Source organism: Dermacentor silvarum, chromosome 3 (genome assembly GCF_013339745.2).
Source record: "Dermacentor silvarum isolate Dsil-2018 chromosome 3, BIME_Dsil_1.4, whole genome shotgun sequence".
NCBI classification, from domain to species: domain Eukaryota; kingdom Metazoa; phylum Arthropoda; class Arachnida; order Ixodida; family Ixodidae; genus Dermacentor; species Dermacentor silvarum.
The window spans coordinates 144,963,906-145,035,994 of record NC_051156.1 but is presented as its reverse complement, the minus strand read 5'-3'; the positions used below and the strand labels follow the sequence as shown (position 1 = coordinate 145,035,994).

Genomic DNA, 72,089 nt, shown 5'->3' with positions numbered 1-72,089 from the left:
ATATATATATATATATATATGCACACTCGCCATGCGGGCACTTCCGATTGCATACATTCCTCATACATATGCTTTTCGGTGGTTGCACTATGGTGTGTCGATACATTGTTTCTATGCTAATCGTTGTCACGACGACATTCATCGTGGGATGGGTACGGTAGTATTTTTAGGAGTTGAACTAAAGAAATAAAATTTTAATTGCCGAATTACATGTGTCTCCTTCATCTAATGAATAAGACTGCGTGCAATGCAATTATCTCATGCTTTAAAGCGCTCACGGGCCACCCATAAAAGCATTCGGAATGCGGACGTGACTGGAAAACGAATGGCTAGTAACAGAACTGAAATTACACGAAGCACAGCGAAAGGAGGTTATGCAATGCTACAGCTTCACTGGCCGTGTGCATAAATGAAGCCTCGTTAACAACCTCAGTGGAGCTAAATATATAAAAGTCTCATACGCACACTTCTTTCGTAGAAGAGCACCGTAGTGGATTGGAGTGCCAAGACCGTAGCCGTAATTCAGTCCATAATCAAGGAGGCCATGGCCGTAACTGTAGTCGCCAACACCATAGCCGAGGGCACCAACGCCGTAGCCATAGTAGACTGGGGCAGCGGTATAGGCACCGAGAACTGGGACTGGAAGCAAGGCGGTAACGGCTGGGGCAGCTGCGTAGGATGCGATGGCTGGGCCAGTGACAGCGGTCGCGAGTGGGGCAACAGCGACAACGCGACCAGCAACAGCGTTGTGCACATCTGTAACTGCGGAGTACGCGGTGAGTGGCAAAGTGTGCGTGCTGGTAGCAACAGCCGCATCAGCAGCGTAGCTGGTAGCAAATTTCGTTACGGCTGTAGCAGCTTCAACTGGAGCAGGGGCGTAGCTGGCAAATGCGGCTTGCGCGTCATTGTCAACAGCTGGAGCGGCGGCGTTGCTGGAAACTGTGGTTTCGGCGGCAGCAGCAAAAGCTGGAGCAGTATCGTAGCTGGAAGCGAAATTCACCAGGGCTGAAGCAGCGGAAACGAAAGGATCAGCGTCATAGCTAGTAAATGGGGCTTGGCCAATAACGCCAACAGCTGGAGCAGCGGCGTCGGTGGTGGAAACGTTGCTGACAGCTGGAGCAGTGGAATAAGTGGTGGCAACCTTCGTGACAGATGGAGCGGTGGAATTGGTTGTGGCAACCTTGGTGACAGTTGGCGCTGCGGCATCGGAAGAGGAAACTTTCGAGACAGCCGGATCAGCAGCGCCAACTGGAGCACTGGCGTAGGTCTTTGAATTCTTGGTGGCTGCTGGACCAGCGGCGTAGGAGGCAACCGGAGTGGCAATGGCATTGGCTACTGAAGCTGCGTGCGAAACAGTAGCGACTGATGGGGCTGCAGCCAAATCGACGCCGCAGTCACAAAAGCCAGCAAATGCTCTACTGGCAAGGGCCAGAACGATGCAAGTATGGATCTAGAAAAAAAAAGGCGAAATTACTCAACTTGTGTATGCCTTCAAGAGTATCTTGCATTTGAAACCATCTGGCTGAGCATAAAATTGCTACGGCAATCGGTTACCTATAGCTCTAAAGTAACACTCGCATGTCATCTAGGACATCTGCAGAACATTGGGGATATTGCTCGAGCGTCACAAGAAAATAGCCGAGGAAAAGACCTGAAGACATCTATGTGCTTTTGAAACATGCTCTCTCCCCTTTACCCTGGATCACGGAGTAAGATAAGACAGGAGCGCCGACTCCGCCGCCGCGCAACGCATTCGCTCGGGACAAAACGTGCAACGCAAATTATACATCTCGTAGCGCCATCTGTCAAGGCGCGTTTAAAACACTCAACAGCTTGCTTCCATGTGCGCATGCGCTGAGTGGCGGAGACCGGCGGAGACCGGCGGCGACGGCGGCGACGGCGGCGCAGAACGGCAGCGCGGCACCCGCTGAGCGTGTCGTCTGCTACAAACGTGGACCGTCGGCCGTCTCAATTTGACAGCAATCATACACAAAAATATATGCGCACAAATAATAAAGCGCAAGTACTACAGTCGCCAGGGCGTGCGCAGAGCAGACGACAAAACGGATAGGCAAGCAGGCGCCGCGAGAGAGTCCCCGCGCCTTTGCTCCTCTCCGCTGCAGAGTTTTTCTTAATTCGTAGCGCCGTCTGGCGAACATGCTGTGAAGCAGGAGCCGGCGTTGCAGAATGTGTCCCTTCCAGACGAGCGGAGTCGGCGCTCCTGTCTTATCTTACTCCGTGCCCTGGATATAAGCGTTGAATGTGCCCGTCACAGTACGCGCAAGACAGCAAGAAAATAATTCGGTCTCATTTTAGCGGTAAATGCGAGAAACTTGCGTTCGAATTATGTCGCACCTCTTTGGGGTACCGGAGCCTTGAGAGAAAGCGCGTTCACACCATTGCAACGTGTTTTTCAGAGCTTACTTGATATACGTCATGTCTCTTCGAGGAGCAAAGTGCAAATGATGATGGTCTGAGGTAGACCACTGTCAGTTGCTCTGTCTCTCTCTCTCTCTCCCATGAAGCCAACAAACCATGACACAAAGGACAGCATAGGAGACATATAGTTCTTAATTGAAGTACAAAAGATGAATAACATATAAATGTATATATATATATATATATAATATATTATATTAGATATTATATTATATTATGTATTATATATATTATATAGCTTCTTTTGGTCTAAGAAAATCGGGCCCTTCGGTTTCCTTTCTTCTCGTTTATTACACAGCGAGGGTCTTGAATCGGGCAGCTTTGACGCCTTGAAATAGCATGGGCTGGTAAATTGATGAGTTGCCTTCACCCAAAAAATTCACGTACTACACGACATGTACGGTAGATAGGATGTTCTACATCCAATCTCATGACCGTGAGTGGTGGCGCTATCTAACACTCCCAGGGTTAGTTTTAGCAGACAAGCATATATACAAAAGAAAATGCATCGGAAAACGATGACGCGGTAGCTATTTTGGGCAGAGCATCGCACGCACAATCAGAAGAAGTGGGCTCGAAGCCCAGCTCAGGCCAGTTGTTTTTTGTCCCCTTTCATTAACATTTACTTACCATTTCTGATTATTTATCATTACTTCAATGACAAACTACCGCTCATTTCCCCTATGTTGCCCTTCATATCATTGGTTGTTGGCATCTTATAACTGGTATCTATATATATATATATATATATATATATATATATATATCATAAGAAACCAACAAACAAATGACACGAAGGACATAATAGGGGAAATTACTTGTACTTACTTCTTGAAATAAAGAAATGATAAATAATTGAAATGAAAATGGATGAAAAAGACAACTGTCCGCAGTTGGGGAAGGATCCCACGTCCTCGCATTACGCGTACGATTTCCATTAATTTATCGTTTCTTTAATTCACTGAGTAAGTACAAGTAATTTCCCCTACGTTGTCCTTGGTTGGTGTCATTTGTTTGTGGGCTTCTTACGATGTGATTATGAAACATCGGACCCCTCGGTTCCCTTTCTTCTAGTTCATATATATATATATATATATATATATATATATATAGCTGCTGTCACCGAACACAGCAGACACTGGATAGAGAACCGTCGATAACATTTGAGAAACTTCCGATACATACAGGCGCGTCTTGCACGCAGCGATAACAGTTGTTAGGCGCTGAAACGCGGTCACCCGAGAAAGACAATTAAGAACACGTGTCAATATGTACCTATACCACTTGGCCGGTTTCCCACACTTCATACACATACATTTTTTTCCACTTTGACACATCGAATACTAACGCATTAAAATGAATTTGGCGTGTGAAAGAAACGCACCGGCTATTCAAGCTATGCCGACATGACGAAACCAGGAGGCGATCATGTTTAATGGCAGCGCGCCACCTCGTTACATGCAGCTACAAATAAATTTGGCACTTTTACCTCAAGGACAAAGTACACAAAGTACAGCAAGCTTTAGTTAGAACACCTGGGACGGTGTTTTATCTATATGCGGTAGTAAGATGTTGACGTCACTCAAAGCGTGACGCAACTGCTGTTGCGCACCAGAAGCAGCGCCACAGCAGCCACCAGTCGTTTCAGAACAATGGCTCGATGAAGAGCGCGTTTAGTGGCGCCGCAGACAGGCATTTTCGTGCGAAAAATACAAGGAAAGACAGAGTGCTATTGTATTCTTTCTTGTATTTTTCTCACGTACTTGCGCTATTTAAAATCATTTACCATGGTATAACAAAAGGGTCATATAATGCTGCCGCTTACATAGGCCGATCTCGAAGATAGTGCAGTCTAAATGTAAGTGCCAATGGGGACATGGGTACCAGCCACTCCGGCTACTGGCATGTTACACGGGATGCGTGCCCCGGGGATTACTTGGTATGTGCCACTGTCTATGATGCCCGGAGGCCACTGATTATGCGCCGCAGGGGTTGTGACGACTATGATGATGATGATGATCATTACAACGATGCGGCTCCTACTGTTGCTGATGGCAATGATTATGAAAATAATGATGAATATATGATGATCATGAATACTCACGAGAAAAATGTGGAAGGCGATTCAACCTCCAGTCGACGTCACTGAAACGTTAGCGGTCCAGCATGTCTGTGATGATGAATTATAGAAGTTTATGTTATGTTTGGTATGCGACATGAGGGATGGGGAAAAAAGTGCTGTAGAGCAGCTTGACCGGACCCCTACACCCTTTATTATGAGCAGGAGTGTGTCAGCGAATTTTGCACAATGAGAATAAGGGCATTATACGAAGTACCAGTATGAAGAACGCTTTGTTTTCGATACATAAGATCAGCGTAACCAATAGTTATGTGCAGGCGAAAAATAATAAGAAATAAACAAATAAAAACAAAATAAGTGGTTGAAAACACATAACAACGAAGTCAAAACTTTAAAAACGTGTAATTAAACAGTACATAGGACATTTGAACAATATAACAGAAATAATTCAAAGGAATCTATCTTTGATGCGTAAATAAAATATGAAACGCGATTGTAGAGCGTATAAAATACTGGGGGATTACGATGCGTAACATTTGATCACCATAAATTCTTCAATTTGGTAGAACATTTCATTGTTCGCAATGTCTTGTGGCATAAGCGGCTATGTAATGAAGTTATTTAACAAGTGTTAGTAATTTATAGGTTCCATACTTCAATTATTATTTTAAAGCCTTTGAGACCTGAAAAAATTGGCGACATTTCTGCTTGGTTCGCTGCAAATGACGTCGAAAGACGATAGTCTTCTGCCTCCCCTGATATGTAACACCCATTCTCCTCCCTCCCACCCCTCACGCTCTTCCCCTCCCCTCTCACTCCTTCCATGATGCATGCAATGGAGGTTTTGCTGAATTCAATTCAATTTTCCCGCGTTCGCCCTGCTCTCGCGCCATCTGTTGGGACCTTTTATTGCTGTTGGCTTAAAGCCGTCTACAGAGCCGCGGCTTGAGTCGGCTTGTTTTTAACGCACAACGTCTCTTCGACACCATTCCATAAATACTTTACGAAAAAAAAAGAAAGCTGTCTAAAAACAATAAATTGGCTGGCGAAGGGCTATTGCACTGCAGACACATGTAAAAGAGTCAGGTTGCAAAAAAAGCAAGGAAAACATCGCTGGTCGTAGCTCAAAGGTTAAAACAGTTAAATGACTAGACTGGAAAAAATGCTAATGACAGACTACAAGCGAAAATCAGAGGCTGACCTGTAGGCTCCCACCGCGAAACCCTAAACAAAGTTTGCATCACCCATTTCGTTTGTGCATTACTTCGAAAACAATTGTCATCGTTTCACTTCTGATAACTTGTGATGCCAATAAGATTGCAGGAACACTGGTTCAGTTCCTGTGCGACACAAAATTGGAAGAATTTATTTGAATTTTATATGTCAATGTGATTTCATGAAACTCCTCTAAAAAATTGCGGTGCATTGTTTAGAAGACGCGAACAATGCCCTGATTTAAACAGTCCGTTTTGCAAAAGATTTGGTTAGTTTAGAGCTTTCAAAAATACCAAATTATTGTCTGTCAAATGTGAATAGTGAGTGCGTAATATTCGATTTGCATTTGAAACTTCGAATATTCACCACTCCTAAAATAAAGAATTTGAGATTAATATCCTTATTTTATTGGAAGTACGTATCAATTGCGGTAAACTAAGCCTATCGCGCGCGCTCACTTCCCAGCCACATTTCTCACGTGCATATTCGCTAGCAAATTTTCGGACAATCTAACAACGAGTGTGTTAAAATGACTTACAATTTCTATCGGTTAATTAAAAAGAGATAGGCTGCTGATGTTGCTGCTCGTTGCGTGCACACTCTTCGTGCGGAAGGTGATTGCTTTATATTTACGTTGTTCATTTGTAATCCATTTGTAAAAGCCCAGCAATCTAGTGGGTAATAGTTTATTAGCATGCGAAACAAATTGTCTCAGTTGTCATCGCTAATAAGCAGCCTCGTATCATTTGCGGTCATAACAAATTTTGTTATGGTCTCTACTGGAACAATCTCGTTTATACCATAATCATCAACAGTCTATATTTATGTCCACTGCAGGACGAAGGCCTCTCCCAGCAGGCTTAAAGCCGGACACAGAGCCGCGGCTTCAGTCGGCTTGTTTCCGCTTCAACACCATTCGAACGCGTTGATTTTTTCATTTGCAGCGTTTCTACCGAAGCCTGGTAACAGCCGTATTCCTTAAAGTGGTTATAGATTTCGTCTCTCTCTTTATCTCTGTCTCTCTTTCTTTCTTTCTCTCTCTCTCTCTCTTTCCTTAAATGTATCTCTCTCGCTCTCATTTTCTTTTTATCTCGCCCATAGCAAGTTCTGTTACAATCGTTGGTACAACGCAATCATATGGTTCTCATAAATGCACGTTCTTCAAGCGTGGGTGTATAGCCTAGTGGTTATGACGCTCGCCTTCGGCCGGTGGGTACCTGGGTTCGAATCGCGCCTCGCCAAGAAAGTTTATTTATTTATTTATTACGCTCGCTATCTGTCTGTCTCTCTTTCTTTCTTTCTTTGCACCTCCTCTCCTCATGCTTGGTTTTGGCCGGCCGGTTGAATCGAGTGGCAGACAACCAAGTTTTTCGCGTTTAGGTGGCCCAAGAAAGACTATCGTCTTCAAAAAATCGGGCCCTTAGATCCCACCCCGTGGGGCACCAAATGTAATTGATTTCATAGTGGAAGAAAAAATTGATAATTGACACGATTGCTGCCGGCTACTTAAGCAGCTTTCGAACAAGTCAAGAGCAATTCCTCCGATGTCCTACGTTTCCAATTTCTGTAATAGCGAAGGGCGATTCAGAGAGTCAAATGCCTTGGAAAAATCTATGTATATGTTGTCTACGACCATTTTTTCTATATTTTGAAGTATGCATTATTTTTGTGCAAGCAAGGCAACCACCGCAGAGTGGTTTTTACTAAATCCATATTGTGACTCCGTTATGGGGTTCTGTTTGCCCGAAAGGTTGTCTAGTCGAAAGTGAATCGCCTTTTCAAAAACTTTTGAAAGGAGTGGGAATATTAAAATTACTCTGTAGTTACCGAAAATTTTCTTCCGACCTTTCTTATCAAGAACAATTACCTTGGCCACTTGAAATTGACAGGAAATATTCCTTCATTCAAACAAATTTTAAACGCGTGAGCTAGTGATGTGACAGTGAGATCGGCAACAAACGTTAAAGCATGAGTTTGACTGTCAATGACGTCGCAATAGTTACTGTTCTTCAGCTTCATGAATGTTATTTGGACCCCATGTACGGATACAGGGCAAAAGTAAATTGTCTCATTGCAAACGACATGACTGAAAAGAACAGTGTGTAGTATATGGGTAGAAAAATACAAATTTACGAGAATGTGATTCTGTAGGTTTGAAAGCGCAGTACCACTTAACCAATCACCATCGATTACAAGGTCGGTAATTGCAGTAGCCTGATTGATTCTACCCAAGACGGTGTTGAGCTTTTTCAAGGTAGCAGAACCATTGTTAGCTAATTCCGTGAACATAATAACTGAATAATTATTTCGAACACATTCAATTTTCAAATTTAAGTGATCGTCAAAATTGCAACATTTCTATAACTTGGTGTCCCACTTAGAAACCAATGTCTGGTACAATAAATGCTTTTTGTTTATTTGAAGCCGCAAGCCTCCATTGATCTAGCGCTTGCATATTTCTTGTAGTTCAGAAATATACGTGTACAAAAAAGCGCTTTTCATAAAAACACACGAAGTTATCAAAAAATGCATCAAACACCACAGTTTCGTTGTTTATTCTGATTGACATAATCTGAGACACAATATTTGGAACAATAATGGACTTATTATGTTTTTTTAAGATGCTGACGAAAAGAGGAGAATATGAAAAGGAGATCACTCAGATCGCAAGCCGTAACAACCACCCTCAAAGTTTTTATTTGTGAACTAAGAAGAAGTCTTGTAGCATAGATGAAGTCACAACGACCCATGTTGGTACAGTTATGAAATTGTCAGACTACAACTCAGGCGTGCTAGTGCATCTCTTATATGGCTGTTGCACAAATTTTTGGTGTAAAAATCACACCCACGAATTATGTTGGGTTTGTTTGTCAAGCAAAATTGGAAGAAAGTTTCCCAGTAGTCCAAGTAGTCTGTTTCGATTCTGTTTGGAGACGATATGGTATAAAATGACATTCCCATTCTGAAATATAGCAAGCATTTCACATCTTCAAGTAGAAACTGCAAACTCTGTTGAAAGGTCACCGCGGCAAATATCATTGCCAAGCAATAACACCCCCTCCTCAAACCCAATTCGCGCAGGAAGAAATATGTCGTTGATCGACTTGCACAAGACGTTGAGTCGCCTCGCAATGGTTTTGTTACGCCCAGATTTGTACCTGTGCCGGCATACGTTTTAATAAATTTCTCTAAATTAGCTTTACGAAAATGCGCCCAGGAAACTCGTATACACCTGAATTATACATGTCGCGTTTTGATTTGAACATATCAAATGTTTTTCTCGCTATCATAGGTGGCACAAAACACATTATGTAATATGGCGGCATGCGCTAGGGCACATTGCCACAAGCATGTCTCTCAGTGCTTAAAGTGGAGGGGGTGGCTGAGGGGGGCCCGGCACCCCTTCCATTTTACAGCGTAAGCTGTTATGGACTCATTTCAATAGATGTTTTGGTTCGTGACGGTGTCCACCGCCGCCGCCGCGTCCACCGCCGCCGCTGGTGACCGTAACCGCTATCGCCGGAAATGCGAGAAAAATACCCGATTCCCGCCGGGATTGAACCGGCACCCGCTGCGTGGTAGCTAGATACTATACCACTGAGCCACACAAGCGCTTGCTATCGGGCAACGGAAAAATGCCCTAAAACGCTCCCAAGCGCGCAGGGGCAGACTACCCGAGCCTCCGCCAGTATGGTGGCCCCATCTAGGTAGGGCGCCTGCAAACGCAGCGTGCGCAGGCGCAGACGACGAGATGCGATTCAGACCAGGCGCACAATCAACGCAATCCCGAGCTGCCCGAGCTGCCGAGTCTCCGCCAGTATGGTGGCGCCATCTAGTTAAGGAGCCTGCAAACGCAGCGTGCCCGACATGTAAATTGCAGTTGTACGGCTTGATCGGGCTCATCAGACTGCTGTGCAAAGAGCATTACAAGTCGCAGCTCGCCGGAGATGCTGGGCGCACAGTTCAGATCGTTCTCGTCATAACAAGGTGAACAGACTACCGCGAAGACCCTGTTGTGCGTGGTGCCCAAATTGGAGCTACTCTTGAGCTGCTCCACCAGCTTACACTGTGACTGTGCTGCGTGTGCCGCGCAGGCCTGTGACTTTTTTTCAGGAGGGGCTCGGCCCCGCCTTGTCAGGTCAACTGTAGCTCTGCGGCATCCATTCGACAAGCGCTGGAGGTGATTTCATTACCAGAAGTGCTTTGTGTGGGACAATTGTAACTCTCCAATTCTGTAATTAATGATTTATTCGCGATTAATCGGTTGATGTGGCATGAACAAAAACAGGAAAACATGTATTGTTGTACTGCTGCATGCATTACACCGAGACACTGCGCACGACGGTCACCACCCTTGTTCGACTAAGATTCTTGGCGCAGCATGCTGTTTCGTCAACCACGTGAGCGTGAAGCTACCTGCTCGTAAATTAATGAAAGTTCACTTTGTTTTCTTTAGGTAACCAGTTATTTTCGTTTGTTCAGTTGTGCATTATGAGTGCTGTGTAACACAACTTCTGTGGCCTTTTAGAGTTGGCACGGAAACGACTGTCATGTAAAATCCCCTATAGACATGTAGGAATTAGGCGCTAGGGTGCCACACACGAAATATAACTAATAACGCCTCGGCAGGTGGTCCTCCCTTCATTAGAGTAATCACTCTGAAGAAGGCAGGACCCCGCACCTCCACCAAAATGCTACGGGGGAAGAGAGCTTTAAAATATAGTTACAGGATATTAACAATGCGTCCACTGGCACAAAAGATGGAATCCAGTCCGTGCGGCATCTGGAAGCGTCGTGCTTGGTAACTATATATATATATATATATATATATATATATATATATATATATGTGTGTGTGTGTGTGTGTGTGTGTGTGTCGAACACGATCAAGTGGAAGTGCCCGGAGACGACCATGTCAACGGTAGTCGTATGGAGACTCACAAACGAAGTAACTATTTCAACACTTCAACCCTCTCCGAGAAGGTACTCCGGCATTCATCACGCAATGCGGCGCAGTTATAAGCGACGTACGTGGACTTATGGACTTTATGCCGCCATCAACAACGAATTTCATCCTTCACGTAGGAGCGAATGATTTAGTTCGCTACAGCGGACGTGTAATGTTTCAAAAGTACAAGAACCTTCTGGATCTCATCCTGACGGAACGTCCCAAGATACAAAAGGTATATGCAAGCCTTCTTCCCCGCTGTGCGAACCGCCGTCACGGCAATCGTAATGAAGCGTTTATCCACCGCTTTAACAGTGAGGCGTGCGATTTCAACAGCCATCTACGCTGCTTCTGCCGTCGCTCCCGACAAGTGTTCTTTCATGACCATGCCTTGGAATGGCTTCCGTCAGTGCGCGTTCTCGCTGCAGGCGGACTTCACCCTAGTTTCGAGGGCGTTGCGCTGATGGCCAGCCACATTAAACAGCTGTGCTTCCGGAAATCAGCTGACGTGGCGTCTACCTCCAGGCTCGACCATATGGCCAGCTGTCATGCAGGACAAGCGTCCTCCGTACTCCCGCCTTCTGCACCGGAACTACTTACGCGTGACTCCCCTCCCATCCTACAACAGCATCCGCAAGATTACTCTACCAGCATCATCCCTACTTCCAAGCCCAAGAGACGGCAACAGTCCACACGAAAAAGGTCTGGTAGTGTCCCTTCATCTCACCGGTATTCCCTAATAAACGGCAGCCAAGCCAAAACCGCCACTTCTCAGAACTGACCAGCCACATCAACCGAGAGTACTACCAAAAGCAATCCTTTCCTCAAAATTAGAAAAAAAAAGTTATTCATAAGCGTGTCAGATACGAACTTCACGCGTGCACGTTGAATGTATATATGGCTGCCCTGATTGTACCTGAAGGACTTCTCGTTTCCCTTAAGCCAGCTACCCCTCAAATGTCAAGCCGTAATCTTGCAAAATGGAATGGCACATTGAAACGGGCTTCATTTCATCTCATGCGCATTGTTATCGTTCATTATCAATCATCTGTCAAAACGGTATTGAACAGTGAATGACAGTTGCGAAAAGCTTGGGCATTAAGCCCTTTTGAATGTATATTGAATGTGATAGCGTTAGCCTTCAACAGCTCTCGCCGCGTGATGTTTGTTGATTCTGAACACTCTTGCAGCAAAAGTACCTGTCTGTGTAACAATTCAAACGTAGTTAACGTTTCGAACGTGGTCTTATTTGACTCGGAAATGGCTTTGCTTTCTCGAGGTTTGAATTTTTGCCCGGCTACAGGTGGTTTTAACAAATTTCAGCTAGCTAGAGATTTAGATGACTTCGCGAGAAATATGAGGCTGAGGGAGTTTTTTGATGAGCGACCCGCGTCCAACAACATATCTTCCCGTCAACACTGGACCCCGCCGACTCAACGTGATAAATTTCTCGATTTTTATTTTTGTGTGGTGCAACGTGACTTTCTGCAGGCCTATGATAGAAGCATTTAATTCAACCAAACCTTCCCCTCCCCGAACGAAAAGCAATTTAAGGATTGCAGAAATGTTCAGACATTGTTATAAAGCCTGCCGATAAAGGAGGAGCTATAGTAATAATGAACATGACTGACTACGTCAACGAGGCTCCGAGGCAATTAACTGATGACACATTCTACAAGCGTCTTGATGATGATCCAATTGACAATTGTAAAAGTATTGTGTCTAACACCATCAGGGATGTGACAAGAGATGGTAAACTCGCCGACAAAGCAATGTACTCGTTAGTGCCTCTCAGTTCGGTACCAGGAAGGTTTTATTTACTACCCAAGATACACAAGACTAATAACTCCGGTCGCCCTATTGTGTCAGGCGTTGGAACTGTCACCGAGCCACTTTCAAGCTATGTCAACAGCCTAATTAATGGTATTCCTTCTACTTTTCCTTCATATCTAAAGGACACGTCCCACTTCTTAGCCGATATCATTAACCTTGACATCCCTATGGCTCGTTGCTGGTTACACTGGACGTTGCTTCTCTTTCCCACGACGACGGCATCCGATAAGTCACGGACTCTTACGATGACTCACCTCTTGAAAAGTTTGTTGAGAGCTCTACTTTAGCCACCTTGCTAAAACTTATCTTGCATCTTAAGAATTTTGAATTTGACGGCGTACACTTTGTACAAGTCAGTGGCACTTCAATGGGGACGAAAATAGGTCCCAATTGTGCTAATATATTTATGGGACAACTAAAAAATGAATTTCTTTCAACACGTGAACTAAAGCTGTTTTACTATACACGCTATATTGATGACATCTTTCTCATCTGGCACCACGGGGAGGCGGAACTTCTGGCTTTCATTGCGGATTTTAATAAGGTTCATCCATCCATTTCGTTTTTGCAATCATACTCACACTTATCTATCTGTGTTCTGGACGTCACAGTATCCCTGTGCGGCAACAGACTAACCACCACACTATATAAAATTAAGAAACCTACTGACGTTCACCGGTACCTTCATTTTCAAAGTAGCCATGCTAGCTAAAACACTGCAAAACCAGAATACCCCATAGTCAAGCACTTCCCTTCAAGAAGCTTTGTTCCGAATACTTTGATTTCATAAGTATCCGCTCCTAATTGTGAATGACGTGATTAAGCGAGCCGATACAGTGGACCGCAGTGAGCTTCTTACGGGATAAGCGGGTTGAGCAACGAAGGCATACAAATTTAGTTTTGACACATTCTGCATCGATTCCAAACGTTGATATTATCCTTAAAAATCATCATAACATACTCATGCAGAGTAATCGCCTCAGAGACGTTTTCCGGAGCCGCCACGCGCAGTTTACTGACGATCAAACAATTTACGCGACATGCTAACGTCTTCTAAGAAAACAAAACAAATTCACATAGGCTGTCTTCCTTGCAACAAGTCATGGTGCAAGGTTCGCGCTCACATGACGACTTCGCAAAGTGTTATGAGAACCACGTCAAATTTTAGCCTCAAGTAAAAGGTAACCTCGACTGTGACACAACCAATGTTATCTATTTACTTGAATGCTCAACGTGCATGCTACAATACATAGGACAAACGCAAACAGCCTTTAGATTGCATTTTAACAACCATAGATCGCATGCCGTGAGCCTACCTAATATTCCGCTATCCAAGCATGTCTCTATCGCGGGCCACACTTTTAACAAGCAAATGGCCACCATACCTGAATCTGGTTTCAAATCGCACCATAAGGGGGAGGTTCACGAATCATTCTAATCTATAAATTTCGTGCCGTGGCCTCTGGGATTAACGAAAACCTGGGCACATTAACCTTTTTGTCCACGAAACAAAGATTCATATTCTCATTGTCCTCCGAAGAAACAGCTCGTCTACCGTCGCATAATTTATACCACGTCGTCAGAATAGCTGTTCGCACACGCGAAACACTCGCGCAAGCTTCTCCCGAAACAATTTTCTAAATGCTGATGTGCCATTCTATTATATTGTAACGCCTTGGTAAGCTTGGGCTCTTTGCAGCAGCGTTTGCTCAGCCTGATTCCTCTTCGCGACTGAGTCACCAAAACACTCCGCTATTTCAGACACGAACCGATCCCAGGTCGAGAGGGTGTCTTGATGGTTGTCAAATCACGCAAGTGCTGTGTCTGTTAAGAAGAACACGACGTTGGACAGCTGAGTTGCCACATCCAAACGGTAATAGTTGCTCACCCGTTTGTAGGGTGTGAGCAACTCACCCACGTCCTCGCCAGATTTGCCTCCGAATGTGCGAGGCTTTATCAGGTGCTGACGCTGCCAGGGACCAGCCGCGGCTGGCAGGTACCGAAGGGGCCGCTGTAACCAGGGCAGGGGCTGCAGCAGCAGAAACTGGTAACATCCGGGTTCCGTCTTCACCGCGAGACATGTCGACCACCAGCAGCAACGGCGGCAGTCCAGCAAGGCGGCGGCTTCGGCGTAGATCAGATGGTTGAAGAACAGTGTTGCGTGGTTGAGTACCCAGCACCATCGACCACAAAACTGTTACGGATGAGGCGTGTTTATTTACAGATGATGAATGAAAGTCGAGGCAAAACAGTCCAGCACCGGTTTCTTCTGCGCTCCGCACCAAAAGATTCGTCGTCCTCCTCCTGTTCCTTTCGTCACAACCAAGGCGTGACAATATTTCACCTAGGACACGGAGCAAGAAACCTTTAGGAATGGCAACTCCGCAAGTTGCGGCAACCAGTAAATGTCCCAAGCGCGCGGAGCCACTATCATGCTGGCGGCACCTGGCGGCCGAGAAAGAAATTGTCGCCGTCTTGGTTGCCAAGGCAACCGGTGACGTGTGTTGCTCCCGTTCACCGCGTGCCTCACAAGTTCTACTCAGGCCACTCACGTGTCCCACCTACGTCCCATCTTAGGCTAGCAAAGTGCGAACAAGGGTACACTGCACGTATCAGCGCTGTTAGTATTACGGCCCTCGAACAGACACTGACAAGAACAGTTGATATTTCACTTAAAGGCCCACACAAACAACGTTACGGCGTGGACGCTGAAGCGAACGCTCGTGCCGTCTGCTTGGCGTCTGCTTTGAGCGGGAGACACGGGCGCCGCCGAAAAGAACGCGCCCGAGCAGTGCGCGGGGCTTCTGCTTTTTTTTTTTCTGCTGCTGCTTGCATGACGCGCCGCAAGGCGCCACCGCTGCATGCGCCCCCGTCGGCGCATACTAATGTGACGTTATCTGGTCGCCCGCCCTCGCCCGGCTAACGGGAGTTTCTACTACTACATGATCTTCCTCCAAGACCTAGGACGAGTGATATTAACGTTTTATTGCTGTCGCATTTTATTGCGATAGCAATTATATGGACACTTCAACCGGATTTCTGCTGTCGCCGTCGCCGTCACCGTCACCGTGAGGTTCCGTATAAAAAAAGTCCAAGGGCGATAAAATCGTCGCCGCGCGCCCTATTCCCTCGCGCACTATCACGGAGAGCGAACGCACGGCTGAAAGCAAACGTGCCCGTCACGCGAAAGGCCATGGGGGTATGGGAGGGAGGGAGGCGGGGCGATGCTGTGCTCCGGCAGGAAATGCATATCTTCCAACCGGGCGCAAGGGGAACGGGCCACTCGATCTCCCACGCGAAAGCAAGAAAGCGGGAAGGCAGCGCGGGAGGGAGGGGTGGGGCAGCTTCTACTCTGCCAACAACTGTGTTTGTACTTTGCCTGGCTTTGGCGGTCGCCCGCACCGTCTCTTATCTCCACACGGCTCTGACCTCAGTTTCACCTCACCTCTGACCTCAGTGCATTCGCCGCTCAGTTTCCGTTGAAGCGATAGACCGCACGAACCTTCGCCCGCTGCGGCGGCTGCGCTTGCTGCCAGCGTTTTGACAGTCGTTGTCTGAGGTCATTTAGTGTGATCTATTCATGTTTGCTTGTGCACGCTGACACCACGCTTGTTAATTTAGTCACTAAGCGAATGTGTCCAAGTTTATGCAGCCGATAAAACTACTATTCCTACTCCGAATAGCTCTCTACTAATTTGCTATCGCAATTGATGCTTCGTCTTTCGGGCGAAACTGCGACATTTTGTTAGAACTTGTGTACGCGCCTTTCTTGCTAAGCTCTTTTGTAAACCTTGCCTTCGTTGCATTTGTTCTTCTACGAACCTGTCGTTGCAATCATCCCGTGGTGCATTCTTAGCATGTTTGAGTGATGATTCGTGACGGTGCAAGGTACAGCAAAAAAGCTGTCTCCTGTCATGGCTGTTTGTCTTTCCCGCGTGTTTTTCTTTTTTTTACATTATGTGCATTCTTGTTGTAAACCCTGAGCTTCTTGTGATACAGATTCCTCCTGATACTCCTGATACAGCTTTCTGTTGCTCAATATGTGCTACATAAAAGTAAATTTGCTTGTATTCGCGGGTTTCTTTCACGCTCGGAAAAACACTTTTATGTAGCACGTATTGAGCAACAGAAAGCTGTAGCAGGAGTTTTTCATGTTGCTCTGCAATTTTCTCATTCACACTTTCATAATGATATATAGGACAGTACTTCTCGAGTGAGATAATTAATTAACGTTACCTAGTTAAACCTCAGTAACGAAAAAATTACTGGTGGCTACTCAACTGTACTGGAAACAATATGCACTAGGTTTTCTTCGGGTAACGCAAGTGCTCTTTTTTAAATCTTTGTGCGGGATGGTTGGAAAAACCTTGTATATATGAGCGTCTATGAGTACGTGCACGCTATATTGTTCGCCGCCCCATGAGGACCCCCCCCCCTCTTCCCTCCACTGGGAGGAGACTTTAAGCCCTGATTAAGCTCTGTCGTTGCACTACGCTTCCATATAAAATACAGGGCGTTTTTCGGAGCGTGCGTAACAAACACTCGGAGTTCTAGCGGGATAAACTATAAGGTAAACGTGCCGTGTGCTGGGCTCACATACGCTATATATCTTTGACGGTCGTGCGTAACAAACACTCGGAGTTCTAGCGGGCTAAACTATAAGGTAAATGTGCCGTGTGCTGGGCTCACATACGCTATATGTCTTTGACGGTCGAGGTCAACTGTTTGAAAACAATGGGTAGGCGGTGCGACGCGAAGGGGAAATCGATTAAGACAATGTCCTCGTGGGCCAGTTGGGGGCAGAATGTAATGTTTGATCCGTATAATTTACCGGGGGAGCCGCGCTGGAGCAACGTATGATTTTACTGATTTCCACTGGAGATTTATTCGCCTTCGAAACTTTGTCATGAAATATCATCGTCGTAATAAAAAATCACCAGCAAGACGAAACACGTGCAAGACGAAACGCGAACATCTTGAGATGGTCCTTGTTTGTCACTGCTCTCACAACTTTTCTCGTTGCACCTAGTCGCACTAAATCTCAGGTATACCTTATAACCTAGGTAACTTGCCTCATTCCGTTTTATCTAGAAAGCAGACTGACTTTCACAAAACAGGGCTTTAGTGGGTTGTGTTTCTTAGTAAATCCTAATTTTTCTTAGAGGCGCAGCGGATTAAGTTCTTGTATTAGAGCCCATACTTCCCTAAGGGACAGTAATTGGCATCTATATGAGCCTTGAATGATAGAGAGAGAGAGAGAGAGAGAAACGAAGACGGAAGGGTAGGGAGGTTAACCAAGGACGTGCCCGGTTGGCTATCCTACACTTGGAGAGGGGGAAAGGGGAAGAATAGATAGGGAGAAAAAAAATAGAGTCAGTCATTCGCAGAGACAGTCACAGAAGAATCTCCGCTGTCACAAGCGTTCGTACAATCCAGTACACTTCACGAACTGCAGAAGGGTTTCTGTGGCCTTTTGCATGCAAGAATGCATAGGCCATGGCCCAAGAATCTTTTCTTCCGAGAGCGTTCGGTTATCTAACAGGTTGAGTTTAGCTTGGAGAATACGTCGTTGAGTGTCAAATGATGGACAGTGACACAGAACGTGCTCGAGAGCCTCGTCGCACCCACACAAATTGCACGCCGCCCTGTTGGTCATCCATATTAGGAACGAATTGGCGTTGGTAAATGCTACACCCAACCACATGCGACACAGTAAAGTAGTTTTAGTAAAGTAAAGTTTCAGTAAAGTTAGGGTCAAGAGAGTGCAAACGTGAGTTGGTGAAACCCCGTGAATTCCATCGCAGAAGTGTGATGTGGCGAGCAATCGATTGAAGTTGCCGCGCAGCATCCGTTCTTGAAAGTGGTGTAGGAACCAGCTGATGTTTGTGATGAGCCGAGCGTGCTGCTTCATCTGCGCTGTCGTTGCCGACAATTCCACAATGGCTCGGCAACCATTGAAATACAATGTCGTGTCCTTCGAGCGCGTCATGATGAGCGTGCCTAATTTCGTGCACTAGATTAAATGATAGATTTTGTGCAGTGCATAGGGGCCTAAAAAACGCCCTTTTTATCGTCTAGACATTCGGTCTCTAGTCATCACAGACCACGTGGCCCAAGTTGCATATACGTAGTAGTTTCGGTGGCACTTATACTTATAGACCTCACTATCTTCGGGATCGACACACGAAGTAGGTTAGAAACATATATACCTGATACAGAAAAGGGATAATGACTCACCAAGGAAGACATTGTCTTCAAAGATTCATTATTTTCACGTCATCAACGGTGGCATGAAAGTGGCCCTTAAAGCATGTATTTCGCCATTTTTTATCCAACATCATTAAACTTATCGGAAAGGTCCAGCTTCCAAACTAGCTGGTGGTGGCAGGTACCCTTAAGATGTTGTCACCGCTATACTAAAGGAATCGCTTGCATTTAGGCTTCCTAGCACGGCTGCAGCATCACCTAAAAATATTCCATACTTGCAATGCTGTTGTACAAACCCATGCATTTTTAAACGTGTGAGATATACAACATGAAAGGACAACGACAGCGGAGGCAGATATATAGCTGATGGTGATTTTCAAATGCCGCCACCAACTTCTGCAAACAGAAATACCTTTCAAATGAGTGATCACTGAATACTGTGGAAAAGTAGCGATTTCCATCAATGTATATTTGGAAAAGGTTGCGACAATCTTCTCGAATTTGTTTATGCAGCGAAGAGTATTCCTGTGTGCCTTTCTGGCGACCATTGGTAGCAAGAAAAGCCAAACTCACGCTCCGCAAGGATAGATCTCTAATCACACAAGAAAGAAAAAGTATCATTCTTCGGGTACAACCGAAACCATTGTTGGTAAATTTTTCAAGCAATTTCTTTTCTTTTATATGTTACTGTACTCACATTGTGTGCAATAGAGATATAACTGTTTGCGCCATTTGGAGTATGTCGCTTACAATATAGCCGGATATCGGACAGATTCAAATAGCAAGGTGGCTGAATGCTTCAGTGCGATCGCCACTGTGATTTCCATTTCTGACGGATATTTATAGTGGAAAAACAGCTTACCATGATTACTTTCCAGCTCTCGTTGGTTCACTTGCTTCTGTATTGAGCGCCGCCAGCTCTTTATATACAGGCTATATATAGTCTCTGGCGGAAGTCACGTGCCACAAGGCAAAAAAAAAAGCAGAAGGGTACTACGTACTCTATGTCAAAGAAGAAAAAAAAAGTAGAGCGGAGAGCGTTATCAAATAATGCGACGAGCTTAGGAGGCAAATGAGGATACTCATACTCCAGGCGGTGAAGCAAGCGGTTTCTCTTGTCTCATCTGAAGACAAACACGATTTATTCAGTCCTTTTATTGCACAAAAGTGTATTTTCGTCATTTTAGGGTGGAGCCGCACAATTAGAATGCAGAGGTGTGAGACTGCGTATTCTGCCTTACGAAAGACGGGATTTCCTGGGAGTCGAAGCAGTGTGTGCAGTCTGAAAACGTGATTTGCATTTCAATATCAGGCAAGCAGCATACTAGACGAAGATGATGTGAAAGAAACATTAGTGGTTGAGATGAAAACTTTAACAAATGCTTTATAATTTCGTAATTGTACGTTAAATATTCTTGTTATACAGCAATATGCTAGGACATTTTATGGCGTAGCTGTTGTGCGACTAATGGGATCAAAAATGTGATATCAATATTTTAACAGTATAAAAAAAACTATATATGAAGTTTTTTACACCGTATTTACTCGCATAATGAACGCACTTTATTTCCCGAAAAGATGCGATAAGTTGGCGGGTGCGTTTATTATTTGCGGGGCAAAAGTTTGAGCGATTTTTTTTCACGCAGCCACTTCTAAAATAGCCGCAGTTTCGACCGAAAGGCGTACCATCGATTGCGATAGCAAATGCGTTGACAGCTATACGAAGTAATCTGTCTACGCTAAGGACACTATAGTTTTATCCGATGTATAAACTTGCAAAGTAAATTAACCAGCATGGAGTCAGCGCGCACAGGCAAACATGAACCAATCACACTCGATGACCGCGGACACTCACTGTCAAGAAACTTGTGTGAGAAAGCGCGGCAGCAACACCGAGTGAAGTTACCTTCGTACCGTGTATCACTACAACGCAAACTGAGCGGCGATAACGGAGCACGCACAAAGGTAGAAGCCGCAGTCGCACCAAGACTTAGCCCCCGACGCAGATTGCTTTCAAGGTGGTGGTGATGTGAACGTTTGTTTTAAGACAATACAAAAGAGTTGACCCCCGAAGGGGGGACACCTAAGTGGACTCCCTAGTCCGGGATTCCATTAGAGATGGCCGCCGCTCGGGCACGCGCCACCAGGGCGCGCTGGGCACACAAGGTAGCTGAGCAGGGTCTCCTCCCAGGCCTCTCGTATGGGAACGGGAAAAGTGGGGTAGAGAGGAAAAGGGAAAGAGGGGCGAGCTGCAACCATGTGGTAGGTGTCGGCCAGGATGCCCCAATGGCGAAAGTGTCCGTTTGTATTAGACAGAAAATGCCGAGCCACCGCAGGACACCACAGGGTGTTGGTCTGTAAGCAGTGCAGGGTTCGCTCATCGGCCTTAGACCCCGGACCGGGGCCCGAAATAGCTGACAACCATTGCGGTAATATTCCAACATTTCTCTAAAGGATGTGACGGACTGGGTTGCAGAATTAGGCGAGGGGTAACGAGGGGAAGAAGCGTGCGGGCGGCCGCATCGGCGGCCTCGTTACCAGGATGACCGTCGTGATCCAGGCCCCAGACAAGTCGAACAGGGTGAAGTACGAAACCCCAGGAGGCTGCCCGGAGTAGGCGAACCACGAGGGGTGAGACGGCACCGGCAAGGTATCGGGAGAAGGCAGAGCGCGAGTGCGAGATGATGACCCGTTTGTTGGGGTGTGAGGCAGCCAAAGCAATGGGCTCCTCCTCCGTCTGAGTTGAAGTAGAGGCCCGAAAGGAGAGGCCATCAATCGTGTTTCCCTCGTGGATCACGGCAGCCGAAAAGTAGCCAGAGGGGGAAGGGCCCGCGACATCCACATAAAAGACACCGGGGCGAGATCCGTGTTGGGATGTAAGGACGCGGGCACGAGCGGCCCGACGACCAGGGTGGGAGGGAGTATCAATACTGCGAGGGAGAGGGGCAACCCAGAGTTTCGGGCGCCAAGAGTCGGGAATCCGATCAGGGGGCGCCCGAGGAAGAATAGGTTGAAGGACATGGCGCGCAAGCAGACGGCGCCCAGGAGACGGCTGAGACAGGCGACCAAGTGGGTAACGAGGTGAGCCTCCCGAAGCTTCGAGTAAGAGTTGTGCACCCCCAAAGCCGCAAAATGACGGTTGGATGTGGACACCGGGGGATCCAGCACACGCTTATGCACAGACCGGATGAGGGCATCCAGCAGGGCCTCGTGGTGGCGCCCGACATGGAGGTAGGGGGCCGCGTACATGACCCGACTGATGACGAACGCTTGGGCTAAACGAAGGACATCCCGCCCACGCAGACCTAAAGTTATTCTATGAATACGCATGCTTTAGGTAATATATTTCCATACTAGGTACACATTGCGCTGGCTACATTGATGTCTTGTATATTACGCCCTAATTTTTCAAGATAGGGCGCGCGCGGGCACGCAATGTGCTGTTGCTGCGCCGCCTCCCTCCCTCCCCTCCCACCGGCGCCATGCGCGCGACGAAATACGGCGCGTTTCTTCCTCGCTTTCCTCCCTCGAACGCGGAAGATAGAGCCGCGAGAGTTGGTGCCGACGGCAAAAATGCGCCTGGAGTGTCCATATGATTGCTATCGCAATAAAAGTTGGAGACACACGGTACAATTCGGCGTCCGATACGGCGTTCGGTACAATCGTACCCGCCGGACGAAATATCGGACGCCCAATCATCCTTTGTCTCTCCTACTTCACGGCAGCAATTTCACGGTGCTTTTATTACGCGGGAGGAAAAAAAAATCAAAATTTTCACGACTAAAGTTGAGGGTGCGTTCATTATGCGAGTGCGTGCATTACGCGAGTGAATACGATATTTGGTTAAAATAAGGAATAGGTTATGGGCGATGCGTAGGCCATCTACAAAGCGTGAGGATTAATTACAGCCCGTTAGGCAAAACGCTTAGTAAAGCATTTCGGTTTATTATAGGCGCGCTTTACGAATGGTCTAGAATTTAGCCCGTTGTCCTGGAAAGATAAGATTGTCATCAAGGTGACATTCCAAGAATAAAAGGAAACATTTTTTATGCGTAGGTGTAGTTTAATGCGCGTAAATAAATAACTGCCTTTGGAAAAAGTTATTTAGCAAGATTTGAAAGCATGATATCGCCGTTTCCCACTTTGTGTCCGAATGTCTCAAGAGAACTCTATGTTATACCGAGTGCATATATGCAACAAATTGTTTGCGTTTTATTTGTAGCTTATAGCGAAATTTAACTTTCCTAAATTATTAGTAGCCTTGCTAATAATTACTCAACCCTCGCGTTATTAATATTTTCATGTATTATACGAGACGCCCTCGGCGTTCTCGATGAATCAAAGGAGTTTCCTTGTTTTTATTTCGTGGAAATCAGGGCAGATTATTCAGCCATTTGTTAGGTGCTTTTTATCATGATAGCCATTTGACCTAAACAATGAAAAGAGTGCATCGAGTGACAAGAGGAACAGATTGAAGTATATTCAGCATTTTTTTATTGAGTGGTTACCGAGAAAATTGTGGTACAGTAGGGTAGCACTGTTGTATGCCTGAGCATAAGGCAATGCTTGTCGTAAAACTATTTGTAGCACTTATTATTACATAAATATTTAGTATCACACCCTCACGGTGCAACGGGTGTTACGGAGCGAATGGGCCGTTAGAAATAGACTGACGCTCTCCCATTGGACTAAAAATTTCATATATTCAGAGAGCCGATAGTATGTTCACACAGTCCGGGGCACTATTCGCTAAGTGGAAGTTACGATTTATTAGGAACATAGAGTTTATTAGGAACATAGGGTGCCATAACGTACGGTTATTACATAATGAGTTTATTGGGAACACATTGCGCTATAACGTAATTTTATTGCATATTAGGCTTCGTAATGAGCTCCTTATTCTGTTTATAATGCATGCATCGACTTAACCGTCAATGGAAGCATGGCCGGTGACCCGCAAGGTTGTTTGAACAGCCCAAAATTTGGAGGACGCTTAAGCTTAGCCTTTAGAGTAGAACGCGATATCATTCAAAGATCCATGGCTGCTTATCAGGCTTTTTGTAGCGTGAGCTACACTGGCCGAGGTTGAGCAGTTTCGCGTGGCTCCTGGAGAGCCGTGCTGCGCATGCGCGTCACACGACGCACAGCTGTGTGACGTCACACGACATCAGTGACGTCACACGACGCACAGCTGGCGCGCCGGGCGTTTGCGCTGGGCGTTTGCGCTGGGCGTTTGCCCGTGTGGTATAACCATGGAGAAGGATAGCGAAATTGCTGCTGAGCGGCGCAGAAGAGCTTAACTCATCGGATCCCGAAGTAGTTGCCTGGCAATTAGCGGTTGAGCGTAGCAAGAACGAACAGAAGAAGGCTAAACGTGCTGCGGAGACACCGGAGCAAAGGGAGGAACGTCTAGCAAAGCGGCGTCGCCAGGAGGCTGAGTGACGTGCCCGACCATCTTAGCAGCAGCAACAACAAGACGCCGTCGATGACGTCAAGGCTCGCCGATTGACTGACAATACGGTGAGACTTTGCGAAAGCGCCAGTGCGACTCGGACCTTCGAGACGGACTTCGTAAACAATCTGTTTTGATATGTGTGCGACGTGTGTGAAAGAGTGTGGCACATGAAAGACTTGACGCCGGTAAGTATTGTCATGCGTGAAACGTTGAGTATAGCGGCGGCGCCTGAGTGGGGTGAAACCGTGGCGCGGGTTTGTACAACGTGCAAGAACTTTCTCGTTAAGCAGAAGATTCCACTCTTTAGCTTTACCAATCGGTATCGTTACCCGCCCATGCCACCAGGTATACCGGTTCTGAACGATGTGGCCGACCTAGCTCACGCTACTTATATCCTGGCATAGCCGAGCTAAGCCACTGCTATTTTTTTCTCATATATTCAAATTACAATCCGACGCCATCACGACTGTAGGTTGGGGTTAGGTCATACTTCACAATTTTTCTGACGAATTTTACTTTGAGGAATTCAATTTTTGTTCACAAATGCCTTGCGCCACGGTAAAGGCCTGCCCGGTCGGGGTCGTTTGGGATGATGTTGTTTGGCATGATTATTTCCGCCAACGACGCTGGCGCTTGCGCCCACGTCGGATTTTTTCTGACACGGGGCCCTAAAGCTGTCCTGTTAATATATGGTCTACTACTCTGTAGGAGGAGACATTTGTCTTATTTCAAAGAGAATATCATTGTCTACCACGCCAGAATTTCCTAATCTTACTGGCTGACGAGCGGCGAGGAGGGCCAAGAAGAGGAGAGGGTTTCGCTGGGGCCGCGCTAGCGCAGGGACAGTGGAAAACTGGGTGATGAGGGTGGTGCCGGAATCTGTGATTGGTCCACTTCCCCTTGCTTAACTTGAGGTAGTTCCTTGATTGTTGCGGCGGCGTACAACGGCGCTTTAGAAATGCCGCCAAAAATTATGCTTAGTGAAGGCGACTTGGCAGAGCGATGCTGCATATCCGTCTAAAGCGCTTGGAAACGCAATACTGCCACGTAAACGGTTGATTATCCGCAAAGAAATCAATTCTCGTGGGCAGCACTGAGTAAACAGCACCGGTGCGATCAATGGACAGCCAACTTCTATTTCTTGCAGATTGGGGCAGTCGCAAGCTATTTCGAAAACGTTCAGCTTATTCGCCATATTAATAAATGACCAGTTTCCACAGTTTTGGGATGTCGCGTGGAATACAGGCGAACTAGGCGTGGCCTGAAAACATTTTGTCAGTCGCGGATGGCTAATGTTGACAAAGGTGTAGAATAAAGAAATAAGGGCCCGAATTCACAAAAAAATCTTCTTACGCTAGAATGCTTCGTAAGAAAGGATTTTAGCCAATCCGGATGTCAGGCATATCATTAGCGAAGGCGGCCAGCCAATGGCAAAGCGAACTTACGAAAGAAAAGCTTTGTGAATCTGGCCCAAGGTTTTCTGTGTTGTTCGGCCTAATTCTGACCCAAGCACTATGTAAACGTCATCTTGAGAAGGAGAGTTCTCGCGGTTTTCGTGATGTACAGACAGGTGAGGTGGGCTTGTCCTAAAAAATGATTAACCAATCGCTGAGGGCTAAAGAAGGACATTCAATAGAAAGAGAATAGTATAGCTTTAGCGCCCATAGTCGTTTTGTTGAGAACCATCTGGCCCGCCTCCTTGTAATAGAGTGCTGGGGGTGATTATCTTTACCATCAAACCGCATGTCTAGAGACGCTCCTTTACCGACTGTTGACACCTGCCCCTTTCTACCTTGCGTAGGTGCGCATTCAATATCTGCTTCGTCTACGTATGTCCATTGATTGCGGATTCGACATTTTAAGATTTTTTGGTGACGTGTACGGGCGCGTCGGTTACCCACGTTTCCGATGAACAATAACCAGCTACCCACCCGAATGATCCTTTAACTTGACTTCGCTTCTTCAGAAGGACCTTTCTTAGACATGATTGGCGTTTACCAGTTGTACTGGCATATTAAAATTCACAAACGTCTACTTCTTCTTCATTTGGGAGTAGAAACTGTGGTAGAACTCCTTCATCACTTGAACTATCACCATCATCTTCACTACCAAGCGGATTGCAAGGCCCGTCAAATTGAAGGTTCACAGCCTTTTCTAAGATAAAACCAGGATTTCGAAGTAAAACTGAACGGTTATTTTCAGCTGAAGCGGAACGAAACCGAACCATAATTTTTTCGTCATCCTGGAACCCAACCCGAACTCTCATGCGGCAGTACGAAATTTCGCTAATGGCCGAATCTCTCCGGAAGCAATACGAATCCTGATGGCAGGTAATAAGAGTCAAGAAAGGAATGTTTATTTAATATGAACACTCGTCCACACCTCCACCTCGCCAGAATACAGAAATAATAATAAGACGGTGCATGACGTGGCTCGAGGGCTTACGGACCGAGTCACGGCCGATAATAGGGCCGCCACCTTAGCGTCTCCCGAGAACGAGGATGGAGAGGAGTGGGAATGGGAGGATCGTATGACCAGATATAAGAACATTACACAACACTACAAATTGCAAAGGTGCGTTTTCCCACTACCTCACCAAGAGCTCAGCAAAAAGCAGTCTGTCGAATGGCGGCAGTTACAGACCAGAACTTATCCGAACCCGGCGATCTCGCACCTCATTTACCCAGACATGTGCAAGACAGATAAATGCAAAAACTGTTGTTCTAGAGCAATATGGAACATATGCTATGGGAATGTCGAGGGATACAAACAATAATGGGGATGCAGCCTCTCGCAATCGCATCCGCGCGCGCTTGGAGACTGTGTTACTCAGCTCTGCCCTTGAAGATCAACTTTGGGATGTCCAGTGGGCCGAGGAAGCTGCCAGGACTCAAGAACTCCTGGCCGTCACGTAGGTGGGACCTTTTGCCCATCCCACAAACTCGCCGGACATTTCAATCAACTTCTTTGACTGACAGAACCATTCCGAATCGATTCTACAAATGGCTCAGAGGGGGATCGCTGTAAAAATGATCGAAGCCTTCCGTAGGCGGCCACAACGACATCTACGATGACAGCAGCATAGTTCAGACAGCGTCAGGCGAAGGCGACAATGTCAATGCTGGAGCATGACTGAGGCGAATCTTCAAAACACCACAAAAGGAATTGAGGTGAGACGTGTAGTAAGCCTTAAAATAAAGATTGTGGCACAAAATGCTTCACATTGTAGCTACTTCAGTGTCCATGACCGTGAGTTAAGGACGACATATACTTAGCTAGGATAAACATCTTCTCAACCTTACATTTAGATTACCTTGCATGGGCAGCTCATTTGTTGTACTCTGACGCAGGCACATTCCAGGCCACCTAGGCGGATGCCGAGGGTTCTAAAATACCGGGTACTTTCCTAGCGCAAAGTACACCATTAGGAACAAGTACGCTTTGCATTAATACTACGACCATAAATTAGAGGTGTTCTGAAGGACCTCTTTAACTTCGTGTTTCTTATGTTATCATAAGCCAGAATAATATACACATGTCTGTTCGGCTGGTTGACGCCAAAGTTCTACCGTTGACCGAAGACCCGAAGCCATAGAGTTTGTCACTATAACACCTAGGGGGTAAACTGGCGCTACCGTCCATGCGAGTTTCTTAAAGGGCGCCGTGCCCTCATGGTAATGACGAGATATGTGTCTGCGAGGCTTGTGTTGGCTGGTGTTGTACGAGTCTTCGTCTAAAACGTGGCTTTGGCTACACAAATAACGCGTTCTTAAAATAAATTTACATAAAAGGCTTTCATTCATCCATATTACATCTCTCAATAAAGTTTACTCACCTACAATGCCGAATCAAGCGAAGAAAAGCAAGAACAGACGACAAGTTGTTCCAAAGAGAGTGATAATCTTGTCGTCTGCCCTCCAACTTTAGTGGCCAGCTGATACTTTTTACGTTTCATAGAATTGTGCATCCAATAGTATGTCCTCAAAATTAAACAAAACATGCTTTGTGTCATAATAAAGCTAAAGCAGTTTTTTACGTGCTGTTTTAGCAGGAAATGAATCACTGTGACAGACGGAACGGTGCTAGCCAGGCGCGTCTTCAAGGCGTTCTGGCTCTCCAAGAACGATGCCAATCCGAATCCACAATATACCGGCATTCCCATGCGCAGCGCAGCAGCGCGACATTTCCCTCCAAGCTTTATAGTGTGAAACTCTATGCCCGAAGCCTCCTGAAGATGTCGACTCAAAGCTGCATATAGCAAACATTTGCAGCGCCGAACATCAGTTATGCTGCAGGCTGCTCTCTCGCACTTCTTTCTAAATACGCTGCGCTGTCAATTGGCACTGCCGAGAAGCCTGCGCATGGCCTCCGAGACAAGAAGCATGGCACGCCGGTGCCTGCAAATGCTGAGAATTGTTCCCTCGCTTCTCGCACTCCCAGTGGCACATACTAATTGGCATACTAGTTGGCGAGAGGTTCAGTGAAGGGCGGCACATACCTAGCGCAATCATGACGCTACTCGCTAAAGCAATGACATGAAAGTCGTTCATTCAAAAGCGGCACACACCCAGTGCACTGGTGGCAAAAGCTGCTAATGCGTTGGCGTCAACGACCTTCATTGATGAGCGGCGCACACCTATATATACAAATATATATACTGGCCCATACCCACTGACCCAAATTGGTATCAAAGTGGTTCCTTGGCGACAAGTACACATCGAGTGGCACATATTCATTACTCCAATTCGTCGTCAAAATGCCTATTCCAACAGTGGCACCTACCCAGTGCCGCGTCTGCAGTGACAGACGTCGGCGTGCTACAGATCCGTTGAAGAGCTGCATGCATTTACACATTGCTACATACACAGTGACCCAAGTTGATCCGACGGTTGGTTTCGAACCCGGTTACCCTGTTAATAAGGTGCAGCAGGTCGAACGGAAGGAGTCGAAGGGGGCAGCAAAGCATGCAGATGCTTATGATAATAAAAACAATCTAGTAATTCGAAACAGACATAAATGCCATTTAGTGGATCACTTCTTCGCACTATCGATTCTTTTCACAATAACAACAGCCAAAATTATATGGTAGCTTGCAGAAATACCGCTAAAGGTGCGAAAGCGACCTGCTCGTGTCGTCATCTATTGTACGCAATGCTGTGTCGTCCGACGTACGTATGTTATCAGCTTCATCACAGGCACCTCAGTCATATATGGCAGTGTTTTTTATGAAACTGCGTTCAACCAACCTCATTTCGTTTGGTACGTGTCACGTTAAGGTACGCTGGGAGCATGAACGTGGAAATAAACGAGTATTGGGTCAGTACGTGCTTCCTCAAAGTCCGCGTACCTGCTGTGTGTGTTGCTTACACAAGAAAGAAAATATATTCCATTCGATGCCTCTCGGAGTATTATATGTGTGCTTTTCGCAAATTGACTGATGATGCAATTAGGCTTATCTACCAATCCGCTTCAGTCATTGGCGGGAAAAGCACGCGTTGCAGCTGTTTTACATAAATTTCGCAACATGAACATGTCGAAGTCAAAGGAAATGGTATGTACCAGTTGAAAGAGACGCTAATTAACCATAAGCTGTAAAGCGCAACTCTTCATAGAACAGTTAGCACCGCTGACGACTGCATGCTCACGTCGCCCTCAGTTTTCGCTAGAAAACAGGCGCGAGTTAGCTTTGTCATATCATTTGTATTGTCACCGACGTGCGATTTTTTCCTGACACTTCTTCGCGAGACTGTAAACTCATCTCCCCAAGGAGATCACTAAAAGAAACCAGCAGCCGAGATTAGCAAAGCTGGGTGTTAGCAAAGCTTGTCGTGTGTTTCTTCGGTGTTCCTCGGAACGAATTGCACAGACGAGTACCACGTTCTGCTCGAACCTCAACCGAACACACGCACTGTAGCTGCCTCCGAAGTTCAAGTTGAGAGACTCGCGTTGAAACCTGACTGTCGCACTGGGAAAGTTGGCGCTAGAGTTGCAGAGGCGTGTACCACCGTTGTCGGGTTCCTGGAGGGCAAGACGACGCTAACGTTTGGCCTCAACATCAGTGCTCTCCCAACTCGGGCTCTGTGGCTCTTCGCTGACGTTTCGGATGGAATTCGGAAGCCCTCACGCTAGAATCGGCACGTCGACGATGAGCCCTCTCTCGAGCGAGTTCGTGCACCGTTGCTCAAACGCAGCCTGCTCCTCGGCGGAAAGCACCACACGAGCCTTTCCATCCGGACGTCGAAACTGATCTATGGCGACGGAAGGGTGGCGGAGCACGCGCCAACCTCCTGTCTTTCCCTTTCCCTGTGCGCGACACACAAAACGACCCTGATTGGTCGCGCGCATCGCGTGATCCGGCGCCGGCGCAGCTTTCTCCGCACCTGCCCTTCCTTCCCTCCTTCTTTCCTTCCTTCCCTCCTTCTTTCCTTCCTTCCTTCCTTCTTTTCTTTCTTTTTTTTCTTTCTTTCCTTCGTTCCTTCCTTCTTTCTTTCTTTCTTTCTTGTCCCTGGCTCATACGCGCATATCCCTGGCTCATGCCCGCATATGCAATGCAGGTATGCGCCATACGTGAGTGTTTGCGTGACTACAACATGACCGAAGCTTGTGAGCCACTACACGCTTCGCTTGAAAAGTCACAGGCCTGCGCGACACAAGCTGCAGCTACAGCGTAAGCTTGAGGAGCGCCTCCATAGGAGCTCCATTTTCGGCCGCACGCACTAGAGGGTTCGTACCTTGCGAGGATGGGCCATAATGTGTACCGAACAGTAAACGCACGTATCGAAACTACGCGGCATGTCGCATCTTTTGACGTGTGGTGCGATACGATGCTGCTGCTGATGATGATAATTTATTTGCATCCCATTTGAAACAAGGCGGTGACAAAATGGTCACCAAGCCTGCTTCAGTTGACCAGGCCCAGCTACAGGCAACATGGATCTGCTACATGCAACATGGAACAGCTACATGCATCTGCTACATTTTCAGACACTTGGTAGAATACAACGCAACTGCAATGCACAATTTGCACGTATCAACTCTACTCGGCACGCAGGTCGATTTGTGACAGGTTTCATGATACAATTGTAATGATGATGATGATGATTTATTGGCAGCCCATTTGAAACGGGGCGGTGGCAAACAGTCACCTAGCCGGCTTGATTTATTCAGGTCTTCTATAGATGTTTTCATTCCAGCATTTTTTATTCATCTCCTTATAATCTTCCTTTTCTTCCTCGAACCTTCTCTATCTCCCTTGTACCGCTACGTATGAACAGCTACATGGCGTCCCACCTGCTGTAATATTATGCAACTGCAGTGCAAAGTGCGCACGCATCGACACTACGTGGCACGCATCTCACATCGCGTGAGAAATGGCACGAAGCTATGCAAATACTGGTGATGATTATAATGGTGACTATGATTTATTGGTATCCTCTTTGAAACGGGGCAGTGACAAACAGTTACTTAGCCTGCTTGATTTAATCAGGTATGTCATACATGTTCTTCATTCTAGGATTTTTTATGCATCTCCTTAATCTTCTTTGTCTTCCTCAAGACTTCTCTATCTACCTTGAACCGCTACCTGTGCTACTGCTACATGGCGTGCTACCTGGGGTAATATTATGGAATTGCAGCGCTAAGTGTGCACGTATCGACGCTACGCGGCGCGCATCTCACATCGCGTGTCTCCTGGCCCGCAAGGACGCTTTTATAGAAGATTCATCTACTACAAGCTAGGAAGCGCTGGCGTACTCAGGACCGCAGTTTTCTCGGCCCTATAAACTTGTAAATATTCGTCTACTAACAAAATTAACAAGCATGCTGTCACGCGTGCACAAGCAAACATGAACATAACTCAGTCGATGACCGCGGTAACTCGCTGTCAAAACGCTGGAGTGAGGAAGCCGGCAGCAGCAGGGAGCGAATTGACTTTCGAACTGCCTCCCGCTTCAACGCGATCTAAGCAGCGAAAACAGCGCACACGAAGCTATCAGCATTCGCTTCACGCTGTCCTGATGGCAGATCGCTTCCAAGATAGGGTTCGTGGGTCCATGCCCGGCAGCGTCATACGCAGCCACCACCGAAATAGATCCCCCCCACCCCCTGGTGCCTTGCCGCCTTGCGTGCAATGAAGGACGGTGCGCTTCCTTTCCGCCTTCCCCCTTGCGCACGCGAGATGGAGCCACCGTCGTCGGCTCTCATTCGCGCGCTTTCACTCGCACGTGGCCGAAATGCTCCTGGAATGTCCATATAATTGATATCCCAATAAAACAACTTAGGCATCATGTGTACAACTCACAGTGGAGATAAGAATTGTATGACGATTCGGTAAACAAAACATATTATTACATGCACCATGGACAAACATAAAACAATATACACCACACTGATATGTGAAACTAATTACTGAGTGAGACTTTAGCAAGGCCCTCGTAAAAATTGTAACATTTCCACGTAACCTTTACATGCATCTATCAAATTTGTACGCTTTAGATGCTCTAACAGATCCTGTTTATAGAAAAGTAATAGGGTACATATTTTTGGGAAATGAAGAGTGGTGGTTTGCATTCATCGTGCATGCATTTTCCTAAATGTGGGAATTTTCGGCAATATTTGTAAAAATTATGAGGTTATAAATTGCAAATCTACAATCTCTTCAAATGCAGCGGTTACCACTAACAACGGTCCACCGGTTATCTCAGGAGGGCATGTTGCCTTTTAAATGGTTAAATCAGATAAGGCTCCGAGCGAAAGCTGTGTCTTAGTGTGCAGTACTAAAACGCTTTGTCCTGCATTTTTCAGTAGGCAGCTATCTATCAGTTTATATGGCTTGACATCGTTTTCGTGATTAGACCTGTTTACTTTGTGTAGAAACTTCGGGACGGGCTTCCGTAGAAGCCACACTCTACTCGCGGTCATGGACGCTGAAGCGTCTGCGCAGAGGAGCGTTGTGTTCTTCAGTGCTACACTTTGCGGGTAGCCGCTTGTCTCGTCTCAGTTCCCCGCGTACCGCTTTCGATATAGGCCGAGATTGACCATCATTACCAAGGCACAATTGGCACGTGCAGACCGGTCACCCCATTTCCCCTATTTCCCCAAAATCACGTACTTCTCAGTAGAAATAAACTATGATTAAAAGGGTCCATAGCCCGTGATTTATTGAAGATTATGGAAGATTATCGGAGTTTACAGAAGATGATTATTAGAATTCCGGAATCAAAGATGCGAGAATTGTTCGTAATGTTATGTGAAGCGAAAATATCAAGGCAGCTTCGCATATTATAATGCATACCGTAAGTTTGTGCAATAATAGACTACGTGTATTTCTTACAACGCGAGGCGAATAAGAAGAGTGGGAGAGACTTGGAAGTTGACTAAGCAGAGCTTTCTGAAGCTCAAACCAAGTAATGGGCTTCAAGCGTTTCTGTGCGCAGCGTTGATTCGCCAAAGAAAACTTCCACGGCCTTTTGACGGAAAGACTCCGCTTATAACAAAGTCGTTAAAGCCATTTCGGAAATCAGAACAAATGCATTAAACCTCGCATGTTTATTTCATTTGATGTGGCAACCCCCGGTCGTTAGCGCACCAACGAAAGAAAGTCGTAGTAATTAGGTCCGTGATTTCGTATGTCCTCCTTTCAAATAATAAAATAGTTTCTCAAAAAAAAGAAGGAGCGAGTTAGCAAATACAAAGATTGCGATTGCACCTACCATACACTTTCTAGCACAAAGTATAAAAAAAATGCGCAAACTTACCTTTTTCGCAGCTCAGCAATTAAAACTGAAAAATTGGAGCGAATAACTTCCTTCACGATCTACATACTTGCAGCGAATGCAAAAGACGGAGACAAAAGGTCAAGTTGGAGGGCTCAGAAAGAATATGAGAGTAATAATGCGAAATTTTCAGTCTGTCATCGAGATTTATTAAGGTTACATGGTTCGGGCGTCATTATGTTTTAAAAAGGAAGGCTTAAGCATTTAATGCTGACATGAAAGCTGCCACAATAATAATTGCGTATTCACTAGTTTTATCCACAGCCATTAGATTCGTTACCCTCTCGACAAGTTTCAAGCCGACAGGAAGTCCCTCTCGTGTCTCTACAACTCCAGAGTCGAAGTAACCCTATAATAACGCTCAGATACTCACACTCCTTGCGGAGGAGAGCGGCGTAGTCCACTGTAAGGGAGTGCCAAGACCGTAACCGTAGTTCAGGCCGTAGCTGAGGAGGCCATGACCGTAGCCGTAGTGCCCAACACCGTAGCCGAGGGTACAAATGCCGTAGCCGTAGTAGACTGGGGTGGCATGATAGGCGGCTAACGCTGGGACCACGTGGGCAATAGTAGCCACCGCTGGCACGTGGTGGACGGTGGTATAGTGGCAACAGCTGGGGCAGCATGAACGGCAGCGACAGCTGGGGCAGCGGCATACGTGGCAACTGGAGCGGCAACAGCGGTGGCGACTGGGACAGCGTGGACAACAGTGGCGACACGGGTCACAGCTGGAGCAGCAGCCACAACTGGGGCAGCGGCGTAGGTGACGACAGCTGGAATAGCGCGCACGGCAGTGACAGCTGGAGCAACAGCGTAGGTGGCGACTGGGGCAGCATGGGCGACAGTGGCGACGCGGGTCACAGCTGGAGCAACAGCGTAGGAGGCGACGGCTGGGCCAGCTACTGCGGTGGCGACTGGCGCGTGGGCCACAGTGTCGAGCGACAGCTGGAGCAGCAGCTTAAGTGGTGGAAATCCTAGTCACGGCTGGAGCAGCGGCGCAGGTGGCAACTGGGGCAGCGTGGGCAACGGTGGCCACGGCTGGAGCAGTAGCCAGGCCAATGCTATAGCCGGCGGTGCCAACAAAACCAGCGAAAGCGCTGGTGACCAGTGCCAGAATGACGCATGCACGGATCTAGGAATGAAGAAGAATGTATCAGAGGGAAAGGAACGAACAGAGCAAAGTGTCCGTGAAGAGTCCTATGTGCGTTTATAAACCGGTTTATTCCTTACACTAAAATGTGAATTCCAGCTTTCATTACGCAAAACTGGACCTTCTGTATAACCTTTTTATGTGCCATGCGTTACCTAGCGGACTATTTCTAGATTTCGCAGATCTTTAGGCACCGAAGAATTTTGTGCTTGGATGACCAAAACTACAGGTCTAGAAAGATGTGTCGTTTACGTTAATTGAACACCTCTGGACGTCTTATCTTTTCCTGTGGACGGATAATTCTGTGTGTTTTGGGATATAGCTGCGGTGAACAGAGAATTACTTCAATATGAGGCTCTGCATCGATAAACATTTGATGACCATGCAAGCTTTTTATGCTATATGACTGAATTTTACTGTTCCTGGATTTCGCACAGTTGCAAGCAGCATCTTACAGCATAAAGGGCTTACCATCTTGACCTTACAACAGCTATGGTTTGAGCTGCTGGGTATCCTACTTGGGCTGTCTATTTTATACCAATGCATCCAGTGTTTATTCATGCATCGCATGAAACTGAATAAGGAAAGAAGGATGGTCTTGCATAGCCGGTATTTTAAGGGCATTACAATGTGGTGGCACGCCGAGCATAAGAACAAAGCTACGCGTGTCGAAAAATAATGAGGTTCGGCGCTGTAATCGATCTGGCCTGCACAGATTCTGCTTTCCTTTTCTGCATACTGAGCTATGGTGTTGGTTTCGGCGCAGATGGAATAGCCCCGAAATCGTCAGGGATAGAATAAAAATGTGTTTCCACGCACTGAAGAAAAGTAAGGCTAGCTTCAGATAGCTGAATTGAAGTAGAAACAAAAGACAGGCTGGGCTTTTTCTTTCTGATTAAACATATCACCGTCATCCTCCTATTGAACATTCTTACCAGTGACAAATTTTGCGCAACCTTAAACAAGAAAGGAATAAAACAGACAAACATATGAATAAGAAAACAACGAAAATTTGTAATAGCGCCATTGTTGCATCATAACTGACGTGAAAGCGATGATAGATAAGTTTGCTGTGCAGTTGCAATGAGCATCTCACAATATTAAATATATTGCAGTACAACAGAACTGTAACTTACTTTTTCAAATGATTTCTGATCCCACTGAGTCATCAATTGCGGTGCACCATCTATCAATCTGTCACAGTTACATGACGTAATACTCATTTGCTCCAGACTACACTAAAAACAAATCAAGGTGGTTAGAAAGTTCTTGTGCATTTCTTCGTACGCAATTACAGTGCTAGGACGTTCATTTTCCTTACAATGAATCATCTTCCACTTCGCAGGCTTCAGGAGAACTGATTTGCTATATTCGGGCTTCGTAACTTTGAGTACGTTGATTGGTTCGGCCTCGCGCTGCAATCCGCAAGCCTCGTGGTAGCTCAGGTGGCCGAGCGGCCACCCCTGAAAGGCTTTGGCCCAGTGTTCAATCACTTAGACTAGGGCGAATATTTCTTCAACTACGAGGCTTCCTTTCTGTGAAACACGTATGTGATTTCTTTGTAGCTTACTCTTACAATTCGTAAATGTTCGTTTCACAGAAATTTCCTTTGGTGATTATGTTAATTAATTTACCTGCGCATGCAGTTAGGTTAACACGCATGTGCAGTCTCCCCTTCTACGTTTTTTTTTGCGTGCTTATATTTGTTTCCGTCCAATAAAAATTTTTAAGATACCAGTAAGCGTCTTCCCAGCTAGCACAAAAGAGATATAATCATTCTTATTCATGGATATTTCGCCTTGACCGTCAAAAATCCAGATTGAAGAAGTCAACATCGAGAAGGATTCAATTGGGATGGAAAAATCTTTCTATAAGGCGGATTTTAGAAGACGTTTAAAATCGCTTGTTCTAGCGGCCTACAATTATTGATTTTTTTGTTGTTGTTTTCTTCCGCTTTTTGGCGGGAAAAACGGACATTGGTTTTTGTGTTTGCTTCGCCCTGTTAGAAGAGAGTGCAATCAACCCTGGCGCGGGTGTTTGCATTGTGGTGAGTGAGCACTGAAGGGGCAGCTGCTTGCTCTTTATGCTCATAATGAAGTCCACAATAAAGAAGAAAAGTTACGCTGACCTTTCAGACCGTCAGAAGAGGCGTAGAGTTAATGACGAACCGATATCTGCCAGTCGTGTTGCCACGAGTACCGTCCAATAAGTATCATGGTAGGTTAATGAAAGTAGTAACCATGCTTCTAGTGAAGTATCCTCGCCACATGAGGATGCTCAATCCGAGGACAGTTTTCACGAAAGTGACCTTGCCTTGAAAGGAGAAAATGCAGAAGCACACACGCAAGACATTTCTAGATAATATTTTGTTCCACAAAACGACCCTCCTATGAGCGCGGGCATCGAAAATGGAGGTTCTTCGGACTATGCATCATCATCTGCAGAAAATCAGGCAAGTCTTTGTCCACGTAAATGTGTGGAATTTCAAGGATGGCTATGATGGGTTACAAGTCACCGAATTCCGCTTGTCCCAGTTTCTGAACTTCTCCGGAAACTAAGCACCACTTTCGACGTTGATTTTGTCATCGACGCGAGGACATTGTTGAACAGTCCTCGATACACTTCAACGCGATCGGTCCCTCCTGGCGAATATTGCCATTTTTCTGTGAAGGAAAATTTAGAACGCATGATTGCTGTGTTCCTGAGTGGCTGTCGAGGGTAGATCCCTTGACAACGCTCAGAGAATGTTAAATGACAATGTCAGCCAAGTTGGACTGACGGTTCAAACTGTAAAATGTTTTGATATTGTTTGTCGCAGTTTTCGTTTTGTCTGTTTGGTTAATCTGTTTTACTTTGACCGAAAGGAAGAAAAAGACACCGTAGTCTAGTTGCTAGAGAACCGGCTGCTGTGACTCACGGCAGAAGTTCGATTCCATTATAGGTTGCACATCACTTGTTTGTATTATAAAGCGAGTTAGGAACCTACCTACCTACCGCAAAGTGCCAAGAATGAGGCATTAAAAAGTTCGACTTTTGTTATTTCAAATTATCTTTGTAAGGTGGCGCTAGTATTATGGTAGCAGCCGCATTTTGTATTTTCTTAGTTAAATTAGCTAGCATTTCTGTGCTTCAGGTACCGAGTACGAAGCCACACTGAGTATTTTTCTGCATTGCAGCAGCGTGTGTCGCAAGAGGATGCAGCGCCGTGACGTGTCATAGCGGCTACCTGACAAAGCGAGGAGTGGCGCGACAGCTCATCGGCGTCATCGCTTGCGCCGACGCAGTCTGAGCAGCCAAGCGGACTGCGCTCTCCGCGCAGCTTCCCTCCAGATTGCGTAACTTTTGAACCCGCCGTTACATTGACCGTTATTTTATTGCGATAGCAATTATATGGACACTCAAAAGCAGATTTCTGCCGTCGGCGTCGCCGTCGCCGTGAGGTTCCGTATGAAGTCATTTGGAGATGAAATCGTCGCCGCGCGCCGAACGCTGTATGTGCGAGTGAAAGGGCGCGAGGGGCGCGTCTTTCACGGGGAGTGAACGCACGGCGGAGAACAAACGCGCGTTCTGCGCCGTGCTCGCTTAAGGGCTGCAGAAGTAGGCGTCTCTTTTCTCCTTTACAATCACCATATATGTAGAGCAAACGCGCCTTCTTCGGACGCGCGAGAGGCCGTGGGGGAGGGGGAGGGAAGGGAGGCGACGTTTAGCTGCGGCACCAAGTGCCTATTTATATCAGAGGCTCCAGCAACAGTCACCAACGCCGCACGCATTTTGAGCTAACGCGCGCAAAACGCCGATGGCGTCGACAACAGTTCTGCGTGTTGTTGCTACCAAAGCCGCTCACCTTACTTCGTATGACATTGCTGTGTTGCTATCGCATTCATTGCTTCGCCCTTAGGGCGAAACTGTGACATTTTTTTGTCAGGACCAGCCGTTAAGTTCCTGACGCGTATTCGTTCATGAACTGCGGAGCGCCAGACTGCCTTCCACATCTTCTTTGCTCACGTAAGTAGTCACGGCCACTTTGACACCTGTCGTGTTTAATTATTTACGGTTTTCAGGCGGGAGTTTTAGGTGGAAGTTTTAGGCGGTAATGAAGTTTGTCAATGAAAGCGCCTTGATTTTAACTGCAATCTCTAATATTGTTTAAGAGGCATGTTTACGTCTGCGTACGTTTCTTTTATTGTATGCGTATTCAGGTTTGCCAAAGCTGTCTAAAATTACCTCTGCGACGTTTCGTTGACCATTGATCGTTAGGAAGACGATGACACTCCCGTTTGGCGCAGAATGATTAGACTTGCTACGATCTTCGCGTAGCCACAGCGTTCTTCCGTCAACGCTCTTGTGCGAGATCACTCGTGTGTTTTTCCGAGCGTGAAAGGTGCCCGCGAATACACGCAAAACTGCCGAACGACTGGCCGCTCGAGGCAGTTTGCGTGTATTGGCAGGCACCTTTCACACTTGTAAAAACACTTTATGTAGCTCATATTGAGAAACAGAAAGCGGTATCAGGGGTTTCTCATGTTGCTTTACAATCTTCTCATTGACACTTTTGATCTAACTATAGTAATTGAGAAGTTAATTAATTAATTAGAACTAATTATCTAACTAGGCGGAATGCAAAAAATAATCTGAGTATCTCCAACATTACCTTGGTTCTGTCCTGGTACGTGGCACTTGCATATTTTTAAAGTTTGGCTAAAGTTAAATGAAACACCCTGCATGTCGTGCACTGTTGCCTTTTTTTTTATAACATAATCCTGACAGTGTAGCTATTTACAGCATCTTTTTTTAGGATACCTAACATTTTTGGCTTCAGTCATGCAACAAATAAATTTTGAGGTCGCACTGGCGTTTTCTTTTTGCAAGTCTGTGCAGTAACAAAATTCTGTTAAAAAAAGAAAAATTCCAATATACAGTTGTAATAGGCACTGCTGTTACATTATAAACATAGATACTCCGAGTTTATCAGCATAACAATAAAGAGTTTTTTTGTAACTTACTATACAGGCACATACCTACGTGCAAGAGAGAAGGCGCGTGAGGGTGAAGACACCGATCATGTACCCTCTACAGGTGCCAAATGGGCAGACGAAAACGCCGCCGCCCAAAGGGCCACCACGAAATTCCTGAACTCCAAGAACCCAGGTAACTGTTATTTCATATTAAAGTCGTACGAATTAAATTTTCAGCGTGATACATATACAGTCGTATCTCGATAATTCGAACTCGAAGGAGCCCGAAAGTTTGTTCTAATTAAAGGAAAGACTTATTTCTGAAGTATTCGTGCACCACAGCACGAAGTACGAATGGAGTCGTTAGATATCACGGCGCGCAAGCAGATGGCGAGTAGGGGCCACGAGACTGCCCACGTCGAGCAACGCGCTCGCAGAAAACGATGCTGTAGGGAGCGGGCGGCGCCAGCACGGCGGCGCCGGGCGCGCGCGGACACGTCAAAGGTGAGGGAGGAGGGCGTCAGGGAAGCGGATTTGGCTGAGCAGAGGTGACCCCGTCGCTTCGGTGGCTCCCCTCACTCTCCCTCTCAACTCCCTCGTAGCTCCCCCACCTTCGACTGTCTCCGTGCGCGCCCGCCGCCGGCCCGGCGCCAGCTTAACCCTCTCCCTTTCTTTTCCTGCCGTTGAAGCGAGCGTTGGCCGGTTGTGAGCAGTTTCGTTGGCGGGACTGGGCCTCCGTCGTAGCTCCTGTGCGTCGCAACCGCAGCGTTGAGACATCGACTCGAACACGCGTGTTACGGCGCGACGACGTAACGGCGACCATGCCATTTAAGAGAGAGAAATTTACGCCGCGGTTCTTTTTCTTTTATTGCGATAGAAATTATATGGGCACTCCAAGCGCATTTTTGCCGCCGTCGTCGTCGCCGTGATAATCCGTATAAAGTGCAACGGCGATGAAATCGTCGCCGCGCGCCATGTGTGGGTTTTAGTGTGTGGGCTCATTTCGGTGTAAGCAATAAATTGCATATGCAAGCACTCTAGATCATAATTGATATATAAACTGCACGAGCTTAACCTTTAACCCATTGCGTAACTATAATTATGTCACCAAGGTCAAAGTTAGTGAAACTGGGTGGAAAATTACGGCTTATGTTCCCACCTTGTGTGTGGATGACTCACTGTTTTTGTAAAAAAAATTCTTTACAAGTGCTTGGCAATGTTATTGTGTGGAGGTTTTCAAACAGGCAAGTCATAGGCGTGCAACATTTTAATGGTTTAATTACAGCAACTGAAGTTCTTACTGTATATGCTTGAAGCAGCCGTTCTGCAAATAGTCGCTGTTACTTAAGGTTGCACTCGTCTGCTGTCTTTTATTTTTTAAGGAATCGCAATATATTTGCTCAATTTGAAGTATGCGATGTGTTTGATAGACTGGTGTTTAGGTATATGCTCAAGCCTGCGCCATTTCTGAGTTGGCTATGTCATCTGTGGCAAATAAAATTGCTGTGGTGTAACAATGCTGTCACGCTGAAGCTGTGCCTTTGCAGAGCCACACTTACCTCTTTTCTCGTACAACATTATCAGAAATGCATTATCTATTCCTTTCTTTGAATGCTAATTGGCACCTACTTCGCACGTGTTTAGGAGGCTGCTGTCATCTACCAGTCGCCAACTAGTCAAGACAACAGCCTCCTGAAAGCTAGCAAAATAGCCGACACTTACACTGGTTGGCGATTGTACATGCAACACCTTCAGTTAGATGTAAAGTATGTCTTCAAGGCAACAGAAGGGAATTTCATTTGTGATCGGTTAATGTTAGAACCATGTTAATAAAGGTGGAATGCTCGAAAACTGTGTGCTTGGACCAATATATTGTAGTGCTGCCCATTGCCAAGATATATTGCAGTGCTTATTGCCGATGCATTGAAAAACTATACGTTCACTAAGAAAAGTGTGCTTCAATTAATATACGTTTTACACATGCCTAATGTTTTTGCAGTAAGAAGACCTGCTGAATTAAGGAGCTACAGCCCAGCAGCCTGTTCGAAACCAGGTTTATCAAGGTCGATACCTGTAATGGACGTTACCCGGAGGCACTCATATTTAATGTTGATTGCTAGCTTGTCTAGTCGTGTTTACTTTTTGCAATAAAACATGTTATTGCTGTATGTGTTTCGTGTATTGCACAAGCGCAAACCTGCATGCCGCCGGCCGGCGAAACGCCGCAGGGGCATGGGGAGAGGGAAGGAAAGGGAGACGAGGGGGGCGCTAGAGGGGAGGGTGAAAAAAAAACGGATGTCAAAATCCTGATCGTAGCAGGATTCAATCTGTATTTTTTAAATGCTTCTAATGGTCTTACAAAATTCCATTTCAAGACAGGATTTTTCGAAACTACTTTAAGCAGGATTCTAGAACTTCTTGCAATAGTCATATCCGCCGGACATTAGCAACGATATACGACCGTTTATCACCTTCTAAACGGACTGCACGGATTTTTTAGTGCGTCTTTCAGACGTTCATTTAGTCTTGGCGAATCGGTATGGAAGCAGTTTTCTATCGCTTTTGTGCTAGCTGGGTTGTCCTGTCTTCTCTCTTGGTACTCGTCTTTGAGCGTTAATAAAGTTCCAACTTGTGAGCGGTATCACACACCGCGAGCGTGCTTGCTCGTCAGCTCGATGCACTATTTGCTGCCAAAGTCTTGATAGTGTCGCGGAAACTCTCCCTCTATTTTTTATTCCGCATTTTTACACATTCGACAAGACCTAGGGCGTCTTCCTATATGCTTTCGCTCCTGTATCTTGGAGTAGTAGGCTAGACGCATTTCACTTACGCCTACATCTCCACCTTACCTCTCTGCCTCGCGGTACTCTCAGAATGCAGTGCCTCCCTCTTTTCTTATTGATAGCCTAAAGGTCGCAACCATCAGAACATGTAATGTACAGCGAAGAAAAATAGGAGAGAAACGGCTGCTTGGTTTGTTCGTCTCTCTTTTTTTGCTGTACAATGCATATACATGTGTTTGCGCCGCTCAAGCTGTCATGAAGATGTAGCAATTCGCAAAGTAAGAAGTTCTGTGCTCCCTTTTCGCTTTGTTGAGTGCCCGATTTGCTCAGCTTTCGGTGGCACCTTCATGGCTTGCGTGCAATCATAGGGGTTGTGTTGGGATTCAGATGCTCCGCGGCGCCTTTGTGCGCCTATTCTGTGTACCTGCTTTTTCGTCCCTACGCCTCTCCCTTTCGCCTCGCCATGGTTCTCGGTGGTGGCCTTGACCCCGGACCGGTTTACGGCGGTGGCACTTGCGCTGCCGGCGGCGGTTGGCAAAGGGAGAGCGTGGGAGATCTCTCCTGGACAGCACTCGATAGGTGCATGCTTTCTTCTGGTCCGCCGGCCCCTTTCTTAGGGTGTCAGACTTGAGCTTGGCTGTGGTGCCTTTGCACTTACGGCGAGCGCGTACCTTGTGTTGATGCTTTTTACGAACTGGTGGTGCAGAGGTAGAACACCCGGCTTCTAATCTGAAGGTTGTAAGTTCGAATCCTGCTCCAGTCCACTAGATTTTCAGGCATGGAGAGGCGCCTTACACCGGCAACAAAAAAAATATTACAGGTGCAACCAAATTAGGAAGGCCCACTAAGCTTCAACAAAGTCACTCCCTCACCAGAACAGGAATGGGCCTCCCTGGTGCAGTATTCGGCCACGACCTCCCTCATGACAATTAACCCATGGCCCTCATTCCCCAGCGGCTGCGGAGCACGTGACCAAGGCGGTGGTCAGACGTGCGACGCGGCAGAGGGTGCTAAGAATCTCTGGGTCCGGATAGGCCGCCACTGGAAACTGAACCTGGCAACGTTAAACACGCGCACCCTATCGAGTGAGGCTAGCTTAGCAGGACTATTTGACGAATGTTCAGGCATTGCCTAGGATATTATTGGCCTTATTGAGGTTAAAAGAACTAGTGAGGCTTATACAGTGCTGACCAGCGGCCACGTCCTCTGCTACAGATCTCGAGGTCTTCCAGATCAAAAAGAATTCAGGGTAGGATTTTTAAGGGCGAAGCACCTTAGGGCAGAGCCTTGTCCCTCCCTCGTTGTCTGTAGCTCTGGTTTGCATGGAGTCCGCTAGGGGCGCTGCGGTCATTCCCTACGCGCGCTCACTTTCTCTCTTCGGCCATGGATGATAACGGCGCGCCCGCTATGGATGAAAAGGCGAGAGTGGCGGCTCAACTGCAAGCGGAGTCGAGGGCTCGCAAAGCTGCTGCAGCAAGGCGACGCAGGCAACAAGCGGACCCGGAGTCCAGGGTGCGAGAAGCTGCAGCAAAACGGCAACGCCGGCAAGCGGACCCGGAGCTGAGGGCTCGCGAAGCTGCAGCAGCATGGGAACGCCGGCATGCGGACCCGGAGCTGAGGGCTCGCAAAGCTGCAGCAGTACAGGAACGCCGGCAAGCGCACCCCGAGCTGAGGGCTCTCGAAGCTCGCGCTTGAACCGAGCATCGGCACCACCAACCTCAGGTAGCGAACGCTTCCGGCGTTTTGCCGCCGCTTCCCGCGCTCTCGCCGCCTCTGGGTCCGCTTGCCGGCGTCTCCGTGCTGCTGCACTGATCAGATGGCAATCTACGGGGGATTCACGGTTACCCGAATGATCCCCCGGTGCCTCGCCCACTCATCATCATTCACTTCGTGGATATGCGGTGATTTTTTTTAGTCAATAAGGACATAGCGGGCAACATTGATGAATTCTACAGCATTAATGAGAAGGTAGCAATCGTCGGGTAGACGTCGGGTAGCTGTAGTCATGGGTGACTTCAACGCAAAAGTTGGGGGAAAGCAGGCTGGTAAGCAAGCAATTCGCAACTACGGCATCAGTTCTACGAACGCTAGAGGAGATATGTTGGTAGAATTTGCTGAAAGCAATAGGCTCCAAAATAATGAATACCTTCTTCAGGAAGTGCAGCAACAGGAAGTGGACCTGGAAAAGCCCTATTGCAGAAACCAGGAATGAAAAAAATCTCATACTGTTTGCCGATGCTAGCATAGTGCAGGATGTAGAGGTGTTAGTCGATCATAGGTTAGTCAGGTCTAAGATTTCTCTCAGTTTGAAGAGATAAAGATAAGTCAAGAAGAAACAGGCCAACATAGATGCAGTAAAGGTAAAAGCTGACCAATTCACGCTGGTGCTCGCAAACAAATATGCAGCTTTAGAACAGGAAGATGAAGACAACATAGAGATAATGAATGAAACCGTAACTAGGCTGATCTCAGAAGCAGCAATTGAAGTGGGAGGTAAGGCACCCAGGCAACCAGTAAGTAAGCTCTCCCAAGTAACAAAGGACCTAATAAAAAAAGCGGCAAAACATGAAAGTGTCAAATTCAAGAGATCAGATAGAATTCCCGGGACTGTCAAAACTGATCAACAAGAAGAAAGTAAGGGATATCCAAAATTATAACGTGGAAAAGATTGAGGAAGCAGTAAAATATGGACGCAGCATGAAATCAGTGAGAAGAAAACTTGGCATAGGACAAGGCAAATGTATGCACTGCAAGACCATAGAGGCTTGGGCTAGTCGGTACATGCTCGATAGGGAAACAGCGCAAAAAAAAAAAAAACACCACAAGAAGTGTTCCTTTCTGAATAAAGAATTCCGTCGTCAGTCAGCGCTGGCGTGTGTCTCCCTTCTTGTCTTCTTGTCGTGTTTTTTGCGCTGTTTCCTTATCGAGTATGCACTGAAAGTTAAGCAGGGTAATTTCATCAGCAATTTCGATAACATAGTAAAAGCAGCGGAAGAATTCTATACTGACCTGTACAATTCCTAGAGCAGCCAAACTACTTTCATTCGAAGTAGTGATAAACAGAATAGAGAGGCTCCTTCTATAACTAGCGATGAAGTTAGAAGGGCGTTGAAAGACATGACCAAGAGAAAAGCTGCTGGAGAAGATGGAATAGCAGTCGATTTGATCAAAAATGAAGGAGATATTATGCTTGAAACGCTTGCGGTCCTTTATACGCAATGCCTCACGACTTCAAGTGTACCCGAAAGCTGGAAGAACACCAACATTACACTCATTCATAAGAAGGGAGACGTTAAAGAATTGACGAATTATAGACCAATCAGCTTGCTTTCAATATTGTATAAAATATTCACCAAGATAATTTCCAATAAAATCAGGGCCACACTTGACTTCAGCCAATCAAGAGAACAGGCTGGCTTCAGGAAGGGATATTCTACGATGGATCATATCCATGTCATAAATCAGGTAATAGAGAAATCTGCGGAATACAATCAGCCTCTCTATATGGCTTTCATAGATTATAAAAAGCATTTGATTCAGTAGAGATACCAGAAGTCATAGAGGCATTGCGTAATCAAGGAGTACAGGAGGCATACCTGAATATCATGGTAAATATCTACAAGGATTGTACAGCAACCTTGGTTCTCCACAAGAAAAGTAGAAAGATACCTATCAAGAAAGGGGTCAGGCAAGGAGACACTCTCTCTCCAATACTATTCACTGCATGCTTATAAGAAGTATTCAAGCTCTTAGACTGGTAAGGCTTAGGAGTAATGATCAACGGCGAATATCTCAGCAACCTTCGGTTTGCAGATGACCTATTCAGCAACAATGGGGACGGATTACAACAAATGATTGATGACCTTAATCGAGAAAGTGTAAGAGTTGGGTTGAAGATTGATATGCAGAAGACAAACATAATGTTCAATAGCCTGGAAAGGGAACATGAATTCAGGATCGCGAGTCAGCCTCTAGAGTCTGTAAAGGAGTATGTTTACCTTGGTCAATTACTCACAGGACACCCTGATCATGAGAAAGAAATTTACCGAAGAATAAAATTTGTTTGGAGTGCATAAACGGCAGGCATTGCCAAATCCGGACTGGGAGCTTACCACTATTGTTGAAAAGAAGAGTGTGCAATCATTGCATTCTACCGATGCTAACATATGTGGCAGAAACATGGAGGTTGACAAAGAAGCTTGAGAACGAGTTAAGGACCACACAAAGAGCGATGTAAGAAAAAATATTAGGCCTAACGTTAAGAGACAAGATGAGAGCGGTGTGGATCAGAGAGCAAACGGGGATAGCCGATATTCTAGTTGACAATAAGAGGGAGAAAATCACTGCATATCCACAAAGTGAACGATGATGAGTGGGCGAAGCACTGGGGGATCATTCGGGTAACCGTGAATCCCCCGTAAATTGCTTTGTGATCAGTGCAACAGCACGGCGACGCCGGCAAGCGGATCCAGAGGCGGCGAGAGCACGGGAAGCGGTGGCAAAATGCCGGAAGCGTTCTCTACCTGAGGTTGGTAGCGCTGATGCTCGGTTCAAGCGCGAGCTTCGCGAGCCTCAGCTCCGGGTCCACATGCCGCCGTTCCCGTACAGCTGCACCTTTGCGAGCCCTCAGCTCCGGGTCCGCATGCCAGCGTTGCCGTTTTGCTGCAGCTTCCCGCGCCCTAGACTCCGGGTCCACTTGTAGTCTGCGTCGCCGTGCTGCAGCAGCTTTGCGAGCCCTCGACTCCGCTTGCAGTTGAGCCGCCACTCTCGCCTTTTCATCCATAGCGGGCGCGCCGTTATCAGAAGTGACCGTTATAATCCATGGCTGAAGAGAGAAAGAGAGCACGCGTCGGGAACGACCGCAGTGCCCCTAGCGGACTCCATGATAACCATAGCTACGGACAACGAGGGAGGGACAAGGCTCGGCCCTAAGGTGCTTCGCCCCTAAAAACATGGAGCTGGGCAGGCCATGTAATGGGTAGGATGGATAACCAGTGAACTATTAGAGTTACAGAATGGATACCAAGAGAAGGGAAGCGCAGTCAAGGACGGCAGAAAACTAGGTGGGGTGATGAAGTTAGAAAATTTGCAGGCGCAAGTTGGAATAAGCTAGCGCAAGACAAGGGTAATTGGAGATCTCGGGGAGAGGCCTTCGTCCTGCAGTGGACATAAATATAGGCTAATGATGATGAAGCCGAAGAGCGGTACCAAATGCTCTCGCGTGGTCACACTGGGCCGAGCGGCCCCTATCGGAGGCCCAAGTCGACGGAGATGACCGAGCTCTCCCGAGTGTGCTCTTTCGTTATCGAGAGATCAAGCAGCATAGCCGAGGGGCTTTTTCCTAGCGGCGTGTCGCGAGAAGCCAGCCTCTCGCAACGACGTTCTAGCTGTGCCAATGATATTATTTATCGCCCTAGGTGCGTGAGTCCTATGTTTCCGCGCCGGCCAGGGACCGGGCGTTTGTGCGGTGTTGGGTGTCATCGGGGACAAATAAATTATTCCCGCTAACTTAGGGCAATACTGTGTTATCTTGCGTGAGTTGTGCTTGGTGCCGCGAGTTGTGGTACGAGCGCGCGTAGTCTGCGCGCCGCTGCGCGCAGACTACGGGAGGCGACCGGTGACGCGGCGCTGGTGGCTCGCTAAACTCCTCAAATCCACGGTGCTCGGTACTCCAGTGAGATACGAGCTGCCGCAGTTGTCAAGGCTGCTTGATAGCACATGACCACCATCTCCGGTCTTTGTTGCGTAACCTGTTCTCCAACTGCAAATACCAAAGCCGGCGCCCTAAAAACACGCTGCTAAGTTTGTCAAACACGCGACAGAATATTTCCTCAGTACGCAGTGCCAAGTAAAAGCAAGCTTCTCAAAAATTTATGCCATGAACAATAAAACACTAAACGAAAGCAAAATTGCGGTAGCTAATTGCCACCGTAGAGAATTGCAGACTAAGTCGTCGGTGTTGCAATGAGACTTGTTTTTAGTGCACCCCAAATGAATATTCCTCTAAAGGGAGGATTCAGACCAGGAAGAGAACAAGTTTCGAAGTCATTCTCTGCAGCCATCTTAGAAGGCAGTGAATAGCATCTATGACGAAAGTCGAGCTCACAAGATAACATGACGATTACTGAACACGTAATACAAAGCAGGTGAGCACTTTCCCGGTGGCTATGCACACCTGTTCACGACATTCAGATTACGACATGCAAGACAAGAGGGGCGATCGTCTTGATCACCTGCTCAAATATAAAATATATTGTGAGCGCATTTTGTGCATAGCGTCGTCTTCATCTGTACATACGACTCATCATCTTGTGTGAGCGCTATTTGTGCATATCGTCGTCGTCATTTGTACATACGACTCATCATCATCTTTTGTTTCGTGCGGTGCTTCGTCTCTGACTCGGGCGGCTGCTCGGAAATAAAGGAAATAAAGCAACGCGTCACGATGCTTCGTTCCGCCCAGGCAACGAAGTTCTTTTGTGGACACCTGTTCGCGCACCGGGCCTCTGTGAAAAGTTTCTCCACAGATATCTCGGCCCCTACACCGTTTTGCAAAGGACTTCGGCCGTTAACTACCGCGTCACTCCTGTCAGCTCTGCTACTCACCGCCGCGTCGCATCACAGCGAATTTTCCTTTTGTCTTGAATGGTAGCGGTGTTGGCGCGGGTAATTTCATGGCAGCGGGCGATGCGAGCAGCAAATTCGTCAGGAAGAGACGCGGATGGAGCAGCAGGTGCTGAAAGGAGTGTAGTGTCCAAGACGAAAGACGGCGCACGACCATACACAAGGAAGAAGGGACTGTAATTGGTTGTACGTTGGACGGCAGTATTATACGCAAACGTCACGAAAAGTAGAATGGTGTCCCAGTTGGTGTGATCCGGTCGAACATACATTGACATCATGTCGGACGAAGTTCGATTAAAACGCTCGGTAAGGCCATTTGTTTGCGGATGGTACGCTGATGTGGTCTTATGGGTGGAGTCAGAGGCCTGGAGGACTTCACGAAGGACATGCGATAGGAACGTCTTGCCACGGTCACTCAGGAGCACACGAGGTGCGCCGTGGCGCAAAACGATACCGTGCACGAAAAACTCGGCGACTTCTGAGGCAGTACCAGAGCGAAGAGCAGCTGTCTCAGCGTACCGCGTTAGATGATCTACTGCGGTAACGATCCAGCGGTGACCAGTGGGCGTGAGTGGGAGGGGTCCGTACAAGTCCATGCCCACAATTTCGAAGGGGTAGGACGGGCATGGTAGAGGCTGCAGAGGACCGGCTGGAAGGGATGTCGAGCGTTTTCTGTGTTGGCATGACGCGCAGGAGCTAACGTATTTGGCGACAGAGATGGAAAGGCCCGGCCAGAAACAACGCGTTTTGATGCGGTCGTAGGTCTTAAGAAAGCCCAAGTGGCCAGCCGTCGCGTCGTCGTGAAATGCTTCCAATACTTGAAGTCGAAGTGAGCGAGGTATGACTGGTACCCACCGGTTACCGGAAGGATGGTCGATTAATCGAAATAACGCTCCACCCTGAAGCTTAAAACGTGAAAGTTGTCGTCTTAAGCGACTGTTGGGGGATCGTGCCAAGCCAGTAAGTCGGTCGATCAGCGTTCGGCAGTATGGATCAGTACGCTGGAGTGAGACGAGGTCAGTAGAGGGAAGAAAGTCAACTGAGGCAACCGAGACGTGTGGCTAGATGGTGACGTGCGGAACCGAAGGTGAAGCATGGGCGTTTGGAGACAGCGGGCAGCATGACAAAGCGTCGGCATCTTGATGTTGTTTGCCGGACCTATACGTGACAGTGAATTCATATTCCTGCAAGCGCAGTACCCAACGACCGAGGCATCCAGACAAGTTTTTCAGGGACGACAACCAACAGAGAGCATGATGGTCGGTCACAATTGTGAAATGGCAGCCGTAGAGATAGGGTCGAAATTTTTGTATTGACCATACGATGGCGAGGCATTCCTGTTCTGTAATTGTGTAGTTGCGCTCAGCAGGAGAAAGAATACGTCTTGCATAAGCCACGACTTGCTCTTCAGACTTCTGATTCCGCTGCAGCAGGACACCGCCAATTTCATGCCCACTGGAATCAGTGTGTAGAATAGTAGGGGCGGTTGCATCGAAATAACGGAGCACGGCCCCTGACGTGAGAAGTCGTTTGAGGGTTTGGAAGGCGGCTTCACAGTCGTCCGACCACACAAAGGGCGCGCTCGAAGTCAGAAGTTTGTGTAGAGGAGCGGCGATGGTGGCGAAGTCACGGACAAAGCGGCGGAAGTAGTACGCGAGTCCTAGAAAGCTGCGGAGTTCTTTAAGTGTGGTTGGTGGCGGAAATTGCAGCACTGCAGCGATTTTATCGAGATCAGGCTGGAAGCCATGCTTACTGAAGACGTGGCCCAATACTTTAATGCTTCAGCTGGCAAAGCGGCAGTTTTTAGTATTGAGTTGGAGACCAGCCTTTGCTAGACACGTCAGAACTTGGTCTCGACATTGTAGGTGCTGGGAGAAACTCCACGAAAAGATGACAATGTCGTCCAAGTAACAAAGGCATGTCTTCCATTTTAAGCAACGGAGTACTGTATCTATCATACGTTCAAACGTAGCTGGCGCATTGCACAGTCCAAAAGGCATCACGTTAAACTCGAAAAGGCCATCAGGTGTAGCAAACGCAGTCTTTTCTTTATCTTGCTCATGCATTGGAATCTGCCAATATCCGGAGCGCAAGTCGAGGCTCGAGAAACACTCGGCACCTTGTAAGGTATCCAAAGGATCGTCAATACGAGGCATTGGATAAACATCCTTGCGGGTAATTTTGTTTAGCGCCCTATAATCGATGCAAAAGCGCACAGCACCACCTTTTCTTTTTTAGCAAGTACAACAGGAGAAGACTAAGGGCTTGCTGAAGGCCTTATAATGTTGCATGTCAGCATGTCGTTCACTTGTTCATCTATAACTTTTCGCTCCGAAGGTGACACACGGTACGGGCGACGGCGCGTGATGCGAGAGCGATCTGTTTCAATTCGATGAGTAGTTACAGTGGTCTTACCGAGGCCTCGCGAAGAAACGTCAAAACAAGCTTCATGCTTCATTCAAATAGTGAGGAGTGCATTGTTCTAGTCCGGATTGAGATCTGCACTCAGGGTGGCTTTAATAGCACTAGTGTGGCCTGCTGCGGGCGTACAATGCGCGGAAGATGTGGCAGAAGAAACACTGACGACACATACCGACGCAGCGTCGGCGAGCTTGGCGACAGTAGACCCTTTTGGCAGTAGTATTGGCTCAGGAGTCGTATTAAAGGCTGTGAGGCTGGCATAGCCACTCGAAAACCGGACCAAGCAAGAAGCAATCACGAGTCCTCGAGAGATGCAGCACGGTACAACCAATGCGTCTCCGTCGACAATGTCTGTTGACTCAAGGGTAAGAACACGTTCTTCGTCTGGTTGAAAAATAAAATCCGCTGCTGCGATGAGGTTGGGACACGGGGAATCGAAAACGGGATAAGTCTCGGTGTCGCTGATGTGGATGCTTGGGTCGCCGCACGAAATTAGTGCAGAAGCAGCGGACAGGAAGTCCCACCCTAATATCATCTGATGAGCGCACGTCGAAAGCACCGCAAGTTGCACATGATGACGAATACCGTCTATCAGGACGCGAGCTGTGCACTGTCCGGTAGGAAAGATGGGAACGTCATTGGCACCACATAGGACCGGACCAACATACGGCGTTTGCACTTTTCGCAGACGGAAGCACAGTTCACGATGTACAACAGAAATAGCGGCTCCAGTATCTACAAGGGTGTCGACGGAAACACCTTCCACACAAACTGACAGCAAATTGGCGGGGCGAGCAGGAAGAATTGGGACAGTCCGATACGATGCAGTTTCTCCTCCGAAAACTGCAGCCTCTAGTTTTCCGAGCGGGTGTCCACAACATGGGAAGCAGCACGCAAGGGCGATGAGGAACGGCGGTAAGGTGAAGGAGAGTGACGCCGGGGCGAGCGGGATGGTCGAGCCATGTCCTGGGAAGGTGAAGGAGAGCGACCAGAAGAGGTTGTGTACGGTCCGAGAACGTACAAATCTAGCCCTGGTATACTGTCTCGCTCAACGGTGTCGTAGTCTCGCCTTTCACCTGGGTGACGCCCGGGAACGTAGGAGTCAAACCTAGGTGCGCTGTCTCGCTCAAAGGTAGCATAGCCCCGCCTTTAATCTTGCTGACGCCGAGGGCAGAAGCGAGAAATGTGGCCGCGAATACCGCAGTAGAAACAAACAGGGCGCGACGGCCGCCACGGAGAGTAGTACGGCTGTGCAGGAGTATTCGCTGCCAGCGAAGCTAGCGGGGCTCGCGGTAAGCTTCGGCAGGTGGAGACTGAACGGTCGAGGGAGGCTGGGAGGCAATTTCGGCATAACTTGGCGGACGAAATGGTGCAGTAGACTTGTCCATTTGGACGTTTGTCATCGACGCCAGTTCGTCCTTGATGTCACGCAGTCCAGGAGGAGCGGGGCGAACGGTTGCAAGCGTCGCAGGTACAGAAAGATGGCCGTGAAGTTCCTCCCTGATGAGAGTGCGTATCAGGGCTCGCAGCTCAGCATCACCGTTGAGTTGAGGGTCGCAAGAGGCGCGTGGCAGGCGAATAGACTGGAGCGTGTCTAGACGCTGGCAGGCCGTGATAATATCCCCAACGCAGTTTGGGTTCTGCATGACGAGAGCATTAAAGGCGACCGTGTTGATGCCCTTCAGTATGTGGCGAACGCGGTCAGCTTCCGCCATGTCACTCTGTGCGCGGCGGCAAAGAGCGAGGACGTCCTCAATGTAGAATGTATAGGACTCCTCCTGTTCTTGTACGCACGTTGCCAGCCGCTGTTTCGCGATTTCGGAGCGTCCAGACGACATGCTGATTATCTGGCGAAATTGCTGGGTGAATGATGGCCAGTCCGAAAAGTCACTTTCGTGGTTAAAAAACTACGTCTCCGCAACTTCGGTTAGGTAAAAGGAGACATACCGCAATTTGTGCGTGTTGTCCCAATGGTTTGCGTCGCTGAGTGTTGTAGTGATCGAGCCAATCTTCGACGTCGTCGCCGCGGAGGGCGGCAAAGACGGGAGGATCTCGGTGTTTGTTGTTCATCGTCCAGGTAGGCCCAGCGGGCTGAGCAGAGGTGGTAGCAGCACTGGTGGACGGGTTGCTTGCTGCCATCACCGTGGTAGGCGAGAGCAAACGACGGCCGGGTCGGAGCTCCAGGGGAATTGGGAAAGTAAGAGGACGTGGGAATCGAAGCACTCTCCACCACTTCTGAGACGTCGGCCGATGCGATGCCTTTATTTCCGAGCAGCCGCCCGAGTCAGAGAGGAAGCACCGCACGAGACAAAAGATGATGATGAATCGTATGTACAAATAATGACGACGATATGCACAAAATGCGCTCACAACATTATAAAATTGAAGTGGTGTAAAATCGCGGGCTATTTTATTAGGAAGCCTGTGCGCTTAAGAATACAGGTCTGAGCTGGCATTGCACTCACTGCTTTTGTGCATTAACTTATTGTTTGATTACGCAGAGCAGAAACGTAATTGTTGCATCGCCACATCACAAGGGACGGAGGCGCAAATTTCGTTGAACCGTTGATTTGGTCAGTTCGTCATGCCACTCAGAAAGTACACGGGAGCTGCGTGTAGCGACAAGATCCAAACGCCACACGAAACACTAGACGAACACAAACGCGGCGCCCTGCGTGTTCCCAAGGACATCCCTTCTCATCAAGAACAGAGTTTGGCAAATGATCTGCATGCACAAAACGCACTCTGTCTCTAAGCCTACCTGAATGCAGGTTTTCCATAGTTTATTAAGATCCACAAGTGTCACACATTAGGGTATCGGCACTTAGCGGTCCTCTCTCTATTTGATCTTCCTCTTACCACAAGTGTAGAGTATCGAACTGAACGATTGCGTGATTATCCTCACTACATTTACACTCCTTGCTTTCAAGTCATCATATAGAAAGATATGACGCTTCATGTTCTTTTTTGCCGCTTTATACTTTTAACATGTAGGCAACGCAGTAACAACGGATTAATCGGTTTTAGCAACGCAGTTCTCTTGTGGCTGGCGCGCATACCAAATTGGTCTATCCGTGGCGTCAGGTAGATGCAAAGGCGTTACTGTGCCCTTTTTGTCACTCCTTTACGTACGCGAAAGCATGCCTCAATCATCGGCTGTTGCAAAGGCACATATGCAACAGTGATTCTATTACATTTAACTGCCACATGAGATTCTGAAATTCACATATGGCACTAGGATTTCACACTAATCAGCCCCAATTCGAAAGTTCCAAGGAATACTCACAGGAACTCGACCACGCTAAATATCAAGGAGCTGAACAAGCACTGCTTCAATGGATTCTACATTCTTTCTCTCCCAAAAGACAACAATGCCAGACGGGGACACGCTTCGAACCCTTTTCTACGAATGCTTACCTCCCGCCCCCCTCCATCGAAATGCATGCAGCCGCAGTGGACGAGATTCAATTCAGCGGACTTGGGCCACTATTCCACTATGTCACCACGGCGGATAGATGCAAACGCCACTCTCCATGTTAAATTAGTAAGTTGAAGGGAATCGCCATAAATATCTACTTTAGAGTTTTTATAGTTAAAACTGTCCATCTAGATTGAAATAACTTCGGCAAAACAACTTAGGCGATTCACCTCATTACGCAAGGGACACCAGAATGCGCGGCTCTAGCACCCAGCTCCCTGTGACATAAATGGGGTACCTAAAATGAAGCTGCACTAGCACTTTATGTTTGAGAACAGTTATGTAGTACATGTGCGCCAGAAGAAATATAGCGCCGTATGACCGACATGTTTTGTATGCAGAGTAGTTAAAATGCTTGAAGCATGCCAGGCTGAAACTCTGAAGCTTAGGTCACACCTGGGCAAATGCCACATGTCTGATGGCACCACCGCCTGGCCAAGCTATGAACCGATTGGCAACGCACTGCAACCAGTTCGTCTAACTAAAGAGAGGTGGCATGGTATGGCCACCACTATTTAGTTGTGCTTTTCTAAACTACCACGGCTTGGGTAAAACCGAAATACATTGTTGCAGACTGTTTTACAAAGCACAATTCCCGATAAACCCCGCGGCTCGTTTACGGAAAACATTACGCCGACTTAGCAGGGCGTGACTGAAAGGGTTTAAAGCGATCGCCGGTACAAAGAATTTGATGGTTAATTTGGAGTCCCTAATTCTCTTTGTGATGTAGAGAATCTCTTCTTGGGACAGAAGCTTGAAACACGGCACTATCAACGTCAATACACATGATAAAAAAAAACATGACAAAACGCAACGCAACAAACACTGCCGCGCGACTGGGCGCTCGGGGCACATGGCGTGTAATTCGTGGGCTTTTTCACGCTTGGAAAACAACTTTTATGTAGCAGGTATTGAGCAACAGAAAGCTGTATCGGGAGTTTTTCATGTTGCTCTACAATTTTCTCAATGACACTTTTCATATAATAGTACTATTTGAGAAGATTAATATTTAAGGCTAATTATGTATTTACGTGGAATGCAAAAAAATAATCTAAGTATCTCCAAGCGACGGCAAGCAACACTACCTTGTTTCTGTCCAGATGCGGGCATTTGCGTATCTTTATATCTTTGTAGATGATAATAGGGCCACCCGGTATATATTCCTACATAGCTCCACTTGCAGGCATCACAAACACTGTGTTTACATCAAGATAACCGCTGTGATTTTAAGAGGAAGCTTTATCTCGGCCGGTCCTACCTAACTATATCGAAATACGAGACAATGTTTTGCTCGGCATCACCTGCACAGAGTTCGGTTATGTTTCTAGCATGTATAAGAAAAATGTTTATTCTTATTCTTGTGTATTCTTTCAATTTGCGCATTATGTTAAACTTTCTTGAAACGTCCGACAATATAAAATTATCATATTTACTCCCTATTCAAGAATAAAAATTATAATGCGATTCTGCAAACTGCACATATTATTGGATCGTCGTCTTCATGATGTTTTAACACACATTGTTGCTTGTCTTACACGCACTCCCTCTGGCATCTGGCAAAGCTATGACAACATCAAGCGACAACATCAAGCGATGCAAAGGCAGCAGGTCTGCTTTATAGTATTGATTCACATAGCTCGTGGTTATCTTCGACGTATTTTCACCGCCGATACAATGGACTCTTGCTCTAGTCCAACCGAGCTGCTGGAAGCGTTTGTAGCCAACAGTAGACAGTTTAAATATCATTTGAGGTGAACGTAGATCCCACACACCCGGGTTCTAGGTATAATATTTGCAATAGTAAAATAAATATTTCGCGATATTTCACTAACCGTCCGGGTTGTTGCGCAGTTTGTGAACTAGGTGCGACTGAAGGTAGAAAATATCTCCGTTGATGACAGCCATTCGTAACAACGCTGCTCGTAACTTCTCTGCAGGAGGTGTGTCCAAACTCCCCTTCATTCATTTAATTATTGCAGTGCGTCTAACGCCAAAGGGAGCTCAGTATTTTCTGCGCTAGAAGTGAGAACGCGGATCCGCAGTCATTACAGTTATACTATTGAAATAGCTCATTGGTAGGCAGTCAGAACAGGCCATAGCCGGTAGAGCTGACTGCTTCTCCGAAAACACGAACAGCTAAGTCGATGACGACATTTCCGTATCGCCAGAGTCCCACTCACCTGAGCTTAGGCTCAATGTTTTAGTTGATGTCCTTCCCTTGTGACTTTATTATGGACTAAACAGCTACATACTGGTATGATCTCCTGCTCACATTCAACGCGTAACGTAAGGCCACCACGAATAAGGGAATCTTCTTAGCTTACCTCCTTTTGCACAGACATGAAAGAAACGCAGATTGTTCGTAATAAAATGGGATCGAAACGCCAATAAAGAGGTTGCATGCTTCGGCCCTTGCGTGTAAAGCAAAGGAATATTACACTATGCGCATTTCATTAAGGGACAGGGCAGGAACAAGAGAGGGAAAGGCTAGCATTAGCCCAGGCGTGTTTCCTGAAGCTCAAACGAGATACTGAGATCCAAGCATTTCTGTCTGCTTCGTTGCTTAGCCAGAAAAATTATACAGCCTTCTGACGCAAACATTGCACTCTATAACAAGGACTAAAGAGAACAATGAAAAAAGAACAAGCCAATCAAATCGCCGATATTTATTTCATTTGACGTGACAATCCATGGTCGTTGTAGAATTAACGAAGGAAAGCCGTAATAATTTAGTCCGTGATTGTTTAGCTTCTTGCTATTAGTAGAACGATTTCTGGAAACAGAAAAAAGACACAAACAAGTAAACACAAAGCTTACTGTCATGCTATGATACATATTCGAGAAAAAACATAAAAAGAACACAATTTTCAGGGGAACTTTTTAAAAGCTAATAAACAAAAACTAACAATCCTTGCAAGAAGTTTCCCCTGTTACATTCGACATAATTGCTGGGAAGTTAAGAAATGGGGCAAGAGTTCCTGTTGTATAGTTTAGAAACAAGCTCCAAGTAACAATACTAAATTTTCAATTTGCCATTGAACTACAATACGATTACGTGGCTCTGGAGTGATTAATATAATAAAGGTAAGCCTCACCCCCTCTGCGTCCCACGAGAGCTGCAACGACATTACTTGAGTCCACACTAGCATCACGTCCTCTCGTTACATCCCTATTACCAGCGCGGCAAATTTTAAACCATCGGGAAGACACTCTCATGTCTCTATAACGCCAGAGTAACTAAACCTACAATAAACATCGTGTACTTACACTTCTTGCGGAGGAGAGCGCCGTAGTGGAAGGGAGTGCCAAGACCGTAGCCGTAGTTCAGGCCGTAGCCGAGGAGACCATGGCCGTAGCCGTAGTGACCAACACCGTAGCCGAGGGTGCCAACGCCGTAGCCGTAGTATACTGGGGCGGCATGGTAGGCAGCGACGGCTGGGGCCGCGTGGGCAATGGTGGCCACAGCTGGGGCGTGGTGGACGGTGGTAGTTGAAACAGCTGGGACCGCGTGGACGGCAGTGACAGCTGGGGCAGCAGCGTACGTGGCCACTGGAGCGGCAACAGCGGTGGGTACTGAGACAGCGTGGGCAACAGTGGCGACACGGGTCACAGCTGGAGCAGCAGCAAAAACTGGGGCAGCAGCGTAGGTAGCGACAGCTGGAGCAGCGTGCACGGCAGTGACAGCTGGAGCAACAGCGTAGGTAACCACTGGAGCAGCGTGGGCGACAGTGGCGACGCGGGTCACAGCTGGAACAACCGCGTAGGAGGCGACGGCGGGGGCAGCAACTACGGTGGCTACTGGGGCGTGGGCCACAGTGGCGACAGCTGGAGCAGCAGCGTAAGTGGTGGAAACCTTAGTCACGGCTGGAGCAGCGGTGAAGGTGGCAACTGGGGCAGCGTGGGCAACGGTGGCCACGGCTGGAGCAGCGGCCAGACCAACGCCATACCCGGCGGTGCCGACGAAACCAGCGAAAGCGCTGGTGGCCAGAGACAGAACAATGCAGGCACGGATCTGGGCAGGAAGAAGAATGTCGCGTAAGGAAAGGAACGAAGACAGATAAGTGTACGTGTAGAGACCTAAGGAAGTTTACAGACAGGTTTATTAAGGTTACAAACCGTTTTTTTAAGGCGAAAGCCTTATATGTCTCATCAGTCGAGCTTGAGCAAAAACGCGTCTACGACACGAAAGGCAAAAAAAAAAAAAAAAAAGGCGGCGAACCCTTGACCTTTGGTGGAAGTGGAACCCACGACCTCTAGTTGGAGTCAAATCCTCGGCCTTTAGTGGGAGACGGACCCATCACCTTTGGTGGTAATTAATGCGGAGTTAATTAAGGTACAGGTAATAAGATAGAGTTCAGGCACTCGAACCCATGGCCATCGGTGGGAGTCAAACCCACGAGCATTTGTGTTAATGAAGGCGAAGTTAAAAATGGCACAGGTAAATAAGCGAGAGTTTAGTAAGGTACTCGAACCCACGACCATGGGTGGGAGTCGAACCCTCGACCTTCGTAAGTAAGAGGGATGACTACGCGCAGTTCACTAGGTGAATTAAGGGGGGATATTAAGCCAATTAGGAGCTTGATTAAGCGAATTAGGAGGATGAGTAAGCCAATTAAGAGGGTTGACTAAGCGAAGTAGACCAAACGAAGTATGGGGGATGTTTACGTCATGTGTCCGTCTTTAATTCACTTGAGGTTTTGCCTTGAAGTCATCTTAGGGACAACATAAGAGACCCTCTGAATTTTCGTTGCAGTAAACGGTGAAATCCCAGCTTTCATTATGCAGAATTGGACCTTCATATATTTCATTTTTATGTGCCATGCGTTATATTGCGTAATATTTTAATATGTTAAGGAATTTTAGTAATTTTACAAAGCATTAACCACCGATGATTTTTGGGCCTATATTACGGAAACTAATGGTCTAGAAAGAAATGTTGTTTAGCGTTATTTCAATATTTCGGACCTCATACGTGCTCCTGTGGACTCGAAATTCCTCGTGTTTTGTGACACAGCTGGCGATGGGTGAATTGCTTCAACATCAGGATCTGCACTAATAAACACGTCATGGCCACGGAAGCTTTTTGTACGCAATCCTTGCATACACGCACTCCTCGATTTCGCACACGCCACAAACAAATCACCTGGATCATGGTAAGATCAGCTGAGAAGAACGTTGAAAGACATTTCAAGTCGTGCGTAAGGCGAATTCTCCGATGACTCTAAGGATATTCATGTAAAAAATAATAAATGATAGCATAAATGGCTTACCATCTTGACCTTACAACCGCTGTTGTATCAACTGCTGCTCTGTGCTACCTGCGCGGCCCCTTTTATACCAGGACATCAGTGCTTATTTATGCACCGTATGAAACTGAATAATAAAAAAAAAGTTGATCTTGCATAGCCGGTACCTTATGGCCACACAATGTGATGGCATGCCGAGTATAAGAAGAAAGCGACGCGTGTCGAACAATAATGAGGTTGAACAGTGTGATACGTACGCTCCGAGTATTTTCTGGTTTTTATTCTGCATACGTAGCTAAAGTGTCGTTGTCAGCGTAGATGAAAGAAGTTAGAAGTTAATCTTCAAGGATAGAATAAGAATGAGTTTCGGTGCTTGAATCAGAGGCACAAATAGGTGTTCCAGACTTGGTAGAAGTAGAAGTAGAAACAGAAGACTGGTCAGGCCTTGTTCTTTCTGAGAACAGATATTGCCTTCATCCTCCTATTGAATGTTCGTAGTGACATAAGGTATGTGTAACCATAGCGTAGGAATAAAAAAAAAGATAGGGTTCATCCCTTTTTACAAGGAATCGGTGGAACACGAAAGTGAAACGTGTCTTCACAGAAGCTGTTGCATGTTTATTGTACGTGAAGAATTAGGTTGCAAGTAGCCATCAGCGGCACCCTACCACTGCACAGGGATCCTCGGCAATTACCACACAAGCAAAAGCTGTCGAACGACTTGCGACCGGGAAACATCCCCCGGAGACTCTATTGTACGCGCCGGAGCACTGTGCAAATCCGCCAAAACCACAGGCATTCGCAAACCATACAAGGGAAACCGCACGGGTAGTTAGTAAATCGCTTCGTGAACTCACGGTCCGCTGGACCGAAAGGCACGGGGTTGGTGGATCGGCAACCGTGTTGCAGATTCGCTAGGCACGCGGCGTCCTATTGGCGAGCAGCGTCCTGCTGCCGAGTCGCTTCCGCGAAGCTGCAAGCATTTTGGTCTGGCCCCGTTGTGTCTTGGGCAGCCAGTTGAGTTGCGACGCGCTCATCTTCTGGAATGCAAGCGCAAGTGTTCGCAGCGTGCGCGGCGAACGCCCCAGGGCGTTCTGCTTGACGCTTGCGTGTCTCTCGCCGGACCAAAGCGAGAGACACGCAATTCTTTGCCTTTCTGTGCCATTGCAAGCGAAAACGTAGGTGGCGTGTAAGCACTGCTAGTGCATGTTGAAGCTACAATTCGTAGGCGTCGAGGCGTCACTTGCTAATCCGACGCAAAAGAAAAACCATGTGCGGAAACTTCGTCGTCACTTCAGCAGAAGGCCAACACCACCTACACCAGGCTACACAGCGTTGGAGCCTCCGCGGCGCTGAGACTACCGAAGCGCTCACTGTCGGCGCTCGTTAGTGTCTTGATGCAGTACTTCGCTTCACCGCTCCTAGATGGCAGTGTCATATAAGAGCGCATATTTCACGCGTTCGCGCCGACGTCACATCTGTTACAGGAAGTTTATCGTGCACCCAGTCATAAACACTTTCGTGGTAAATCAATGCGAGCGTGTAATAGCGCCATTATCGCATCATAATTGAAGTGAATGAAGGAAGAATGAAGGAAAATAAGAGGAGAAAGGCAGAGAGGTTAACCAGGTTAAGTGTCAGATTGGCTACTCTGCACAGGGGGACGGGGTAGGGGCAGAAAAGATTAGAAAACAAGAGAAGATTAAAAAGAAAAGAAAAAGAAACGCATCAGTCCGCACACTCTATAGTTTTTCACTAAGTCCTGTTTCTTTTAAAAAACGTACTAGCGCTTTTAAAGCAGTTCGTTCCGACGTCGGCTGGGACCAGGGACCAAGAATTCTGGCTTCCATAAGGGGACGGCTGTCGATCTTGTCGAGCGGGGTGCTGATGACTTTGCTTTGTGCACAAAAATGATGACAAACACACAGAAGATGGGCTATCGTCTCTTTGCACCCGCAAGTTTCACAATCTGGACTTGTGGCCATTCCGATAAGGCAGGAGTACGCGTTAGTAAGAGCTACTCCAAGCCATAGGCGACAAATGAGTTACCTCCCATCATGGTAAGCCATGTTGAAGGCGGAGCTTCAGATTAGGATACAGTGAACACAGGCGCTGGTTTTTAAAGTGTGTTGAATTCCAGTGGTCTAACATAAATTCGCGAGCAAGCGCACCGAGCTTTCCCGCTGTGTGTGTTCTGGACATGGGGATAGCGACGCAATCGGCACTGGTATGTGAAGATCGAGCGGCTGCGTCTGCTTGTTTGTTTCCAAGAATGCCACAGTCACTTGGCAGCCATTGAAAGACGATGCCATGTCCTTTGTCAACTGCCAGATGGTAAATTTCGCGTGTGTCCGCGACAAGTCATTTGTGGAGTCCACGGCGTAGTGAAGATAGCAAGCTCTGGAGGGCGGCCTTGGAATCGCAGAATCACAGGCATTTCTGCGGCCGTTCCTGATCGATAAATTTCATTTATGCACACAGAGCTGTAAGTTCGCCAGCCATCGTCGATGTCAAGTGCGATGTCCGGACTTTTATCACTGCAGATTTTGCGGGGACAGATACTGCAGCTGCTGAACTGGAGTGCATGACCGTCCCATCGGTGTGAACATGTAAGCGGTCACTGTGGACCTCATGTAGTAGCAATAATGCTGCCTGCTTCAATGCTGCTGACGGCATTTGTGCCTTCTTCTTGACGCCTGGAATGGTTAGGCATATTCGGGGTGAATGCAGAGAGCACAGTGGCAACGAAGGCCATGCTGCTGGGATGTAATTCGATGGTAGCGATGCTCCGTGAGTAGTCAGGAGACGGCTAAAACACGTATGCGGTCTAGTTGTTGGCAGCCAAGCAAGATGTTGAAAGGGCGTCCTTGCGACATGTCGAATGTGCACTTTTAGAGCGTCGATTGCAAGGTACGTTGATATAGGGTGGTCACGTGCTATGGCGATTGTGGCCGCTGTGGATGCACACTTAGGGAGGCCGAGGCACGTCCGTAGAACTTGGGCATGCATACTCTGGAGTGTTCGAAGGTTCGTTTTACTGGTACTTCCCAGTACGGGCAGGCTCTATCTTAGGAAGTCCATAAATAGTGCATGATAATGCATGGTGTGTAGTATCAATTGCACAGATGCACCCCAAGACTTTCCGCCGACAAATTTGAATACATGGGCTATTGCAGTCAACCTGTTATTCATATGTGAAATATGTGGCGTCCAAGACAAATCACGGTCGATGATGACTCAAAGGAAACGGTGTTTTGTTTCGTAACCAATTATTTGTCAATTTGTGCGTATAACATATGGAGTCATTGTTTCGCGCGTAAATGCGACTAATCGGCACTTTTCGGAAGATAGTTCTAGGCCTTTCTTACGCAGACAAAACGACCTTTGTGTGACCGCCTTCTGCAGTCTCGCTCGTATCTGCAGACGAGTTACGCCGGACGCCCAGATGCAGATATCATCTGCATAGATGGATATATGGACCGTCCTTGGCAATGATCCAACAAGGCCTAGCCATGCTACGTTGAAGAGCGTGGGACTTAATACTCCGCCTTGTGGTACAGCTTTGCTGCTGACATAGTGTGATGCCATTCCATCCTCGGTAAGTACTAAGAAGGATCTACCCTCCAAATAGCTGTGAATCTAGCGCAGTGCGCAGCCACCAATGCCCACATTGGTCAAAGTATCGAGGATTGCTTGGTGCGCTACATTATCACATGCGCCTTTCACATCCAGAAACATCGCCACCGTTAATCGTTTCATGCTCTTTTGGTGTTGAATATATGTTACCAAATCAAGCACGTTATCGACCGATGACCGACCGCACCAGAAGCCCGCCATTGCATTCAGATATACGTCATTATGTTCCAAGTACCATTCAAGACGTGTCAGCACCATCTTTTCCATTAGTTTCCCAACGCAACTAGCAAGAGCGCTGGCACGGTACGATGCCAAGTGTAATAGAGATTTAGTGCTCTTAAGTAAAGGTATTAGGCGGCTGACCTTCCACTCACAAGGAATCAATCCTTCGCGCCAGGATTTGTTGTATCTCTCCAAGAGTACACTGGGGGCTTTGTGGCCAAGGTTTCCAAGTGCCTTGTATGTGACTCCGTCGGAACCAGGCGATGATGACTTCCTACAAGTCGCCAGCGCAGCTTCTAGCTCCTCCATAGAGAACAAGAGAACCATGCGGGAGTCCTCGGATGCCACAACATCACGTGCTAATGATACAGGTCGTGATGGCAAGCCAGCGATTCTTGCGCAGAAATCCTCATCAACGTTGATCTCATATAATCCTTGACGCAGGGCAAGAGACTTAAAAGGGTGTCGCTGTTGCGGAGGCCATTGTAGGCCACGCAGAGTTCTCCATATGTGGGACAGAGGTTTTCGAGGATCCAAGGACCCACAAAAGGATTTCTACTTCTGAGATTGTGTGTATCGATGCGGCGCCAGATTTTCTTTTGGATCGGCCTCGCCTCCCTCAGATCATGAATACATTTGGTGCGCCTGTATCTTTTTTCCGCGCGTTGGCGAATCGATCGAAGCCTTTTCGATTCACCTTCATATTCATTATACTTTGGAGAAGTCCCAAAAGTGAACATAGCCTCTTGGAGTGCATTTCTAATCTGATTCTCCAGAAATGATGGGTGGCCTTCTTGACATTCGTCTTCCATAAGCGATCTGAACTTCGTCCATTCTGTTCTACGGAGGGGAGTAGATGTAGACTTAGCCACTCCCTTGGAACATGATCACTTCCCTCCCTGCAATCTCCAATTACCCATGTCTTGCGCTAGCGCGTATTCCAACTTGCGCAGGGAGAGGCCTTCGTCCTGCAGTGGACATAAAATATAGGCTGATGATGATGATCACTTCCATGGGTTTCTATGCCTGAGAACCACTTGTGACTTCTTCGAAATCAAGTCAAGTCCAGACAGCTGCTGTAGGTTAGTTTCCATAAACATGTCGGGCTGCCGTCATTGAAACAGCAAAGCTCTTCGTCCGAGGAAAATGCGACTATTTTTCTTCCCTTGAAGTCCATCTTCACACTCCCCCAGAGCGGGTGGTGTGCGTTAAAATATCCACTAAGGATCCAAGGGCTAGGTGTTGCGGATAACAAAGCACACAATCGTTGCGTGTCAAAACGACTGGTTGGAGAAATATATGCACCGACGAGAGTGAATATAAGTTTCTTTGTTTTTACAGTTAAACACACGTCTTGGTCGTCGTCGTGAGGCACAACTGAATGTAGCACGAGAGTTCACACCGAACACAAACGACTACCTTGCTGAGGACATTACATGACGCGGATGAGAAAGCTTCATAGCCCGATAGCCGGATTGTAGTTTGAAGGTTTGGTTCCCAGGCGACCATGATGGGAAACTTGTTCGCAAAAATGAACGGTCCAAAATCCGAAATTCTTGATCAGAGGCCGCGAGCATTCCACTGAAGAAGGGATGCTTCCTTGACATCTTTACGGAACGACAGCGGTGAATGAGCCATGATGCTATTCAAGACTTGCAAGTACTGGATTCATCGCGTCCAGTACCTGCAGTGCGCAGCGAGCATTCGGGGTGTTTAGGATCGTCATTAATGTACGCATCACATTCATGAGTGACTTCAGCATGGCGATCACTTGCAAGTTGGCCTTCTGCGCGGACTGCTGCAGGGCCTGCTGTCGCGCCATTTGTAGTTGTTGGACCATGCATGTCTCTCTCGATCGTGGGATCGAATCCCGGCCACGGCGGCCACATTTCGATGGAAGCTAAAATGCAAAAACGCCCATGTGCTCGCGTTGTAGTGCACGTTAAAGAACCCCAGATGGTCAAAATTAATCCGGAGCCCTCCACTACGGCATACCTCATAATCAGAGCTGGTTCTGGCACGTAAAACACCCGAATCAATCAATCATCGATTCATGTCTCGTGGTTCGGCGAGTTGGCATGGCTTCGGTAAAGGTGGCCATGCTTCATTTGAATCATCAATGATGGGCGTTCTTCTCTCATCTGCGCTGGTAATGCACGAGGTCAGTGGTTGACGACCAGCCTTCTCCGGATTGTGCACTTCCTTAGAGCTACTGCAGTGTTTTCTTCACTTGCGGAGCCGGGAACGTCGGCGTCGGCGTCACACTTTAGTTGCGGCTTCTTTATCCGTCAAATGGCCTCTAACCATCTGCCTCAAGATCTTCTGTTTATTTTTCTGGATAGAGCAATCTTTCGAATTCGCATCGTGCGTACCCTTGCAGTTGGAGCACTTGAAGTCCGTCGTGCGACAAGTGTAAGAGCTATGTGACTCGGAACAACGTGAGCATATGCCTGGGTTCTTACACAGAGCACTCACGTGTCCAATTCTCTGACAATTGCGACACTGTAGGGGCTTGGGCACGAAAGGTCGTACAGTATGACGAAAATGGCCAGCCTTTAGGTACGACGGTAGGCTATCCCCTTTGAAGAGGAGCTTCACGCAAATTGACTAGCCAATACAATGAGCTTGTAATATGGGAATGCTCTCTGTAGTTGTTTTGATCAAAATAGGCAAATCACTGTCACAGATTGAGACGTCAACGTTGTAAACTACTCCTGCAGTGGTTTCCAAGATCTGAGGAAGGTGGCAGCGCAATTTGATGTTACCTAGTTGCGTAATCTTCATCGACTGATCCAATGCGCTTCAGTTACTAACATCGATAGCGAGGACGTTCTTGAGATTATTGATTCTGACGTTTTTTTATCTCACATATTTATCTAGAGGGACTCCAGATAAATAGAGTCGGCCTGTCTGTTGAGTCGGTTGAGATTGTCCGTAGCCGCCTCGGGAACGAAGATAATTGTACGCTCCGGAGCTCTCGGCGTAGGAGTCACAGTCGACTTACTTGATGCGGAGCATCCGCTCCCATTTCGTCTTTTCGCTTTCGAGCGTGTGTAGACCTCGAAGCCTTCATCGTCCGAAACGGTGTCACTTGAGGGAGAGTACAGCTCGGTGTCATCGCTGTCAGCTTCGCTCCGAAGGCAGTTCCGCTTCTTTGGAGTAGCTCCCACAGACACTGGCTGGTCTGGACGGTGCTCGACCGATTCTACTTCCATCGATGAAAAAGGGAGCGGCGTCTCCCAGCAGAAACCGGTGAAAATTTATACTATTCCAGAGAGACCAAACCAGTGATGTGCAGAACATCTACTTCGTCGTGATGACAGATGAGTTTGCGGTGCCGTTCATTGAGCATGTCTCACTTTTAAATATATAATATTACAACAGAAATCTAAGTGCAAGTTCTGCAAAGTGTTTATTATCCCATTGAATCATCAATGCGGTGCAGAATCTATCAAGCTGTCACAGTTATATATGATAATACAAAGGTGTTGCAGTACACTGAAAGAAAATCAGGATTGTAAGAAGCTGTTATGCATTTTAATGAGTCCTCAGAATTACAGCGATAGGAGGGTAATTTTATATTTCATGAATCATCCTCCACCTCGCCAGCTTCCAGAGAACTGATAATTTATATTTCGGGTTTGCTGCTTTGATTAGGCTGATATAATCGGCCTCAAGCTGAAAGCGGCTAGCCCATGGATGACTCATGTCGCAGAGCGACTATACCCGAAAGGCATTACTCCCATGTTCGATACTCAGGCCAGGACGAATATTTCTTCAACTTCGAAGCTTTCTTTCCATGAAACCGGTATGGGGTTTCTGTCAGTTTCATGTTACAAGTCTGGTTGATGGTAAATTTTTCTTTGAGAGCAGCTTGAGATCACGTGGTGTCACAAACCGCTAGCTTGCTTGCTTGTCACCTCGATGCACCTGTTGTTGACTATATTTACACCCTCATGCGTCACGGTTCGATATACGTCATGGTTATAGATGGTAGGCGAACAAAATCTCTTCAATGTAAGCGAGACGGAGGAGGTTGGTCAGTGGGTTCACAGAGGTGAGGATGTTCAAGGCGGACGACACCACTGGAGCAATCAATCAGAGTGGAATGGAAAGAAGGAAAACCTTTGTCGTAAGGCTTAGGCTTGACGGCCAACTCCCTTGTGATTGCCTTGTACTACCGGGGTTCGGCGGTACAATGACAGGCAGAAACACGAAAACACACGATAGTGTAACAAGTATAAAAAGGGTTTATTGCTCCATGGGAATTCGCGTGGAAGCAGGTTATAGAGTCGACCTCGACGTTTGTCGGGGTCGATAGTGGTCGAACGAGTTAGGGCACGACAAAGGAAGGGAACAAGATGGTTACCTGAGCTCCGTCCTTCGTCGCGGCTCGCAGTCGTCTCTCATTTCTCCGGCGTGCGCTGGTCGCGCCGATCGCGACCGCCCCGCCTCGTTCTGGGCTCGGTCCAATGAGCGCGGGGCTTCGCGTACACGTCATCGCTGCGTTTGCAACCGGTTTCCAAGAGGATCGCGCCACCGCACGAAAAGCCGTTCGGCTCCCCGAACGGGAAGAGGGAAAAAGGCGTCTGCTCTCCTCACTTCCATGGCGCGCGTAAGGACGCGGGGAAATATGAACCTTCATAATTCCCACAAACTCTACGCTGGCATGTTTAGCGGCAACGCAGCCAGCTGTGGAAGCAGACGACGACGACGAACGCTGGAGCAGTGGCACGAGCGCGTGTGGAGCACGAGCATGAGCGTAGTCTTTCTAAAAGGTACTGGTGGACCTATGTTCTAATTATTGTTTTTTATATTACTAGTTTTTATATCTTGGCAAGCTTACACATAGGGACCGAGTTGTACTTCTGTTCGATCTATTTTGCAGTAAATACGTACATTTTTAGTGAGGAGCTACTGATTTACACTTTCTTAAAACATTATGCGGTGCTAAATAAAATTATGCATCCTACAGTTGATGCAATCATTTTTCGCTTGCAAAAGCAGCAAATTTCATTCAACCCGGCCCAGTGGTTGTTTCCCGTGAGCATTTCTGCCTTTCAGAGGTATTCGAATAGGGAACACGGAGATGGCCACGAACAAAAGCTATCTTAGTGTGGAGCGATTTCAGCCCTTGTCTAGCATGTAGAAGTACGCAACATTGTATCACTTTATATGGCAGCCCACCAATTTCATGGCCAGACTTGTTTGCTCGGTGTACAACATTTGGGAGCTGCTTTCGTAAAAGCCGCCCTTTACTGGCAGTCATGAACACTGATGCTTCTACGCAGTGAAGCATTATGCGCCTCAGTGCTTCACTTGGCGGGTAACCGCTAGCATCGCCTCAGTTTCCGATGGTCCACTTTTGCGATAGGCTGCCGTCGACTGTCGTTGGTTTCAGCCTTAGGCCGTCCGAACTGTGATCTTTGTCGCGATGATCACCATGCGGCTTGCTGCTATCGTCCTTATTGTAGCCGTCTAGGTGTCACTGATGTCATGCGGTAGTTGCTATTGTCGTCGTCCTAATGTCATCGTTATCAAGCTATGTATTTGTCGTCGTCGTCATCAGGCCATCATTATTAGGCCGTCGTCTCCAGGAGGGGTATTTTAAGTTCTTTTCGTTCTTTTTTTAATCGCAGTGCGTAGAACGGCAATGGAGCTCAGTATTTTTAGCGCTATGAGTGAGTACGACGATCCGCAGTTATGAAAGTGTTCCCACTGAAAGGGCTCATTGGGAGGCAGTTAGAACAGGCCATAACCGGTAGAGGTACTCCTTCTCTGAAGACGAACAGCCAAGTCTGTGACGACATTTCCGTATCGTCAGAGTTCTAATCACCTGAGCATTGCCTGAATGTGTTAGTTGGTGCCCAATGTCCTTCCTGTGTGACTTTATTATGCACTGAAAAGCTATATACTCGTCTTACCTTCCGCTCACATTCAGCGCTTAAGATAAGGTCACCATGGAAAGGGGCACCTTGTTTGTCTACTTCCTTTTGTACATACATCAAAGAAACGCAAATTCGTAAGAAAAGGCGGGATGCAAATGTGAATAAAGCGGTTGTATACGGCACCGTTTACCAGCAAAGCGGTAGAATATTACACTATGCACATTTTGTAGAGGGACAAGAGAGAAAGAAGAGAGGGAAAGACTAGGATTAGCCCAGGCGAGTTTTCTGAAGCTCAAACTACATAGTGAGATCCAAGCATTTTGGTGTGCAGCGTTGCTCAGCCAGAAATATTCTACAGCCTTCTGACGCAAATATTGCTCTCTAAAACAAAGTCTAAAAACAAGAATGAAATCAGAACAAACGAAGTAAATCGCACTTGTTTATTTCATTTAATGTGGCAAGGCATGGTAGTTGGATGACTAACGAAGGAAAGCCGTAATAACTTAGCCGGTGATTTATTTTCTTCTCCTTGTGATTCGAAAAATAGTTTCTGGAAAAGGAAAAAGAAAAGAATAAGCAAATGCAGTTAGCTCTTATGCTTGCGCTACATTTTCTGGCAAAAATATTGTAAAAAACAAGAATTCAAGATCTTCCCAAAGCTGAGCAATTAAGTCATGAGATACAAGAAAATACCCCTGTCCCGTGCGATGTACTTTCAGTGAAAGCAAAAAAGGGGACAGAAGTTGCCATTGTGTGGTACCGAAAAAAGCTGCAAGTAACCACAATAAATTTTCAAATTGTCATTGAACTATATTATGATTACGTGTCTCAGGAGTGATTATTATATAGAAGGAAGGCCCTACGCACTCTGCGCCGCATGATAGCTGCAACATTATTACTTGAATCTTCCCTAGCATCACGACCTCTCGTTACATCCCTATTACCAGCGCGACAAATTTTAAACCATCGGGAAGACACTCTCATGTCTCTATAACGCCAGAGTAACTAAACCTACAATAAACATCGTATACTTACACTTCTTGCGGAGAAGAGCGCCGTAGTGGAAGGGAGTGCCAAGACCGTAGCCGTAGTTCAGGCCGTAGCCGAGGAGACCGTGACCGTAGCCGTAGTGCCCCACACCATAGCCGAGGGTACCGACGCCGTAGCCGTAGTAGACTGGGGCGGCATGATAGGCAGCGATCGCCGGGGCAGCGTGGGCAATGGTGGCCACAGCTGGGGCGTGGTGGACTGTGGTAGTGGCAACAGCTGGAACAGCGTGGACGGCAGCGACAGCTGGGGCAGCGGCGTACGTGGCCACTGGAGCGGCAACAGCGGTGGCGACTGGGACAGCGTGGGCAACAGTGGCGACACGGGTCACAGCTGGAGCAACAGCGTAGGAGGCGACGGCTGGGGCAGCAACTGCGGTGGCGACTGGCGCGTGGGCCACAGTGGCGAAAGCTGGAGCAGCAGCGTAAGTGGTGGAAACCTTAGTCACGGCTGCAGCAGCGGCGAAGGTGGCAACTGGGGCAGCGTGGGCAACGGTGGCCACGGCTGGAGCAGCGGCCAGGCCAACGCCATAGCCGGCGGTGCCGACGAAACCAGCGAAAGCACTGGTGGCCAGAGCCAGAACAATGCAGGCACGGATCTGGATAGGAAGAATGTCTCAAAGCGTTGGCAAGGAACATAGCCGAGTATCCGTATACGTCTCCGAACCTGGGCTCGTATATACCAAAAGTTCT

The 72,089-nt window shown here is 47.2% G+C and overlaps 3 protein-coding genes across 3 annotated transcripts; 2 read left to right on the top strand and 1 right to left on the bottom strand.

The window, feature by feature from the left end:
• Positions 1-34,571: 34,571 nt before the first annotated feature.
• Positions 34,572-34,925, top strand: LOC125944363 (heterogeneous nuclear ribonucleoprotein 87F-like). Its single transcript, XM_049664763.1, has one exon. It carries the CDS (start codon positions 34,572-34,574, stop codon positions 34,923-34,925), a length of 354 nt encoding a protein of 117 aa, XP_049520720.1.
• Positions 34,926-66,284, bottom strand: LOC119444841 (cuticle protein 16.5-like). Its single transcript, XM_049664762.1, has 3 exons — positions 66,147-66,284; positions 58,626-59,370; positions 34,926-35,044 (listed from the first exon to the last, which is right to left on the bottom strand). The coding sequence occupies exons 1-3, from the start codon at positions 66,282-66,284 to the stop codon at positions 34,926-34,928; spliced, it is 1,002 nt and encodes a 333-aa protein (XP_049520719.1).
• A 5,252-nt stretch (positions 66,285-71,536) lies between these two features.
• LOC119444840 (uncharacterized transmembrane protein DDB_G0289901-like) lies at positions 71,537-72,037 on the top strand. Its single transcript, XM_037709182.1, has one exon. It carries the CDS (start codon positions 71,537-71,539, stop codon positions 72,035-72,037), a length of 501 nt encoding a protein of 166 aa, XP_037565110.1.
• The last annotated feature ends 52 nt before the right edge of the window (positions 72,038-72,089 follow it).

Bases quoted from the DNA above. Each gene is read 5' to 3' on its own strand.
- LOC125944363 (XM_049664763.1), top strand. From the start codon at position 34,572: ATGAACGGCAGCGACAGCTGGGGCAGCGGCATACGTGGCAACTGGAGC.
- LOC119444841 (XM_049664762.1), bottom strand. From the start codon at position 66,284: ATGGCGCGACAGCAGGCCCTGCAGCAGTCCGCGCAGAAGGCCAACTTG. The intron at 59,371-66,146 runs GTACTGGACGCG...CTTCCTGCCCAG, and splicing joins ATGCTCGCTGCGCACTGCAG to ATCCGTGCCTGCATTGTTCT. The intron at 35,045-58,625 runs GTAAGTACACGA...ACTGGTCACCAG, and splicing joins CGCTCTCCTCCGCAAGAAGT to CGCTTTCGCTGGTTTTGTTG.
- LOC119444840 (XM_037709182.1), top strand. From the start codon at position 71,537: ATGATAGGCAGCGATCGCCGGGGCAGCGTGGGCAATGGTGGCCACAGC.